Source organism: Myripristis murdjan, chromosome 1, assembly GCF_902150065.1.
Source record: "Myripristis murdjan chromosome 1, fMyrMur1.1, whole genome shotgun sequence".
Classification (NCBI taxonomy): Eukaryota; Metazoa; Chordata; class Actinopteri; order Holocentriformes; family Holocentridae; genus Myripristis; species Myripristis murdjan.
The window spans coordinates 5,393,786-5,463,828 of NC_043980.1; the positions used below are offsets into that span (position 1 = coordinate 5,393,786).

The following is a 70,043-nucleotide window of genomic DNA, read 5'->3' on the forward strand; positions in this document are numbered from 1 at the left end:
AATAACAAATTGAGCAGTACACTTTTATCATTGTCTTGTCTTCATTTGTCAAGTACATATTTTTAAATCATTTAATTAATTAATTCAATTTATTTATTTATTTATTTATTTATTTGTTTGTTTGTTTAGTTAGTTTGTTAGTTATTGAGGCTGATGCTGATATTTTCTCAGTGGCTGATACTCATACTGTTAAGAGTTCTTGTAAGGATTGCAAATAAATAAATACATTTTTTAACGTATTTTTTTTTTTTTTTTTGAAAAAAAAAAATAAACAATTAAAAAAATAATTAAAAAGGTGTGAAAAGTTGGGGCTTTTCAGACAGGCTTGTCATTAAGACAGTTATTTATTTATTTATTTTCACAATGTGTTTTTTTTTTTTTAACAAGAAGATGTCGGTTTTATTCTGTTGCTAATTTGACAAGTGACGCATTCCTAGAAAAAAAAAAAAAAAGTTATAGAAATTCCAACTCCATAATTATAATTATGGAATAATTATTCGACTCGACCTGACCAGGCTTTGGAGAACAAAAAATTAAAACAAACAAACAAACAAACAAAAAACAACAGCCAGGCTCAATCTCATAATCACGTTTCTCTCCATTAATTAAACAAATAGCCCCCTGGTGTGTCAGCTGTTTTGGTGCGGGGGTCCAGATGTTGTGCGTGACCATGTGTCCGGATCTGTCCAGCTGTCAGGCCCAACATCTGTCTGGGATGGAGCGGCGGGACGCGCAGCTCCCAGGGGAAGCAGCTGGGATTTGTCACCGTGGGGATTACTCACCCCGGCCTGCAGACGACAGCTGCAATTAACTCATCACGTGGCGAAGCGAGGCGGCCCAGATGTGGACTAGGCTCGAGGAGTAAGAGGGTGGAGAGGAGGATCATGGGTAGAGTCGGGCCTCAGAGGCGTGAAGCTTCTGGAGGTTTCCTGGTTGATCCCATGTTGGTAGAATCAACCCTGGAACATGAAAATGAACCAAACTGACTGAACTGGATTGGGTTGTGGTTGATTATACATGATCCACATCCAAGTCTTAGTAGATGCAGCTTTAAATAGATGCTTAAATTTCCTCTGGGAACAATAAAGTATTTATATAACATCTATTTATCTATCTGGACAAAAGCATGGGTCCACCTGCACGTTCTACTTGCAGGAGCTTCTCTGAGCTCCCATCCTAAATCCAGAGGCATTAATATGGAGTTGGTCCCTCTGCAGCAGAACAGCTTCCACTCTTCTGGGACGCTTTCTGCCAGATGTTGGAGTGTCTGTGGGAGTTTCTGCCCGTTCCTCCAGAAGAGCCTTTGTGAGCTCAGACTCTGATGTTGGACCAGAGGGCCCGGCTCACAGTCTCCGTTCTAGTTGATCCCAAAGGTGTTGGATGGGGTTGAGGTCGGGGCTCTGTGCGGGCCGCTCAAACTCAGCCGGCCACGCCTTTATGGAGCTGCTTTGGAGCTGCGGCGTGCTTTACACCGCTCCATCCGCCGCTCAGCGTCGTGCTCGGCGATGTGAGGCTGGCATTTGGCCGCTCAGCCGCGAAGCTCCCAGCGCTCAGTTTCTGTGCTGATGTTGATGCCAGAGGAGGTTTGGAGCTCTGCAGCCCCTGAGGCGGCAGAGCGTCGGACACTTTTACACACTATGAGCCCCGGCACTCGGCGACCCCGCTCTGTAACTTTACGTGGTGCTGCCCCCTGGTGGCCGAGTCGCTGTGGTTCCTAAACGCTTCCACTTTGCAATACAGTTGTCCCTCGCTATAACGTTCACCTTTCGCGGCCTCGCAGTTTCGCGGATTTTTTTAGTGCAATTTTGCATGTTTTTTTTTTTTTTTTTTTTTTACAGCGCATTGTGTTCTGCGTCCTGATTGGCTAAGGGAGAGCCTGCGCATTGTGTTCTGCGTCCTGATTGGCTAAGGGACTGTAGGCCACTGTCAATCAATCTCATCCGTGCCGTGTCTCCTGTAAAGTACAGAATGCGTTCATTCTATAATACTGGACTTATTTTTCTACGAAGGTTTGAACTTTGAGAGTTTAAACAAGAGAGAAAAGTGAGAAAATGTTAATGCCTGTCTGAGAAAGTGTATAAAGTATGTAGTGAGGGGTTTTACAGCCTTAAAACATCTAGAATAATTATTAAAAAAATAAAATAAAGCTGACTACTTCGCGGATTTCGCCTACTGCGGGTTATTTTTGGAACGCAACTCCCGCGATTAACGAGGGACCACTGTAATCCCACTTCCAGCTGATGGTGGAATATAGGAGGGAAGAAACTTCAGCAGCTGACTTGTTGCAGCGGTGGCTTCCTGTTCCATCACTATTCCAGCAGCACGCTGGAACTCAGTGAGCTCTTTAGACCCAGACGCTCTGTCACTAATGTTTGTAAAGGCAGACTGCATGGCTGCTACTGGGTTTATACACCTGTGGCAACAGGACTGAATCAAACACATGAAGTCAGTGATTAAGAGGTGTGACCCCTTTTGTCCATATAGTGCAGCTATATAGAGAGGACACACACTCATAAAACATTATTCTATTTATGCATTTATGTTTTTTGTTGTTGTTTTTACTTTATTTGCTTGTTTGTTGACGTGTCGATTATTTTATGTTTGCACTCGCTCTCTTATGTTCGTCTGGGTGAGATTCCCTCTATAAGCCTCTTGGGGTTTTTAAAACTTTTAAAGTTCACTGACCCACATATGGACATCCTGATGTATCTGTCATAATATATGGTTAATTACAGTTGATTACAGTAAATATCATTTCCTGCAGTAATACAGAGTTATTATAACTATAATGTACCATAATTTGGAAGAGATCCCTGTGGTGTTGTGGTGATTTTCCTTTATGTGTGTGTGTGCGTGCGTGTGTGTGTGTGTGCGTGCGTGCGTGCGTGCGTGCGTGCGTGCGTGCGTGTGTGTGTGTGTGTGTGTGTGTGTGTGTGGAAGCCACGCTCGGCTTCCCTGCATCTGACTCAGTAAAAGACGGCGGCTGTAATCCCGTAAGAGGCTTTAGGTTTTCACTCTGGTGAAGTTGCACGCTGTTGGCACGCTGGACAAAAACAAGCTTTGTGATGCCAAAACAGAAACGACGCCACCTACTGGTGCATCGGCCACATCACAGCGAGTCCCCATCAATCACAGCAAAACATATCAGGACAAGTTTCCCCTCAAATCACACTGGCAGCTCATTCACTTAAGAAAAAAATCTGCCTGAATTAATGAGATAACTATAATTTTAATTCAGAGAAACAGGGCCCAATTTCTTCATAAAACTGTCTGTTTTTCTGAATTGCAGGCCCTACTGTCGGAAATCGTTATAAACCCACACTTCAGCCGGTGAAGTGTGTATTACAGAATGTGAACACTGGGAGGCGCCACACACCAGTTGATTTAACCTGCAACCTGATTTTTACCCTCAGAATGAAAACTCAAAATATGCATCCAGTGAAAAGTATGAGCCAGACTTTGGGAATCACAGCACAAAGCAACGATCCCATAGAAAAAGTGAACGCTTTACATGACTCTCCTGTGGCAGAATAATTATTTTCTAAGGTTATAAGTAGAGACAGACAGATGGATTGATAGAGGGAGAGTCCTGCTTTAGGATCAATATTCTGTACATTGGCACATATTAGCAAAACGAATGGTGGCACTAAACCAAGAGATATTTTTGTCACTTTAAGCTCACCGATAATTAACTGTCTGTGGGATCTTGTAACCTAAAACCTTTTATTCAAAATGCACAGACAGTAAAAGTGACTGAGCTCCTTTTTCCAAACAGTAAGTGTATTAGGTTTGAATCTGGAAAATGACAAAAAGTAGAGCCAACAAAGTAGAAGCAGCTGACTGGGCTTTTATTGTGAAAGGTTCCACAAGCTATCACTGATCATCTGTTCTCTGTCGTGGATCTGATTTAAAATGTAGTGAAGGATAAAACTTGGGCAAAAATGGACTGAAGTCAAAGTAAAGTTACTGATTTTAAAGTACAAGTACACAAAAATCTACTCAGTTACTGTCATATGAGTTTGTGTAATTCATTCCTTACACCTCTGCCAGCTGTCTCTACTTTTTACACTAAAATGCTGTGAGCCACCTGTGCAGCTGCAGGGTCTTCATGCTGTTTTAACCAGGCATGCGGATCTTATAATGCTGCTGTTCAGAGGGACATGGGCTGGAAAACACAAGTGGCTGTGTGTCTACAGGAGCTGGTGTAGATCATGATACCAAGCTTTGTCAAAACTTTAATGTTATAGTTCTATTTTTTTTTTTTTTTATTGCTTCTTTAAATATGGGACATCTTTCCAATACAGACAGGCTGCACTAAAGAAATGACTTGTGCAGTTTCAGTAGGGTACTGTGAGACAGTGGGGACCAGAAATGGATTCAGATGATACACAAACTGAGAGGTAATGAACTATCAACTTATTTTCTGTTTAAATTTGCCTTGGAAACAGAGCCCTGTGCTTAGAGTATCTCAGTGCATTTGCTGGATTTCAAGGTTGTGTTGTTGCTCCACTGGAAAAAGAAATGATGACTTACACTCTCATGTTTTCCCACTTTTTACAATGTGTGGCTCATTTTAATGCTCTACATCACTGATGTCAAAGATATGGCCCAGGGGCCAAATCCAGCCCATGAGCGCATCTCATCCGGCCCCGAAGATGTTTTAGATTTTTGCAGATTTTAATATCTGCATCCAGTTATTATCAACTGTGGGTAATAAGGAAAAATAAGACGTTGATATGATACATTTATAAATGAATGATGACCGATAAATTATGTCCTCTGGAAGTAAAGTTAAAATCAGGAGGCCAGTTGCTGCAAACCTAAAGAAAAAGAAAGAAAGAAAAAGAAAGATGGAAAGAGCAGTTCCTTTATTTTCTTCTGGCGGGTGAAAGCCAAACCTGTCTGCTAAATATTTGTTGCATTTCTCCATAAATGTGGGGAGGGTTTGGGAGTATGGTGGAGCAGAAGTTGAGCTGAAGCCGAAGTTGAGTTTGTGCAAAGTGCAACTGCTCATCTCAGACTCAACACTGTAAAAAACAAAGAGATGATGAAGAGATGAAAAAAATTACATGGTACATTCATTTATTCATTCATTCATTCATTTGAAATTGCACAGTCTGCCTTTAACCCTCCTGTTACCTTCAGATTTACTGACATTTTTTTATGACTACTGACTTTACTGATTTTTTTTTATTTTTTTTTTATTTTTTTTTATCAGTTGCAGTCAATTTGACTCCAGTAATTTAAAACTCCAGAAAATGATTATAATAAAAAACGTTACCCATGTTTATGTATCAGGCACTTTGTGAGTCTTGTTGACGACCTAAACAGCTCTTTAAATAAAACATAACCTCCCACCCCCATGCATCAAATTTTAAATATTCTTATATTCGTTTTTATATATAATTTAACACAACTAAAAAAAAGCATGGGGTCAAAGAGACATGCTTATTAAATGTGTAACCATGTTAATGTTGTTTCACAACTTGTCTCGTGTTTTTTTTTTTTTTTTTTTTTGGTCAATCTATTCATAATGCTGTCAAAAAAAAAAAAAAAAGAAAAAGAAAAAGAAAAAAAGAAAAAGAAAAAAAATTTATTTTGAAAGTGCATCTTGGTTCTTGACGTAAGCTGCGTTACCTGGGCGTCAAGGTGTTGCTAATCACAAACAGGAAATCACTTCAACCTGCGGCCTCACGCTGCGCGGCACACACGCACGCACACACACACACACACACACACACACACACACACACACACACACACACACACACACACGCCTCCTCCGCACGCCTATCTGTGGAAATAAACGGAGTTACTCACCGCTGCTCGGAGGAAGTCGTTTTGCGAAGAGCCGGAATGTCTGACTTATGAGATTATATCCTCTTAAAATCACTTCTTCGTCCTCCTCTTCTTGTAATTCTATTTTTTAACAACTCCATTTAAGTTTTACTCAAGCTTGGACAGATGACCTCCAAGCCCGGACTGTGAGCTGCTGAAGGCCGGCACCATGCTGCTGTCGCTCGGCCCGCTGCCGCTGCTGCTGCCGCTGCTGCTCTCCGGAGGCTCTGCTGCCGGTAAGTCAACTGGACACACCATGAGCCTGAACCACACACAGAATAGATTGATTTGATTATTTACACATATTAAAAAAACAAACAAACAAAAACACAACCCAAAAAACTTAATAATAGATACCAAATGAGATTAGCAGGGAATTGTGAGGGAGAATCACCTAAAAACCCTCATATGTAATTAGACATATTCTTTTTTTTTTTTTTTTTTTTTTTTTTTTTTCTATGCCTTGATACAAATGACAGCAAGATGAACAAAACCCGGGGCGAGGTGGAAATTAGTCAGTGATGATGTGTCTGATAATTATCCTAACTATGCATAGTAGTAGAAGTAGTAGTAGTGGTGGTGGTGCAGCTTTGCCTTTTAGATACCATGGCCAAGTACAAGTACAGACAAGTACAGAAAGCAGCAATAGCCGATCATAGAAAATCTTTACAGCATCATAAACCTTGACCAGGGTATGAACTTACAGTCACATGCCTCAGACGCACTATACTGGAATATTATTATGGGAAATACAGGGAAGATAAAGATGAATCAGAAAATATGTGGGAATTTTAAATGTGTTTAAAGCCCAGGTCCGATCCATCATCCCTCGATGTAATGAGAGGTTTTATTCTGTCAATGAATTTGTGTACCTTGTGCTGCTGCAGGTGACATTTTAAGATTTTAAATGCATTTCTGGAAAAAAAAGTCAGCACTCATTTCCACTGCTGTCCTTGGCTTTGATCAGGAGGGGATGACTCAGTCAGCTTGCCAAGGCAGGTATTGTATTTCCCCTTGACTTTATTATTTGGAAATTGGGGTGAAGGTGACAAAATGTGCAGGTGGGGCAACTCTGAGCGTAATGTGGTTCCTGTGCGGGCTAAATCACTGGAAGTGGTGCAGACCCCACTGCAGTTAAAAGCCTCATCCAGAGGAGCAGAGACCAAATTACAGGGCCCAGAGGATCCAGAGGAAAAACTCAGAACTTTCAAAATTAAAGTCATAAACTACTGATAATAAAACTCGGCAGGAAAATTCTGAATTATAATGTCTCGAATTTATGAGAAAAAAACTTGGAAGTATAGTTTTTCTCCCACTGTGGAATTTAATAAGGATGACATCCTGGTGATTTGAACCCAAAATCACAATCTTCTCCTCAGCATCTGGGCTCTGAAGAGACACTGCCGTGACTTGGGCCGATTCAGAAGAAAACAACATCGTGATTCTGGGCTAAAATCAGCAAAAGCTATTTTTCTGAGTTTTTTCTCCCTGGCACCATAATTTTGTCCCTACAGTGGCACTAATATGCCATCATAGTATTTGAGATTGACCCAAATCTGATTTTTTTGTCCCCCAGATCTTCTATCTTCTATCTATTTTTGCTGTAACTGTTCACATTTATCTTTGTATGTGACCCGTATCTGACATCAATGTGAACAGGTCTCTGCTGTGAGCCCACATGTTCACATTTACAGCAAGCAGACATGCTGATACAAAAAAAAAAAAAAAATCATTGACACGACAGTCCATCATCACTATGAATAAAACAGAGGTGCAGGCAAATCATTTCTTGAGTTGTTTGCTGTGGTAACAGAGGAGAGATGACAGTCCATCAGCTGTTCAGGCTGAGGGAAGGAAGGCAGAAAAAGGCTTAGATCGAAGCCTCGTCCCATGTATCTGTTCACTTTGTCAGCTCCTGTCTCCGTGTGTTTGTTGCTGTCACGGCAGCAGGAATCACATACGTGTATGATTAATTAAGGAGCAAATATGGAAGTGGCTCAAATTCAGAGTTGAGAAGATTTCCGATTCAGATCAGAATCAGATGGAGGCCGCTGTTTCCTGGCTGTCTGAACGAACCGGCCAGTCCTGTGCCTGCTGTGGAGTTTTCACATTCCTGCTGATTCAGTGTCAATCATCAGTCATTTCAAGTTGTACTGCTCCTTAATATCAACCGATGATCCCGCTCCACCCCCTCCATACCGCCGAGACTATAAAGCCAAGATCGAGCAGAGGAGTACAGCTGATGTGTGCAAAACCCATTGTAATAGAAAAGGGTGTGTTGAATTGTTGGACTCTTGACTGGTGTGATTATCGTCACTATCAGCGTCAGGAGCAATGAATTTGATACCAGCTGATTCCATGATGAAGTCATTTACATATCATAGTTATTTTCTCATCTGGTGTCTAGCTCTCCATTGTTTAGCAATGGTACCTCCTAGATAAGGCACGTGTGCTGGTAGAATAACCCAGATTTTGAAGCAAGGATGAAACAAAATGTGAACAGGTCACATAAGGAGGACTAGTCTGCACCTGTGTATTCTTTAATGACTCGACTCTGCATTTAGAGGAATACTCCAACATTTTGGGTGGAATGCCCCTTTTTCCGACTTCCCCAGACTAGATCAGGCAAGATGTTGGACATCATCTTCACCTCTGTACGTCCAGTGGTTCAGTTCCTGTGGGTAGCATTTCATGTTAGCTTAGCATAAAGACTTGAAGTCTATGGTAGTCGTTAGCCTGACTCTGTCAAAGTGTAAAAATGAACCTTACAGCAACTCTGAAGCTGAAGATGTGTATATTTCAAATACACACGCTACACTGTCTAACTAAAACAGCTTCAGACTTCCTTTAAGGTTTATTTTCTTGATTTTGATGGAGCCAGGCTAACAACTCCCATAGACATCAAGTCTTTATGCTAAGCTAACAGGAAATGCTACCCATAGGACCTAAACCACTGGGCGTACAGAGGTGAAAGTGGTGTCCAACATCTTGTTTAAGTCTGGGGAAGTCGGGGAAAGAGTGTTTTGCCCAGTGAAAAAACAAACCTTACTGCTTTTATTTTGTAATTCCAAGACATGCATTTCAAATCCACATAATGCATTGCGTAAATAAGACAGCTTCAGACTTGCTCTGGAGTTAATGCTTGCTTTGGCTAATGACTCTCATAGACTTCAATGTCATTAAAGTTTACGTTACAAAGAAGAGATGTGTTAGAAAAGCCTCTGTGATGTGAGATCCTGTGTGTTGGTTAACGCAACAAGCTCCAGGAGACAAATCTGGAAACTGCTGGGTGGTGCACCCTGGCAGAGCTGCTAAATAAACTCTGCTGCTGCAGGCTGTCAATGCTGCAAGGCTGTATGATTATTAAAAAAAAAAAAAAAGAGAGAGGGAGAGTGACAGATCTGCAAAGGAAAAAAAAAACTCACCCACACCATCGTCTCCTCTTGTTTGTTTCACTAGATTTCTATCATGCAGGCGACTTGGCTTGCTTGTTGGAGCTTAAAGCAATGCAAGATTATCCCTCTGGATTTTAAAGCATCAGCTGAATGCTCACAATGTAAATAAAACATTTTTTTTCATGGTAAAATAGTTGATTTACAGTCTTACCCAGGTCAACATACCCAACCCGGATGTCAGGCTCGCCCCGTTTTTTCTTCAGTTGTCTCTCTCACACTCCTGATCTGGTTAAGAGGTGTTCACTTTAGGCAGATCAGTTGAAACTCCTCATCAAGAAATGCTGGAAAACAACCAGAACAACATCGCAGTCCTTATTCAGTTCAATACAAAATGCTTTATTCTTTTCCTCAACGGGGCACTTTGAGGCAAGCACATTGTGATGTGATTCAGAAAGAGTGTAGACACTTGAGGATTAGTTTGCAGCGGTCAGTTTGCAGCTGGCTGACAGTCTCTGAGCTCCACAGAGGCACAAAAGAGTCCAAGCGTGAGTGTGTGACTTTATCGGTCTGGACCACTGGTGGACCGACTGGGTCGTGGTCTGAGGCCGCTCACATGGCGAACAGCTTCTGGAGTAAAACCAGACTTCTTCCTGTTCGTTTTACATGCAGGCAGTCTGCAGCGCCTTCCTGAGAGCAGGAGGCTGAAGCTGCTGTAGAGGACGTGTTGATGACCTTGTACGCTTTCTTCAGCGCTGTGAAGGGATGTGTGTGTTTTGCCAGTAATTGTAGAGCAGAGGAAAGCGGTGCTTTGCAATCGCCTCTTCTCGCTTTGACAAAGGAGTTTTAAATGAAAATGTTACAATACTTTCAATAAAAGAGGAATAAAAGTCAATATTCTCTGATCGCCTCCAAAGGAGTCCAGTTTACAAAGACAGTACAGATTTCCAGAGGTGGAAGTAATTAATTACATTTACTCATGTTACCTTAATTGAGTAGCTTTTTGTGTACTTGTACAGTAAAGTCAGGAATTTTACTTCAGTCCATTTTTGCTTGAGTTTTGTCCCTCACTACATTTTAAATCAATGACAGATTGTGGGACCTTTCACAATAAAAGCACAGCCAGCAAAGATGAGAAGAGGAACCTGCTTCTACTTTGTTGGCTCTACTTTTTGTCATTTCCAAATTTCACAATAAAAGCTTCACTACATGGGAGCGAGGAACATTTAGACTCAGCTGGCAAAAAAAAGAAGTGTTGGGGGAAAAATGCCTGAGTTGGCCTGGTAAAGAGAACCATATAGACTCAACCATCACATAATGTGCTTATTCCACATTTTGTCAGTTGAGTCTACAGGGTCCTCACTTCACTTTAAAAGCGTGTAGTGTGCAGCGTGTTCTCTCCTCCTTTTCTAACTGCATTGGCTTTTACTACCTGGGTATACTTATAGGCATTATTACAAGGGCTCATATCTTACTACTTGCCAAGAAAGTGTACTATTAAGATGAATATTGAGTGTATACAATAATTTGTAGTATTTAGTAAGCAATCTGCTCTTGGGCCACAGGGTGAGATGGATCTACAGGCTGTGTTTGAACCTCAAATGAACTTTAAAGGAGTTTTGGCTGATGTGCACAATCCCAAATTGGACTCCGTTTTCATTTTAGGGCGAACTGTTCCTTTAACAGGACGTGCAAAACAACAGTTTCCATCTCTTGTCTTTTAGGATCTATTGAATGTTAATCCTGTTTATCCTCCATTGTGTCGGTGAAAAGAGAACACCAAGTGATTTGCGTCTTTGTTGAAGATGACCCGACATCAAAGGCCAGTTTTCTCTGATGGCATCTCGATGTTTTGACGTGGGGTTTGTATCAGTGGATTGAAAATGGGCGCGGCAATCGCTGAAATTGTGGCGGCTCACTGTTTATTGGAATGCAGCCGTGCAGCTTGGTGCCCGTAAAGCCTGAGAAGCAGAGAGGCCCCGCCGTGTGTCTGCTTCCTCGTTGCTGCCAGTTAGCTCGACAGCACAGCAGCCAGATCCAGATCAAAGAATGAAGCGTTCAAAGGAATGGGCAAAACACTCTTTCCCCGACTTCCCCAGACTAAGACGAGATGTTGGACACCACTTTCACCTCTGTAGGTCCAGTGGTTTAGTTCCTATGGGTAGCATTTCCTGTTAGCTTAGCATAAAGACTTGATGTCTATGGGAGTCGTTAGCCTGGCTCCATCAAAATCAAGAAAATAAACCTTTAAGGAAGTCTGAAGCTGTTTTAGTCAGACAGTGTAGCGTGTGTATTTGAAATACACATCTTCAGCTTCAGAATTGCTGTAAGGTTCATTTTTACACTTTGACAGAGCCAGGCTAATGAATCCCATAGACCTCAAGTCTTTATGCTAAGCTAACATGAAATGCTACCCTCAGGAACTGAACCAATGGACGTACAGAGGTGGAAATGGTATCCAACATCTTGTCTCAGTCTGTGTAAGTCAGAAAAAGTGTAGTTTTTCAAAAAAAAAAAAAAAAAAAAAATTGGAGTATTCCTTTAAGTGTGTGACTGGACTCTTCAGGTGTTGAGTGATTGTCGGGCAGAAACATGAACTGTTGTCATGTCTGTACAGGGAAGCTTTGATTTGCTTGCTGAGCCTGTGATGGATGATGCCCTGATCTGTCCCTCCTGCATGAGCAGAGAGGGAAACCACTCCCTCTCTACGTTGGGTCATTGGTTCACCCATTTTATCCAGGTTGACCCCGCTCAGTCACTGTCCTGACTGCTGCTGAACAGACTAGTTGGCGCTCCTCCTGCAGCACCGGCTCCATGCGCCAGATCTTCACCAAAACTGAAACACCTCCATGCTCCAGCTTGTCTCACATCAGGAGATGCTCACATTTTGATGGCTGAACCTGAAACGGGACATGAGGCACACCTGAGATTCACCTGCCTGGATATGTTTGGAAAACTTGCTTGGAAAATGATCTGGTTGTTTTGGCCAGGAATGGAGGGTTTGATGGTCTGATATGAATCTGTTCAGAAGATAAATAACTTTTTTACACAAGCACAAGCCTGGGTTCTTCAACCCTGTATGTCCCGTGATGGAAAGAGTACAAATTCGCTCAAGTAGAAGTACTGTTCCTCTGCTGGTATGTGACTGCAGTAGAAGCAGAAGTACTGTTCCACTGCTGATATGTGACTGCAGTAGAAGTAGAAGTAGAAGTACTGTTCCTCTGCTGGTATGTGACTGCAGTAGAAGTAGAAGTACTGTTCCTCTGCTGGTATGTGACTGCAGTAGAAGCAGAAGTACTGTTCCACTGCTGATATGTGACTGCAGTAGAAGTAGAAGTAGAAGTACTGTTCCTCTGCTGGTATGTGACTGCAGTAGAAGTAGAAGTACTGTTCCTCTGCTGGTATGTGACTGCAGTAGAAGTAGAAGTAGTGCAGTAAAAATCTCCTGCAGTAAAAGTCCAAAGTGTCTCATGTCAAATGTCCTGGCAGTAAAAGTGACTGAGCTCCTTTTTCCAAACAGTAACTGTGTTAGCTGGGATCTTTTCCATGCAGTTAGAAAAGGAGGAGAGAACACGCTGCACACTGCATGCTTTTAAAGGGGCATTACACTAAACTGTTGATATTTGAGTCTAAATGGTCCTCGCTTCCATGTAGTGCAGCTTTTATTGTGAAATTTGGAAATGATTACAGGTACAATCAGCAAAGTAGAAGCAGGTTCCTGTTCTCATCTTTGCTGACTGAGCTTTTATCGTGAAAGGTTGCACAATCTGTCATTGATCATCTGTTCTCTGTAGTGGATCTGATTTTAAAATGTAGTGAAGGACAAAAGTCAAGCACAAATGGACTAAAGTAAAACTCAAATTACTGACTTGAAAAAAACAAACGAACAAAAAAAATCAGTTACAGCAACATGAGTCAATGTAATTAGTTACTGCTGGTCTGTTGGATCTCCCGCTCCTTCTCTTCATTCTCTGTGTAGCTCGCTCGACCACTGCTGCTCTCTCTCTCTGTTCATGTTCTGCTGGGACTATAAAGAAAAAAAAACACTGTAAAAAATGTCAGAGCAGGGGTTAAAACAGGTTTTGTCTCCTGATGCTTCGCCGCTGTAAAAAAAATGATGAGTAAAACAATTGTTGCTGTTACATATGTCGCCAGATAACTTGTGTCCTCTTTGTCGGTCTTCAGTATGTGTGTGAGTGTGTGTGTACAAGTGTGTGTGAGAATGAGAGAGACGTGTGTAATAAACTGAAAACACACACAGAGAGCAAGGAACAGCTGAACCTGAAAGGCTTTGGGGGTTTAATGATGTATTTTTTTATACTGCTCTGGATTATATTTAGTCAAACAGGGATTTAATCTGTAATTTGAAAAGACAATCCACATAGGGGAGCCTGCATGCAGCCCGGAGGAGATCTGAACTCTTCTAGTTGTTTTATCAATTTCATCTCCACCATAAAAACAAACGCCTTCTGTTGGATTCATGCTCTCAACCAGATAAAAGCCAAATGCTGCGAAAAGCTTTCCTTCTACTGCTGCTATTTTATTTTGTTTCCATTTCCTGTAAGACTTTCTCTGAAGCGTCACGACTAATAAACATGCGACTTGGCATGATGTCTGAAACACACTCGCACACACAAAAAAAATGTAACATGTTTATTTAGGGAGCGGCTGGTATGGCGGCATATTTTATTTGCCATCCGGGCAGGTCATCTGTCACCATTTCGTGTTCCCATTGTGTGAAAAAACAACAGCCAAAAATATACCAGAGCCTGTAACTGTACGAGTAAATCAGCGGTGGAACAAAACACCTGGAAGTGAATCTGGAATGACCTGAAAATATTAAAGTCTTGTGGAAACTTGTTATCTTGATTTTACACACACAAAATGACTTCTGTTTTTTTTTTTTTGTTTTAATAAGATCACTTTGTGTACAGGTTGTCATCACTGAGGATCAACACCTTTTCACACATGGGTTTACGGCGAATTTATTTATTTATTTTTGTCACCCTTTCTTTTTCTTTTTTAGTTCCACGTCCAGAAAATGTGAGTGTGAGCTGCCAGAACTTCCACACCGTCGTCTACTGGAACTACAGCCGGCAGCATCCGCAGACCACCTTCAGACTCACCATCGGCAACACTAATGAGTAAGAAAAATGACTCGTGGACGACACGTTTTACAAGCCTCAAACTCCGATTCAGAAGTTTAAGGCCAAGTTTTGAGAGGTGGACGCTTTGCAGAAATAAGCTGGGAGTCTCTTTCAAAATGTGACCTATGGCCTCTCATTAACTGTGAGATGATGTTTGCTGCCTTCTTAATTGATGTGCATAGTAATTTGCTATATTGCTATCTCACTGTTCGTATTAATAAAGAAATGAGTAGACACAATGAAAGCGCAAATGCCTCAGATCATATTGAATTAGTTAATATTTTGTTTATTTTTGATTGCAGCACATTCAGTATCATATTTTATAGTTTGCATGTTATTGATATGCCTTGCCTCAACTTTTTTTTTTTTTTTAGACAAGTTGAGAGAGAAACTAAGGAGCTTCAGTACGACTTGACTGACTTCATCTGGCAATCTTCTCAAAACTTCAAGGCCAACAATTATGTCCAAATAAGAGCCGTACAGGGAGGCCAGGAGTCGCCAGCCGTCGATTCTCCGATATTCTCATTTAACAGCTTGATGACGGCTGCAGTAACATGTAAGTTATGCACAGACGTAAAAACACAGAATATAAACCCTGTTCTGGGTCGATGTGTAAACCGGTGACCGTCAGATCAGGATGTTAGAACAGCAATGTAAAAAGTTCAGTCCACACCAGTGACTCCTTAGAGATTTGCATGATTAATATTTTGAGAAAAAAACTCTAAACTTTCCAGATTTAAGTCATAAATTTACAGGAAAAAACTTAAACATCCTCTAAGATTAAAATATCAAGAAGAAACTCCTAAATTTATGAGAAAAAAACTTGAAACACTAGTTTTTCATCTACTGTGAAATTTAATAAGAAGGAAATCCTGTTGATTTGAGCCCAGAGTCACAATCTTCTCAACACGTGCTTCTTTTATAAGAGCATAAGAAAGGTAAGCATAAGAAAAATATTTTTCAGAGTTTTTTTTCCTTGTAAATTTACCACTTTAATCTCTGAAATTCTGCGTAACCTCACTCGCTCGGCTCCATATTTTTTTTTCTCACTGCAGTGACTCTTGTACGCCGTAGTTTGAAAATGTTTAGTTTTAGTGTCGTTTTTTTATTCCATTGTTAGTTTCAGTCTAACAATGTGGACGGATCAGCAACAGGCGCTTGCTTGTGCGACTGCGCCAACCGACAAACAACAACAACAACAATAATAATGATGACGATGATGATGATGATAATAATAATAATGATGATAATGTTATTATGGATTTCAAATCCAGGCTTATGTATGAAATAAACTGACAAACATGAAAACATGGCGAAAATTGTTTTTATGTCCTCCTTTGTTTTACAGTTTTTTTTGTCCATGTATTTTAGTGCTTCTGTAACTTAATTTGACTAATCTCCATCTTTTATATATCTGACATCGATATCAATTGATTGATTTTATCCTTACTTGTTCTGATTGTCTTCTGAGCACCGAGCCACGCTGCAAGATGTATTTCCCTTCCTTGGGTCAGTAAAGAACTAAACTGAACTGAACTGACATGTTCCTGGGAGACAAAATTTTTATTGATTTTTTTTTTGGTAGGTAAGTTGGATTTCCCACCGGTGGATCTGTCAGTGAAGGGGTCGCAGGGCGAGGCTACAGTGAGCTTCCAGAACCCGCGGCTCTTCTACAGGGAGCTCCGGGGGCTCCCGCAGCTGCAGCCGCTGTTTGGGTTCACGCTCAGCTCCGACAGCGTGAGTAAAATTTTATCTTTGGTATCTCTGTGCACTACCAGGAAAAAAAGCATTGGACTCCACAGCTTCCATATTCATATTTGAAATTATTTTTTATAATAAAGCCCAACCCTCTGATGAGGCAGCCAGACAGAGCAGTGGCTCACTCACATAAAATAACAATAATAATAATTTTTATGTAATATAGCACTTTGCAAGCTTAAAGGAATATTCTGTTTTGGGCAGCTGACCCCTTTCCCTCCTTACCCTGACAGTATTGTTTTTATTATTTATTTGTAATAAAATTACAAAAATCCCAAAAAAAAAAAAAGAAAAAAAAAAAAAAACACCACAGAATAGCAGTATAAAAAGCAAATATAAATGTAGTAGGGTGATAATAGAGAATTGAAACTTGATCATTTCAGGCCACCTTGAGGAGTATGAGGGACGAAAAATTACAAAACAATAAATAAATGAATAAATAAATAAACCGAACCGCCCACCTTATTAACATACGACACAGAAATACAGAAATAAATAAATGTGGAAATGTAGAAATACAGAAATAAATGTAGGAATAAATAAATAAATGTAGAAATAAATAAATAAATGTAGAACTAAAAGAAGGAATAAATAAATGAATAAATGTAGAAATAAATAAAAGTATAAATAAATAAATGTAAAAATATATAAATACACAAATGAAAAAATAAATGTATAAATAAATAAATAAATAAATGTAAAAATAAATAAATAAATGCATGCATAAATGTATAAATACAAAAATAAATAAATAAATGCATGAATAAAAACAGAAATAAATAAATAAATAAATGTAGAAATATTTATTAATTTAATTATTTATGCATTTATATATTTATATGCGTATTTATTTATTCATTTATTTATTTATTGTTTTGTCATTTTTCGTCCCTCATAGAGGAGTGATAATAAGGATATGAATAATAACTTAATGTTTAACTAAGGCACTCGTGATTAGATTTCAGTCTCTCAGCTCAAAAGCCACCATCGAAAGAAAAAAGGAGCCCAAAAAGCGACTAAAAGGCACCAGAATGTAGAAAAAAAAATATTAAAAAGCTGAGATAATTCTATTAAAAAAAAAAAAAAAATACTGATAGTGTGAAGTTATTTTAATTTGACTGGACAGATGTTTTCGACCTGAAACATTTGCTTCAGTTTTTCTTTGGTTTCATCAAAGACTGTTTTGCTGGTCTCTCAGCTGCCTCGTGGTGTTTTCTGAGGCCTGAGCTGCTGGAAAGGCAGTTTCTTTGCCCACTGACCTACACAGACGAAGAGCTTCTTGTTCATTAGTGCAACATGACAGCTGAGATGAAACAGGACTGATTTTAAATTCTCGTTGTTATCCCCCGACCTGCAGGACTACCAGTGGAGCTGTGAGGATGAGGAGATCTGCAGATATGATTTCGCGTTTGATGAGAGCCAAGAGAACTGCTGCGTCCAGCTGAGCGGAGAGATGTTTGACAACAGCAGATCTAACACTTTTCTGTTCACCACGACGCAGCAGATCTGTGCCAGCAGCTCAGGTACGCCTCTGCTGGGATTCACAATTCAACAGCCACAATTACTTCAGCAACACTCCACAACATTTTTCTTGGGAATTTCAATTTTGAGCCATGATCGAACTCACCTGCTGGGTCTCTACCAAACTAACACAACCCCCAACACTGTGACTCAGTCATCAGAGACAGATGATTAATGTTTTGGGCAAAATATCCTTTTTCTGACTTACACAGACTGAGACGAGATGTTCGACACCATTTTCTCCTCTGTACGCCCAGTGGCTCGGTTTCTGTGGGTAGCATTTCCTGTTAGCTTAGCATAAAGACCTGAAGTCTATGGGAGTCATTAGCCTGGCTCTGTCAAAGTGAAAAAATAAACCTCACGGCAGTTCTCAAGCTGTTTTATTTTCACAGTGGATCGTGTGGATTTGAAATGCATGTCCTGGAATTTAAAAAGAAAAACAAACTTTGTGGTGGATCTTCCTCCACCTCCAGCGGTGCGTGGCTCACTGCGACAGGCGGAAGGATACGGGTGTTCAGCGGCTACAGATCCACCATCTGACCTCTCCTCAAACCACTTGTTTTCCCCCAAAACGTGTATTTCAAATAGAAATGATATTCTATGTAAATAAGACAGCTTCAGAGTTGCCTTAAGGTTGTTGTGTTTTTACTTTGATGGAGCCAGGCTAACGACTCCCACAGACTTCAAGTATTTATGCTAAGCTAACACAAAATGCTACCAAAGGGAACTGAACCACTAGACATACAGAGGTGAAAATGGTAACCAGCATCTTGTTTCAGTCTGGAAAAAGTGTATAATGCCCAAAACACTGCACTATTCCTTTAATTTTCACCCTAGAATTGTATAAATACTGCATTCAGGAGGAGAGCATTAAATTAGATTTTTCTTGCAGACAGCCACCTGGTGGCCCTTGTTATTTCGCTGTTGGTCTTTGTCACTGTGGTCGTGGTGCTAACCCTGGTGATCTGCAAGGTAAGGGCATGGGTGATGAGTCCGCCCCCCACCCCAAAGTGTCTGGTAAGTCAACAAACCGGGGAAAACATACAATAATGAAATCCATCCACTTTGATTTCTTTCAACATCTTTGTTTTCTGTCGCGTCATTTGGCCGCACAGGATTCTCTGCTCACAAACCCGGAGGAGGAAGGGACCCAGTCGCTGCATCCGAGCGAGTCCGGCGCCGGTGCTGCTGCTGAACCGGTGGTGGCCAAAATAACCGTCGTCTCTGAGAAGGCAGACGAGGATTCCTGCGAGACCGACAGCAGCTGCGTCGGGTCCGATGTCTCCCCTCCAACTCCCGCCGGCTCCATGTACCTGTACGGCGGCCTGTCAGACGAGGATGAGGAAGAGGAAGAGGAGGAGAGGGCGGGCTACGATCGCCCACACCTACCGGTGGACATGGGTGGCGGCGACATGGTGCAGGGTTACGACGCAAGGTGAATGACGGACAGACATCTTGGTTCAGGATCAACGCTTTGACTCAGCACGCTCAGCTCATCCAGCACTGCAAAGACGAGTCCACCACAAGTCATTCAGTGTTCGGACAAAATCAAACAAGCGGGGGTGAGATAATCCCACGTTCCCACTGCAAATTCCAGAGTTTGATCTGCCTCATTCTGCCTTGTTTCGACAGATTTGTACAAGTGAGACAGCATTGGAAGCACGTGGGATTATCTCATGCCACCGGTGGATTTTTTTTTCACTTGTTTGAAGGAAAAACAAGAGTTTAACACTGACAATGAGGCTAAATTACTTTTATGACTTGCTGAGATGGAGGTTTCTTCTCTCGCCGAGCTGTTGTGTCCTACGCCATCAAGCTGGAAACCGCACTAAAACGGAGACAAAAGACTCGGGCCGCGATCATGACCTTTTGACCTTATGTAAATAATTACTACTGTTTTATTTTCGAAGGATGGAATTCTCCTTTCTTGCTGCGTTTATGAAGGAGTCAAGCTGGTGGCCTTCCAGTTACCAGCCGATTTAAACTTTGAGGTGTGTATCGTCCCCCCCCCGGCGCCTGCACAGAGGCCGGCAGCGTCACTGTGAAAGGTGACGTCTGCTCCTGTGGCGTTTTTAACAGCTGCCGAGGATCGTAAAAGGGACGAACACGTCACGATACCCGCTAAGAGATCTTCAGCCCCAAAGCAATAATTACAATTTCTAGAAACTTATAAAGCACTTTGATGTTAGGATTTTAAATGTCTTTCACTGCAGCTCGACAGAATCTGTTGACTTTCATTGGAAAATGGTGGCTGGGACTCGGTGGCTGAGCTGAATTCAGCTGCTGTTCTGTCAACGGGAAGGAATTTGTGCCAGGCGTAACAGGTAGCTGAAGTCTTTCACACTGTAACTCTGTAAATCTTTTCACTGCAAAAACTCAAAATCTTACCGAGATTATTTGTCTTATTTCAAGTCAAAAATGTCTTATTACTAGTCAAAATATCTCATTGCACTTAAAATAAGACATGATCGCCTCAGAAGTAAATTGTTTCTAGACAATTGTCTCTCGTTTCAAGTGAAAATTTGCTTGTTTCATTGGCAAAATGTGTTTCTTGTTTCTAGCTAATTTTCACTTATTTCAAGTGAATTTTCACTTTTTCCACTGGCAAATTTTGCCAATGAAACAAGCAAATTTTCACTTGTTTCAAGTGAATTTTCACTTGAAACGAGTGAAAACTGTCTAAAAACAATTTACCTCTGAGGTGATCATGTCTTATTTTCAGTGTAATGAGATATTTTGACTAGAAATAAGACATTTCTGACTTGAAATAAGACAAATAATCTTGGTAAGATTTTGCGTTTTTGCAGTGTTGATTCTTATTGTCTTGGCGGTCTTTTAAGCTGAGGAGTTTTTTTTTCCTCCCGGCTTTAGACTTGACAGGTGGGTTTTCTCCAAGTGGCGTGTCAGTGTCACGCCTTGACTGTGCCGCCCAAAGAAAACAACTGCAGTTATCACTGTGAATGTCAGAACGCTGTGAATCTGTGGGTGCCAACCTGTCCGACTGGATCTGCGGGAGCTGGTGCTCTCGCTGAAGAGATGTGCACATTGTTTCAGGGTTGCTCATACTGTGGAAACTCCAAGTTGATATTTTGTTTATGCAAATGTATTATAACTGAATACCACTCAGGTTTTTTACCCCACCTGCTTTTGTGATATAAAACCATTTGTTTTATATCAATTTTATAACTGTAATTTTACATCAAAGCCAAGCTGATGTTTTCTTTTACACCTGCAATATTTTTTATTAAAATGTGCTTTAAAGGTGCTACTGCTGGATGATAAGTTTGTACTAAAATTTCTTTCATCCCAATACCAAATATCAGTTATTATGAACTACACGTTAATTAATAATCTTTTATCACTGCACAAATGAGATCTAATCCCTTTCCGTTTAGAAAGAGCTGACACGGCTCATGTGAGCAGATTGAAAATCAAGTCACTGACTTCTAAAGACGCCGTAAAATGGACTCTTATTTTCTCGATGTGATGCACTTCCTGTTGAAACAGGAGGTTTGGGCAGGAAATCGTAACCCAACAGGACATCAGTTTGGGAGAGAAACACAATTTTATTTCAAGGGATAGGCGGCTGTAACAGATACCTGATGCCACTCATTTAAATACCGCTGCTGGTGTGGATTCCTTTATTCCCCCAAATGCTGCATGATGAGTTCAACACCATGGCACAAACACATCTCACACATGCATTTAACCGTAATTTAATAAAGATCTTGTGACATAAACGATGCTCTGATATTGTGAGACATGATGACCTGTGTGTCTCACACACCCCTTTAGTCCTCTAGTCCGGGGTTTGAGTCTTTGCAGTTTGTTTTTTGTCTTGAGCTCTTCAAAAGAAGAACTGAACAAGGCAGAGAGGTTTTTTTTTTTTTTTTAAAACAGGTTGTCCACTGAGAGCGTCAGCAGGAGAAAGTCTGTGCGAACAGAGCGCCGTCGGCTACGAAAGCTTCAGGCCCTGAATGTTCGTCCTCACGTTCAGCAGCTGCTTCTCCTGTCGCATTTTCTCCTGCTTGAACGCCGTCTTGTTCACCTTCTTCTCTGTTCTCCGCTCCTGTTGACACACAGCACAAAGGTAACACATTAATGACACAGCGCTGTTCAAGGTTCATCTGTTATCTCTTTCAGAAGCTATAAATCCAAAGATTCGTGAACGGGGCATCGTGGCTTGTACGTGCGACCTGAGCATCTATAAAAAGATACAGGGTGTCCATAAAGTCTCTTTACAATTTAACAAATTTATTACAAAAGCAAATGAATAGACAAATCTGTGGAAACAAAATGAGGAGTAGATATTGAATTTTTTTTTTTTTTTGCCTCATTTAATACACCTCTATATGGGCACCATTAGTTGCACAAATCAAGACGGGACTTGATTTCTTGCCATGTTCGCTGCAGCAGAGCCTCGTCAATGGTGGCAACGGCATCAGTGACCTTTTGCTTCAGGTCGTAAATGTCCCGTATCTTTGTTCCCTACACAATATCTTTAACATAACCCCATAGAAAGAAGTCCAGGGGAGGGATATCTGGTGAATGAGGTGGCCAGGGAATTGGGCCATCCCTTCCAATCCACCGGTCTGGAAATGTTTGATTTAGGAACCCACGAACGTGTAGTCCCCCGATGTGGTGGTGCATCATCTTAAAAACTCTGATAACTACTGAGTACACAGAACAAATCTGATTAACATATCACATCAACTGCTTTTGTAAAAACAAATTTAAATTGTAAAGAGACTTTGTGGACAGCCTGTATATTACCAGTGGAGGTCTGGTGTTTGGTAATTATTATGTCTGTGGTCTTCTCCAGCTATCCTACAAACTTCTGGCTCAAGTCATGTGCTGTATATTTTAATTTACCTTCCTCAGGTGTTTTTGATGTTGCCAAAAATCACATCTGGTCTTTAATGCAGTTACTGATTTGCTGATCTGACGTCTGGATTATTGGGGCCATAAGACCAGCTGTGTGGTTCCAAACAGCTTGGAGCCTGTCCAGATGACCGAACTTCATGTGCAAACATGAAATCACATTACACAACTTTTATGTGTAATGTGATTTCATGATGCTGTTGACATCAGAAAAGGTCCCACACCACGTATTTCCCCTCCAGGTTAACTGTGTTGCAACCCAAACACAGCGTTTTCTCTGACGCAGCAGGCGATCGATGAACGCCTCTGCTGACCGGACGTGAAACAGATGATGACGCGGGACTGCTGCAGCGTCCAGAATACAGGACTGAAATGCCAGTTAACCCATTTACGCTGAGCTCGGCAGAAGCTCCCAGATGGTGGTGGGACTTTAGGTTTGTTTGAAAGGAGTATCACCGACCTCCAGACGTCATCCAGAGAGAGCTTTGGGGAGCGTTTGTACTTGTTTGCAGCACAGACGTACAGTGCCTGAGATAGCTAGATAGGTTTGCTGACAATTAAATGCAAACCTGAGACTTGATGTTCCTTGAAACAGTCAAACAAACCAACCTGGCGCTGCATTCCATGAACAAAATTGGGATGTTAAATGTGTTAATGGGATGCTAAATGTGGATCAGCGTCATTAAAGACAGCTTCCTTCACTCGGTCCTGTATTTATGAGCCAGAGAAATGGGGATCGAGGGCCGCACGCTGTGAGGTGTTGCGGAGGAACCAGTCACATGTCCACCTGGGTGTGTTGAATGCTGTGGTGCTCTTTTGCCAAAAAAAAAAAAAAAAAAAAAGGGATAACAGTCTTTAGGGTAGATGTTCTCAGAAGGCGCTCACAGGAACTGCAGGATTAAAATACCGTCGGCTTTAAAAACAAAAACAAAAGCAAAAAAAACAAAACGTAAAGGCCCAAGCAGGCTGATTTCAAATTTTTAAAGTAATGCTTGTTGTGCAATAAAGGTGTTGTAATCCTACGCTTCCTTCCCTAAAGACATTTATGATCATAACAGCAGCCCCAGTAGATCTGAGGCCTCTGTAACAGACACACGGGTCCAGCTCGGCGTGACCCACCTTGCGCTCCTCCTTGACGGCCTGTTTCCTGGCCTTCCTCTCCTCCTTGCTCTCCTCTTTGTTCCGGGGCTGGGTGGAGACGCGGGGCAGGTCCGAGTCGTCGATCCTCTCCATGCGTTCGGCCTGCTTGGCGGTCAGGCCTCTGCTGGGCAGGACGTCCAGGGGAATGCCCGTCTTCTTGGACACTCGGATCGTCTTTGTCTGAGGAGCGCAAGAAACAAAAACGAGGTTTACTCAAGCCCGAGTCAAAACTTTATCGAAGGGGCTGTGCTAAGAGGATGAGCATCTTAATGATGTATGTAAGTAAACAGACATGGACCAGCAGGGCACACACAGGTGTTAGTAATGACATTGTAGACTCTCTCCAGACGTATCATCCAAGTCCTAATTCTTATTCTGTGGATATTAAGTAACTGCTTTACATTGTTTTTCTGCAATTTTTACTACTCAAAATGGCTTGAAAGCACCTCTACCTCCTTATCCCAACACAATATGTGAGAATCTGTTAATATGCAAATTTTCAGCAGGTGATAAACCAACTCCCCTGACTCTTTCCCTCAGGTAAACTGGCAGCTAAACACTGCGTCTCATCCCGAGATGGAGAGAGGAGAAACACAGCCCTGCAGGTTAGAGCCTCAGACAGACGCAGACAGGCTCTGCTTCACAATCACAAAAATACAAAATAAATAATACTAATTGTGTGACAGGTTCACAGTTGCCACCCACACAGAGCAGCGCGGCAGTAATTTACTTCCTGATGTGATTTAGTGTCGACTCGCTCGAGAGGAGTTGTGCAACTCTCTCTGACGTCATAAACCTGTCTGGCAGCTGATTGGTTCAAGAGCTGAAAAACAACAACCTGAAAGTCCCTCGTGCCATCACACACACACACACACACGGCTGTACTCTGTTCATACCTTTGGTGGATCTTCAATGATTTTGGGCCGGTTGTACAGGTTTGAATATGTACCTGGAGAAAAGAAGACACAAGGCAGACTTTATTAGTTCACCTTATAAAAAAAAAAAAAAAAAATACAAAACTTCTGTCAGCCAACTGCAAATGAATTAAGGCAAGCAGGTGATACAAGGACCCAGGAGTCACTTCACACCCACGCATTTATCACACACAGCTCCTCCTCCTCAGCATTAAATACATTTCAACATACAGCCAAAGATTTACTAAAAAACATCTTCACTGTTTCTGAGGGGAAAGAACAACACAGGACCTCTAAACTCTATAACTAATTGGCCAAATTTTATAACTTAATGACCAAGTACATAATTAAATAATCAGGATGAATGAATCAGGATTAAAATTTCAGTTTCGGCAGGGTAATTAGGCTATAAACTAAAAACATGGACATAATTACACGTCACCCAACTGAAGACAAAGAGACAAGGGCAAAATGTGCTGTTCTCATGCCCATTTCAGATAACAGTGCTTACTTATTACAGGAGGTAATGATACTAAAATGATACTGATAATGACATCTAGTGGCCTAAGTGCTTTAAAGTCACACCTGAGGAAAATCCCCTTTACTCTCCTACTTATTAAACATTAACTGCACGACGCGAGCTGCAGTGTGCTGGCCAGGTTAAGATTACACTGTATGATGTCAAATAAAACAACAAGCGTAGCCTCAAGCAGCCCGCAAGTCATTACAAGTCCAGGAGGATGTTTCATTCAGTGCACTTGTACTGGATCCAAGTATCGTATGTGTGTGTGTGTGTGTGTGTGTGTGTGTGTGTGTGTGTGTGTGTGTGTGTGTGTGTGTCTGATACCAACCCATTTATTCAGTTTTGAGTATCAGCCAGTCAAGTACCCAAGAACTTGATTATGATTTTGCATCAATGAGGACTGCAGAGTGAGGTGCTGGAGTCGGAGGATTGCCTGCATAAATATGGGCCATCTGTTCTGCTCCTTAAACACTAATAAATATTAAATGATATACATAAACTTGGAATATGTAATTTATATTTTGGTCTTCTGTGGTCATTTTATCTCTTCTCTTTTTCAGTGCTGTGGGTGAGGGAGTGAGGAGTTCAACAGCTGATGTATTACCGGCATTGTGTGTGTGTGTGTGTGTGTGTGTGTGTGTTTGTCGTCATTTTGTCACTGCCTTTTTTTATATGAATATCTGAATAACAATTACAAAAAGAACCCAATTATATGCAGACAGTGCATTGCAATGGGACCGATTTACACTCGTTGACACTTTATCAGCTTCACCTGTACAATCTTATTCAGTTCAGGTCAGCAGCTCTGCCGTGAATTCTACCTTTGAACAAAGTTTATAATATTCGGTTTTTGTGTAAATTTAATTCTGTGTTTACTATTGAGGTTGTAGTTTGCAGATTTCCTGTACTGGACTACATTATAATGAGAGGTGTTTCTAATTTTTTGTCCTCCACGCTTATATACAATGAGGAGGGACAGAATAGTGGAAACAGCTGTCAGTAAAGTGCAGTCCAGTCCAACAGCAGCACTAACTATGAGCTCAGTGCCAAACACAGAAGTAAATGAACACCTCTATTACTGTGACAACAAGAAAAGCTGAGCATTATAGGCAGCAGGAGAGGAAACTTTATGGCACTACAGCTGGATTAGACTGGATTAGATTATACAGGTAGAGTTGATAAAGTGGCCAGTGAGTTGTGTTTTGCATGTGACTCGTGTTTTGCATGTGACTCCCTGATGGGGTTTGGGATGTCCTGGACTCACTGATGATGGTTTCACAGTCCCACTTCTCTGTTGGAGCCTCGATGACCAGAGTCTCCATCTCCTGTTCCTCTTCCTCATCTTCCTCTTCCTCCTTCACCACAGGAAGTACTTTGGGGCCCAAATCATCGGGCCGCTGGCATCTGAGCCACAGACATGATCAGCGTTAGACAGCTGGGTCATTCACAGAGACAGCCTCCCCAAAACCTAACATGATCTGAATATGCAGAACTCCTCGTCCACCACAGTGAAATGTTAGCTTTGGCGTCTCTGCTAATATTGCAAACAACTGGGGAAAAAAAGATCCAAAGTTTGTAAATCACTTAGCATAACACCAATCTCATTAATATGCAAGTTTATAATCCCTTATCAGATTTTCTTTCTACCTATAACACATTTCATTCATTCAAATCCAAAATCTGCTTTACATGAGAAAAAAGCAACAACAAGGTTTAAAAAATTAGTATAATATTTAAAACCTGCATAAAAATTTAGGGTCAACAAACTGTTCTACCCTATTTTCTTGAACAATGACTGCAGCACACATTGTCCTCCACCCTGCCACAGGAGAAAAACTTTTACATATTCTCCATTTTTATTTCTGTATTATTGTAATATTTTTGGAGGATTAATGTTAATTAATTTTTACATAATGTACTTTTTATGACATATTTTGAATTAACATATTATTATAATCCTTTATCATTTCACTTATGCTTATATATATTTTTCTCTCAAGAATTTGAGCAATTGCAAATAATCGAAATTCCCCTTGGGGATCAAAGATGTATTTCTGATTCTGCAATTCTGAATAAATTAAAAATGTAAGGAAAACAAAATTAAAAAAAATAAATAAATCAGCAGCAGCTGAGTGAAAGCTGACGGGGCAGAGAAGAGGACCATTGTCTGTAAAGCCGTACTATACTACATTATATTGAGGTGTTTCTAATTTTTTGTCCGCCCTGATTATATACAATGACGGGGACAGAATACTGGAAACACCTGTCTGCTGCCAGTTTCCAACCACAGGAAAAAAAAAACAATTAGAGGCAAAACTTAGTAAACACTCATAAATATGCAATCCAAATTCAGTATTATTTTACTGTTCAATAGGCACTAAATTAGAGTTAAAGGGGAAAAAGGAGACCCTCTACAGAAACCGTTTTCTTACCCTGGCATTAATACAGTCGGCTTTAACTCCACGCTCTCCTGACATGAGATGTGTGTGTTTTCTGTTTCACTCACTCTTTCTCTTTCTGTTTGAAGTATTCCTGGATGACTTCCTCTAGTCGAGTGCTGTCTGGTTCGATGAAGCCCTCCAGCTCGGCGTTGTCCAGCGCGCCGATCTCGTCGTCGTCAAACTGTTCGAAAAACTGAAAACGGCGAAACACGAGAGACAGCGTTGGGGTTTGAACCACGAGAGGAAAGAACAGGAAAGCCTGCCGAGACGTCGCCGCTACACAGGACTGCTAAATGTGAGGGAACATTTGTCCTTCATAATTTTCACAACCCAGCGTCATACACAGAAGGTCCAATGTGAGGATAATGTGAGGGTCTCAGGTTTTCCTCATATCTGGTCCCACACATCGGAAAGCAGTGAAATTTACAAAGGAGTGTTAGACGTCCAGTTTATTTACGATGACCTTATCCTTAATCCTAAAACGTGACAGTTCTGCATGTCACGTTTATCTGTTCGACATTTCAAAAGGTAAAATTTCACTGACGTTTGTGTGGCAATCAGCAGAGAACCAAAGAGAACAACACGACAAATACATGAAACAAACAGAGAATATTTAATTAAAGTTTTTGTGGGTAGTTTTTTTTGTTTTTTTTTTTTAGAGTGGGCAGACCTTGTGCAGCTTTAAATGTGGATGATCAAATGGTATACTGAAAAACTGAAAACCTTTTTAAAAAATAAACTGCCCTGATGTTTATTTACATTCATCCCAAATTATAATGTATTTCTGTTTTAATCTCTTTTTTTTTTGGTCGTGTCTTCACTTGTGTCTTTTTTTCCCCTTCACATAAAGAAAACCAATAAACTTTCAAAGTTGTGAGGAAACAGAGAAGCGATGAATGAAGCAGTGAAACGTCGAGTCACCTTTTCGAAGCGGTCGTCCAGCAGGGTGAGCTGCTCGTTCCTCCTCATGACCGACGACGTCAGCGAATACTCTGTGAAGTGACTCTTCGTCTCCTCGTTCAGGAACAGGAAGTCCCGCCCCCGCCCGTTCTCCTCCTCCTCCGACAGAGCACCCTCGGAGTCAAAGTCGCCCTCCTCGCTGTCCTCTTCATCCGTGTCCTCCCACTCATCATCATCATCGTCATCACCTCTGACAAGTTACATACAGAATGGACAATCACGTTAATTTTTTAGGCGTTAAGCAGACGCTCCTCTCCAGTGCAAAAGTTCATTTATCGGCATTAAAGGTGTAGATTAATATCATAATTTCAATTTACACACTTAAAAAATACTGGCAATATTGGAACATTCCTTTAATTTCTGTAATATAAAATACAACTGAACAATATGAATAAAATTAATGTCTAGAACCTCAACTTGAAATGTAACCCGGACTTGAATAGCAACCAATATGAAGGGGGAAAAAACAGAATTATCACCATAGCTGCATAAAATTACACAGGAAACACTGATAACCGAAGTGAACCGCCATGAACATGCTCACAGAGGATAAAAGGAAGCTCTTACTCCATGTCGGCAGCTCCGCCCACACAGTTCGCCCTGACCATGAAGTCGTCTTCCAGGATGTTGTCGGGGTCGTCGAAGTCAAAGTCTTCGTCCAGGGCAGCGACGATGTCGGGGTCCATGTCCAGCCTCGGCCCTGAGAGGAGAAACACGGATCAGGATCAGCGAGCAGACAAACCCTCATGCACACCTGCTGCCGAGGCCACTCAGCCGGTACAAAACGCAGGGAGAGGTCACTGTTGGACCATGGGAAATGTATCACCCAGGGTCTCGCTCATGTTGACCAAACGAGCCGGCCGGTGAGGTTTTATACCAAAAGAAACCAGAGAGATGAGAGAGAAAAGAGCTGCTCCTTAGGAGACACTTTGGATTTGATTGTTAAATTCTGATTCGTCACCTGTGAGTGAACACAAGTCCATAACCAACACCAGAACTTAACTCCAGGTGAACGTGCAGCATGTCAGGGAATGGGGGAAGAGATGCTCTTTTTTCTTCCAGCCACTCTCTCTGACTGCTGCTGACTACTCATTCAGCTTCTCTGATTTACACTGAACCTGCTTCTCTTCCGTTTCTCATCATTTCTATGAATCACATAGCTGAGTTGAAACTTCCAGAGGAGACATTATTCTCTTGTAAAAATTGTATTTTATTCTTTTAGTTCTTTATTTTTTCTTAAATGCCTTCATGCCTTAAACGAGGCATTTTGGATTTTCTCTGTGTATGAAATGTGCCATACAGATCCACCTGCCTTCCTGTAGAGTTTGGTGAACTTAAAACATCCAATTACATTTCACTTCATTTAGTCCATCCACTGAAGTTAAAAACACAGTCAAGACGCGGATATCAGACACAAAATGCCCGTAATAAATTCCCCTCCCTTCATCATCAGGGCTAATAATTTTATGATTATCATTTTTGCCATAATTGCCCAGCCGTCCAAGGACAGCTGGCTCTGTGCTGATCATCACGGGATCACAGATCAATAAAGCTCATAGATTATTTGATGCTGTTTACCTGAGATGGGAGCGGCTTTGTTCAGAAGTCCGACCTCCTCCTCGAACTCTGACGCGAACACAGAGGAGGGCAGGTTGATGGCGGCCGCCTGTCCAGTAAAGAACATAAATCACAACAGTCTATGACATATATGTATTATTTATTTATATTTATATAGTGTGTACAATAGTATATAGATGTTTTTCAGATTCTTGATGATCAAATGACCACTCCAAGGCTTAGTCTTCCAAGAACAAGACATCAGTCACTGTCAGTCTTCCTTATTTTTATTTAGTTATTTATTTTTTACTGGCCCATGTAAATGTCGATGCTCTTGTTTTGAACACCTCAGTATGTTTGTTATACTCCAAAATAGTCTTATTTATTTTAATTATTATTTATTCTAATTTTCAAACACACTTGCAAGACGTGTATTTCAAAAGCTCATGATCCACTGTGTGAATCAGACAGCTTCAGAGCTGCTGTAAGATTTATTTTTACACTTTCATGGAGCTATACTTGCAAACCCCATAAACTTCAAGTCTTTATGCTAAGCTAACGGGAAATGCTACCCCAAAACAATGGTGTCCAACATCTGGTCTCAGTGTGGGGAAGTCGGGAAAAGGGGATTTTGCCCAAAACATTGCAGTATTCCTTTAAAATCTGTTACTTTCCCAGGTTATGATCAATTAACATCAGCCAGTGTGGTAATGTTCGCAGCCACTGTCCCAAAACTTACAGGTGCTTCCTGGTCCATGTCGCCATCTTCTTCCTCCTCCTCTTCCTCTTCATCCCGGAGCTCAAAGGGTCGGCGGGCGGTGTGCGAGGGCTCGGCCGCTACCAGCTCGCCAGGCCTGGACGCCTCCTTCAGGTGCTGCAGGTAGTCGTAGTCGTCGTCGAAGAAAACACCGAAGTTCCTCTGCTCCTCGCGCCTCTTCTCTGCTTCCGCCTGTGAAATCAGAAATCCACAGACAGAACGGCTTGTCATTAGAAATGCCTGCTGCACAGCCAAATTTTGTTAACACCCACAAAATTTTATTTTAAATTCAAGTGGAGATCCCAGACTTTCCAAAGATCCCAAACATGAGCTGCTGAATTCCAGGGAAATGTGTCTGAAATGATGCACGAGACATGTCGATGTTTTCTGTCTGATGTGAGGCTGCAGCCATAAAACAACAGGGTCTCTGCTTTGAATATTTCACTCAGTATCAGTGTGATGGAGCCTCAGTGAAGCTGCAGAGACACAACATGGATGTGACACTGTTCCAAAAAACAAACAAACAAACAAAAAAACAAAAAAAATCCCATTTCCTTCCACATACACCCCATTATTAAAAACTGCTGAACATTCAAATATTTAAGCCTTAAGTAAACTGTGCTTAAATAACAGCTTTTTAGACTGCACAGAATTTCGACTGCAGTGTCCAGAAGAAACATTAGAAAAATGTGGAAATAACAAGAAGGCTTATAGATAATTAGAAAAAGAAACAACTATTTAACAGGAAACTTTGAAGGCGCTGTTTACTTATCTTGTTTTGTGTATTTATTATCATCCTCTGAACATCAACTTTTAATGTGAAATCCTTCCACACGCGCCTCTCGCTGTATTTCTTTTGGATGCTGCCTTTCAAGTGTGTTTGTCTCTTCCTCAGCGCACAAATGAGCAAGCTTAAATTGTGTTTATACCGCCCCCATCAGGTCTGGAAGAATAGGCCTATGCTTTTAGCGCTGAAGGCTCAATCTAAATAAAAACTGAATCTAAATAAGTACATGCAGCACCTACAGTGCCACAGAAAAACAAGTACCACAGTATCGGCTTGTAACGGCACCTTGGTGGCGGGCAGCAGGACGTGCTGCGGGGCCGTCTCGTCTGCGGCCAGCGGGTCTCTCTGGCTCCTGTGGACCAGGTGGAAGGTCACGGCCTTCTTCTTCTCGATGAACGACTTCTTCTTCCTGTGAGGCTGCGAGGTGACACAGAGGTTGACAGGGGTTTTACTCAGACACATCACATCCTGACGTGTGGAGAATCAGTCAAGCAGCTGGGAAGTTACAACAAGGTGAAACTACAAATGAAGTTATTTTCAGGCAGAACAATTATGTGTTTTAGGGCTGCGACTAACCAATATTCTCATCGCTGATTAATTAGTTGAATAGTCCCTCTCATTTCTTTCTCTCAGTGTTTACTGTTGCTTTATATTTTCTGTTTGCCTAAACGTCTAAAGGTGAGACAACAAAGCTGAACAGCAGAGTTGGAAGTAACTAATTACATTTACTCATATTACTGAGTTCTGTCCTTTTTTAATTGTTTTTTTTTTTCATTTACTTATGTTTTTTTCTCACCAATTTATATAGGCTAGACCTTTGCACTGAGAAGGCTGCAATCAATTTCATTACTGACAATAAACATATTCTATTCTACTCTATTCTACTGAAACTGAGTAGTTTTTTGAGTATTTTTAAAGTCAGTTATTTTACATTTACTTTTAGCATTGAGTTTAGTCCTTCATTACATTTTATATCAGATCCATTACAGAGAGCAAATGATCAGCTACAGATAGTGGAACCTTTCACAATAAAAGCACAGCCAGCAAAGATGAGAAGAGGAACCTGCTTCTTCATTGTTGATTCTACTTTTTGTCATTTCCAAATTTTACAATAAAAGCTCCACTATATATGGGCGATTATCATTTAGACTCAACTGGCAAAAAATGTGCAATAAATGTGGAAAGAGGAATAATACTGAGAACCATGTAGACTCAACCATCCCATGATGTGCTTATTCCACATGTCAGTTGAGTCTACAGGGTCCTCACTTCAGTTTTAGTGTAATGTCCCTTTAAAAGCATGCAGTGTGCAGCGTGTTCTCTCCTCCTTTTCTAACTGCATGGAAAAGATCCCAGCTAACACAGTTACTGTTTGGAAAAAGGAGCTCAGTCACTTTTACTGCCAGGACATTTGACATGAGACACTTTGGACTTTTACTGCAGGAGATTTTTACTGCACTACTTCTACTTCTACTGCAGTCACATACCAGCAGAGGAACAGTACTTCTACTTCTACTGCAGTCACATACCAGCAGAGGAACAGTACTTCTACTTCTACTGCAGTCACATACCAGCAGAGGAACAGTACTTCTACTTCTACTGCAGTCACATACCAGCAGAGGAACAGTACTTCTACTGCAGTCACATACCAGCAGAGGAACAGTACTTCTACTTCTACTGCAGTCACATACCAGCAGAGTGACAGTACTTCTACTTTGTAATACTCTTTCCACCACTTCTGAAAAATACAGTGTATAAACCTACTGTAGAGATACACTAAAAAATAAAATAAATCAAAATAATCCATCCTTCTGTAGCTAACTGGAGAGGGTGCAGTTCAGTCATAAAACGTTTTATTAAGTAAGAACTAAGGTGTTTTTATATGTTAACTACAAGTTAAAGAGATGATTAGTCACTTCACAAAATAATAATAACAATAACATTAATAATACTAAAAAAAATAACACTGGACGGACGGACACTCATGTACACATGCACAGGTGACGTTAGCCGTTAGCCGTTAGCCGTTAGCATGCGTTAGCCGTTAGCTCGTTGGGTTTGGTCTCTGGAGTCTCACCATGGTTACACGGGATGTCTGTCGGCTCTCTTCGACGGCTCAGTATCAGACCTCTCCAAACTCCCCGGTAAAGGCTGCTGCTAACACTCACAGCGACTTAAAACAAACAACTGTCGGTGTTTTTTCCTCTATTTTTAAATCCACGGAGGTTAGTCCCTCAGCATGCTGCCGCTGCCGCCGCCATGTCGGAAAGACCCACCCGCACAGAGCCACCGGGGGTACCCGACATGAAACGGCTGGTTAGGCTTTAATCCAGGGGAATGTTTTATTGAAATTCAAAGTAATAGTTACAGTATTATTTTCATTGACTAGTGAACTGGCAGTATACAGAAATGTGCGTGTTTAAAGAAAGTATTTGGCATCGTAGGTTTAGCTCGGTTGGTACAGTCCAAAAGACGAAACGAGTCGAGAGCAGATCTCATCGCACCGAAAGGAGCAAATCGAGTTCTCGGGGCTCCATTTATTTCACACCGAACTGTAAACATGTTTTGATCTAAGGACAAGTCACTTTAACACACCGACAGTCTGAGATTACTGTGTAAATACCACAAAGTAAACAAATAAACAACTAAATTAGTGAATAAACTCAAGGCTTTCAATGTTTAATCTGAACTTTTTCTTAACATATTAAGCTTCAGTCATAAAAACAGGAGGCAGCCATTAAGTCGCAAATCCGACTCCACCTCTCTTCCTCAATTTCTCAAGAGAGGGGGATACCAATATTAACCAATGTACAATATAGAATGCACACAGTAGAATAGTTGCACGCTATACACTACACTGGGGCTGCTCAACCCACGGCCCGGGGGCCGCATGCGGCCTGTACATTTTTATGCAGCCCACCACTGTCCTATAATAAAAATATTATTCTGTCTAATTATTGACTTTTAGTCTGTGGACAATTCATTTCTATCACTAACCACAAGAGGGCGATAATGCGTAGGCAATTGCGCTGATATCATGAACCTGTTTTGACCTACTGACCAGAAGTGGGCGTGCCTCATCTTACATAGCTGATGGACAAACCCAGGGGCGCCGTATATGGGGGAAAACTTAGGACAATTCCAAGGGCCCTTGCCTAACAGGGGCCCCAAAATAGGTAAAAACTAATATATTAAACCATCATCGAGTAAATAAATTTTTTTTTTTTCATGGGGCCCAAAATTCCTGGCAGCGCCCCTGGACAAACCACACTGGTCGCGGTAGTGTTGGGAAGTGGTGTGTCTGGAGGCTATGTGTTGTGTGTGGGGGTGTGTCGCCGACACCTGACACACCGTCTCCAGACACACCACTTCCCGAAACACAGCTTCCCGGTGGGCCCACCGGGAGATCGGGGAAAACATTATCACAGGTGAGGCTGCAGGGGTTCTCAAATGGGGACGCGTACCCCCAGTGGTATGTCGGAGTACTGCACAGGGGTATGCTGGATTTGCAAAAAAAAAGTTAATTTAAAAATATCAATCATGTGTAGCCTAATCCTTAAAATAATGAGCCTATGCTACAATAAAATGTAAATCTAAGTTTGTTAATGCACGTGTTATAGTCACATTCCAGAGAAACTATATTTTGAATAAGAATTTTCATGTATGTGTCATTGTCCTGTATAATCTTGCTAAATTTAGTTGTGTAGATTTGGTCCAAGTCAATGGAGATGTCAATTTAATCACCAGTAATGCCTCAGTAATGTAGGTTATGTAATAACTAAGTGGGTAAAGGCAAATGTTAGAACAGCAAGAACAATCCAGTAAGATCAGAAAATATATCTCTTTACTTCCTCACTTATGCCATATGACGATATCCAAAAAAGGGTGCACTGGTCTGTGCCGAGCTGAGCGTCTGTGTATATATCCATCTATTTTCTTTGATTGTTCTTGTAAATTGTGTGAATTGCATCATGTATTTCATAGTGTGTATCGCTTATATATATTTCTTGTTTATTATAGTTTATTATTTATTTATTGTAGATAGATAGATAGATAGATAGGTAGATAGATAGATATTTCTAACAGTAAAATTCATAATAAATATGTAATTACTGTATATGCAACAGTAAAATACACAGTTTTAATAAGAAACTGATGTAGAAGTCATTACCCAACACTAAAGGCAGAGGCTTTAATAAAGATTTATTATGTTGTTTTTTGCACAGAGGCTGCAGTGACAGTAAACTCAAAAATTCACCCAAATTTAAAAATCTGTCATTTAACTCCCAGGTCAGACACAAACTCACACGAGAGTTTCACTACACAGTAAAGAAACAAACAGATGCCGAGGGCTTTAAACAATTAAAAACAGTGTGTGTGTGTGTGTGTGTGTGTGTGTGTGTGTGTGTGTGTGTGTTGTGGTGTTTTGTTCTTCTGAGGCTTCCGGTTTGCTTCCAGTTGTTCTTCAGGCGTTCATCGACAACATCAGGAACTGTAAGCAGCAGAGAAAAGAAAAATAAACTCCTGTGAAACGAAGCCACACCTCCAGGTGGATTAAAACAAACAGGAGGGATTATTTGCCGAGATTAGATTAGCTCAGGTGTGTTTACCTGAAACATGTTCATCGTCACCTTTCCCTTCTTGTTTTCGTCCATCGCCTGGAAAAGTCCTGGAGAGGAGAGGCACAACGTCACAATGAGGCGCCGTGTGTCCAATTAAACATCAATAAATCTTTTTTTTTTTTTTAAATAAATAATTACTGCAAACAAAGGAAACTCTTGTGCTGTGTTGCTTTATGGCACAAAACAGGAAGAGGGCGCTGTTCCTCCAGTGCGAACTGAGCTAAAGCTTTCTGGAAGCAAAGAGGCTGATGGGAAATTTAGTCTTCATGTGGAGAAACACTAGCGCTAACATTACCACGTATTACATGCACTTTTTCTTCATTGTAATCAATTGTCATTTATTTCTATATTGTTTTTATAGTGAAGTATATTTGCATGTTTTTTTTAGGAAGAAAAAGTGGGGAAGGAAACAAACAAAAAATAATATAAAAGTATAATAAAAAAAAAAGAGTAAATTTGAAACGTCTGTAGTAATCTGTCAATTTGTGATTTCTGAGTTTTACATTTTCAACCGTAGCCAAGAATAAATTAAAATCTGAATCTTTAAAAATGTAAAAGGAAGGTCATTTTCAAGCCAAATAAATGTATATATAGAATATTTAGCCAAAATAATAATCAAGTGAATTATATGAGTTTCATTGGCTGAAAACTTTGGGATTATTAAGCATCAGTGTGTGTAGTTATGAAGTCTTTGTCTTTCTGTATAAATGGTCCAGCAGGTGGCGCCGCCTGCGTCTCTACGTACTGAACATGTTCTCCAGACGCACGATGCAGGTCAGGTAGTCGTCGAAGTCGATGTCGTAGTTGCTGTCAGCGAACCGGAGGCCCAGCAGCTGCAGCAGCTTGTTGTTCAGCTTCATGCCTGCGAGGGGAAACATCAGCACAGGTGAGGCTGCGGGGGTTCTCAAATGGGGGCACGCGTACCCCCCAGTGGTACGTTGGAGTACTGCACGGGGGTACGTCGGATTTGCAAAAAAAAGTTAATTTAAAAATTATCAATCATGCATAATTGTTAAAATAATGAGCCTATGCTATGATAAAATGTAAATCAAATAAGTTTGATAATGCACGTTTTATATTCAGTTTTCCAAAGAAACTCAAAAATTAAATTTAGTTAATTTAGATAGTTGTGTAGATTTGGTCGAAGTCAATGGAGAAATATATCTCTTTGCACTTTACTTCCTCACTTATGCTGTATGATGATATCCAAAATCCCAGATGATATCTTGTCTTATATTGTGATATCGATATAATATTAACCTGTTGCCCAGCCCTACAGCCAGCAAATACAAAAAAGATAATTACAGCAATCGTTCCTGATTAAAATGTTAATGGTGTGAATAAAAACAGAAAAACAAAAACAGCGGGCGTCACAAGACGATCTGGGGCCATGCTGATTTTACTTTCAGACAAAGCTTCCCCACCTGCAGCCTTCAGGGCGATGCGGAGCTCGTAGGAGGACATCTTCCCCGAGCGGTCGGTGTCGAAGGACAGGAAGAGCATCTGCAACGACAGAGAAGCAGCTTTAAGAGTCCACCTGCAGCCACACACAGCCCGAGAGAGGAGCTTCACATGTGTGAGGAGAGCACAAACCAACATACAATCCACTTCTTCATCTTCTCCCAGAAGATCTTGAACTCCTGGAACTCCAGTTTTCCTGTGTTGTCCACCTGAGGGCCTCGGTCAAGGATTCTTTGATAATTAACAAGGTCATTTTCTCTGTCACTGTGTACGCTGTTTTGAGCTGTAATAATGATTATGTATTGATTTTTTTTTTTTCCTGATAGAGTTGTGGTGGGTATTTTGTCATTGTTGTAATTATCGTTATTGAAAGGTTTATTGTTGTTGGTTCATTGTTATTATGTTTTTTAAAGCAGTTGTTACATCATTTTTTTTGGTAATATTGTAATATTGTATGTAATGTTTTGTGCTGTAATATAATGTCGTACTTGTGTGGATGCTCAGAAAAATACTGGTTCTTAAATGGTTCTTCAAAAGGCTCTCTGGTTCTACAAAGAACCATCACCAGTTGAAGAACCTCTTTATTTAGGGGCTGGTTCTGCAAACACTTTATTACTATAGGACCATTTAAAAAAAGGTTATTCAGTGAACCAGTTGGGTCCACAAAGAACTTTCTTAAACATTTTTTGATGGTTCTTTGAGGCACCTTTTGGGGTTCTTTTAAGAACCTTCTATAGACATGGTTCTTTAAAAAAACCTCTTGCCAAAAGGTTCTTTGTGGAACCAAAAATGGTTCTTCTATGGCATCTCTCCAAAGAACCATTTTTGGTACCAGTTAGCACCTTTATGTTTCTGTGTGTACCATGGTAGTAATGGGGGTCCAGAAAAATAAATAAATATCAAATAATCCATTGCTAATCATAATATTATTGTGATGTTTCACTTCTCAGCACCAGCGCCTGCCTTTACTTTATTGAACTAAACAGATGAGGCAGGATACGTCCATCAGGTTGATGATGCTGTGGCAGGTGCCGAGACTCAGGCCGTCAAATTTGATCTCTCTTCCTGTGGACGGAAAAATAAAAACACAGATCATCAATGAAAAAACATTACTATACAACTGTAACGATGCATGAAAATGCTAGATTAAGCATAGCATCTTAAAAGATGGGGCTAATAAAACATCTAATCTCTAAAGAAACAGAAAAAAGAACAGAAATAAAGTGGAAAAGGGACAAAACCAAACAGGTATTATTTCTTTAAGGGGAAGGGAAAAAATTCACGTAAGTATTGTGATTCTTTCTATTTTTTTGACATCTTTGTTTGACATGTTAACAGTTTGTTTTATTATTGAATTGAGTTAAAGTAAAGACACTGGTACCATATGAAACTAGACGACATAAGGAATCCATTGGGACCAAACATGTCATCCCAGGTTCTCAGAATGGGGACTAAATATCAGCAAAATTTTGGCGAGGGGCAGATTAGCATGGCCATTTCCAGCAGGGTCCCTTGACCTCTGACCTCCAGGTCTCTGAATGAAAATGGGTTCTCTGGGCAGCCATGGCTCTCCCCTTTGCAGACACGCCCACCTTCTGCTAATCCCATGCAGTTTGGGCCCCAAAGCCTGCAGTCCACATGTGTTCTTGTGGCCTGTTGTAAAATGGTGTGTGTGTGCAGACTGGGGCCTAAACAGTCTTGGAGCTGCATCAGTTGGCTTTGACTGGAAAGCTGAGACTCTTGTGGATTCAATGAGCCACATTTGATTCCTGTGTGATCATGTTCACATGTCATCCCAGCCCTGATTTCCTCATTAACTCACTTCTGCTGAGGACGCCGTTCAACATCTGCTGCAGCTCCCTGGCTGAGATGGCCTGGTCCTGCAGACGGACAGATGGGGGTCGAGATGAAAAGGTCAAAGTTCACACACGCTGACGTAACCCACCACGACACCTTCTCACTGGGAATATTCATATCATCTTCAAATTTGATTGGACGGACTGATCTGATGTGACGTCTTACCGGACCGGCCAGCTGCTCGAACAGCCTCCTCAGCCCTCGCTCCTCCTCCGTCTCCTCCTCTGGCAGGCTGGGCGGGGGCGGCTGACGGAAACAACATGGCGTTACAGCGAGGCGATGGAGGCCTTTTTTTTTTTTTTTGCATCACAAACTTAACAACTTGCTACCATCTCATCTTAGCAAAGGAGAGACTTCAAAAGGACTGTTATGGTGTGGCTGTATTTCAGTTCAGTTGCTCAATCAGCAGATCGATCAATAGATTGATTTATGGTTATCTGCTTACCTCTGGCAGGTCAGCATCCACAGTTTCGCCCATCTCTCTGTGGAATGAAGCCGTATAGTTTTAAGTTATTTTCCTCTATAAACTTTTGAAGGACACCAGACGGTTCAACCAGTTTTTTGAACGATATCGATCCTGTTACTTTTAGATCAATGGCATTTGTTTTTTAGATTAGCACATATTCAAAATCTTCAAAGGAATACTCCAACATTTTAGGCAAAATTCCCTTTTTCCAACTCGTCCTCAGACTGAGACAAGATGTTTGATGCCATTTTCAGCTCTGGACGTCCAGTGGTTCAGTTCCTGTGGGTAGCATTTTGCGTTAGCTTAGCATAAAGACTTGAAGTCTATGGGAGTCGTTAGCCTGGCTCCATCAAAGTGCAAAAATAAACCAAACCACTGGACGTACAGAGGTGAAAATGGCATCAAACATCTTGTCTCAGTCTGGGGAAATCAGAAAAAGGAAATTTTGCCTGAAATGTTGGAGTATTAATTTGAAACCTAAAGTTAAAAAAACGACACAGTGACCGGTCCTGAGCTGAATAAAAAGCTGAACACCCACAGAGCTCCGGCCCTCTTCTCAGAGAAGATGCGGATGAGGAAGTCGGCCTCGTGGTGCGGCTGGAAGGTGGTGGGGACCAGCAGGTATTCGCCAGGAGGCAGGGTGAAGCGCTCCGACACCTCCCTCATGTTGATGTAGGTCCTGCTGCGAGCCTTGGACGGATGGTAGCGGAAGAAATCCTTCCCCACGTGGTCGGCGTCCTCGGGAGCCTGAACAGAGAGAGAGAGAGAGAGAGAGAGAGAGAGAGAGAGAGAGAGAGAGAGAGAGGGAGAGTTAATTAGCATAGCTCGTGATACCTGGCTAGTGACTGTCCTTACCCCATTTAAGACAAAATATGTTAAATACAGAATACATGCTTTGGAAAGGCATGAGCAAAATAATTTTTTTTTTTTCAAAATTTGAACCATTTCTATGGCAACAAAACACAAGTATTAGAGGTTTACACAATAATGTTATTATTGCCACGTTGGAAAAGCCTCTGAAATTGACCATTTTGACCATCATGGGACACTTGAAAGCCTGGCTGTTAACAACATAATCATGCATATTTGTGTGGATTTCAATTAAAGCATGACATTCGAACTTAGGGTTAATGGAATCCCCTTAGATCAGTGGTTCTCAACTCGGGGTCTGTGTGCCCCTAGGGGGACGTTGGAGTATTGCAGGGGGTAGGTGAAATTTTTATGTAAATGTTAATTTAGAAAATGAGTCAATACGTTCAATAAAGTTTGATAAAAACACGTTATATTTAGTTTGCCCTCCAGATTATGGTCGTGGAGTGAAGCCGTTTGTTCATTACGACCAGGAAGCCAGACAAAAATCAGGAAAATGGATTCATGGTTGGAACGTAGCAGCGATACAGCAGAAAACAAGGAGGAAGAAGAGAAAAAGACGCAAAACAGACACTTGTTTCAGACCCTGATGGTGCTGTATTGTACCTCTATGGGGCTTTTTTTAAACGATTTTTTGCACCAGTCAGGGGATATATGGCTGAGAAAATATTTCAAAGGGGGAACATTATTGAAAAAAGGTTAGAGAGCCACATAAGCCTCTTCTGGCCAATCAGCACGGAGAGCTGGTGACCCATTACCAACCGCTGCTGGATTTTGTGATGTTACGTTTGGAAACGACGGCCTTGTCTGTGATAGGCCCCGTCTGATGCCAGTTTGAGTTTTTAGGTTCAGTTTTCTTAACGGCATCAGGATGAAAGGTGCACGGCGTCTCTGACCTCGTACACAGCGAAGCCGATGGTCTCCAGGTCCAGGCCTTCCTTCCTCAGCTTGCGTCTGTTCTTCTGCATCAGGGCGATGACCACGCTGCACACATCATCTTCATCATCAGCGTCCTCCAGCCTCAGCTTGAACTGCGGGTTGGTCCAAAACGTGTCTGCGGGTCGGACACAGAGGACATGTTATGAAATATGTCTGTTCCTGATTGTTTTCGCGGCAACGTGCACTGATTTCATGTTGGAAAAAAACAGAAAATTAAGAACAGAACGGATTTAAACTAAAGCCAAATGTGTTTTTATACTCATTAACATTATACTTTCTACTTTAAGGTGTCGCATGTTTCAGCAGAAATCCTAATAAGTGGATTTTTAAATCAGTCACTTAATTTGTCAGATTTTTTTGTCATTGCATTTTGTTTGTTGCAGTTAAGCTTCATTTTTCCCTAAAAAAACACATTTACACACATTTAAATGGGCAACTGGTTTTTACTGTCTCACCGCACAAAAACACTTTTAATACCTCTGTTTTATTTATTATTTTATGTATTATTTATTTACCTAATGTATTCTTTTTAAATTTATTTTATGCATCTTGCTGTTTTATATAATTACCATCTGTTTTTGTCAGTTTTATTCTGCTGATGTGAAGCACTTTAGTTTGGAAAGTGCTTTTGAAATAAAGGTTATTATCACTGTTAAGTCACCACAGACTTAATAGTTACTCGGCCAGATAAAGCAGAGATTTATCTCTGAGGAGAAAAGATTTGGTTATTTAATTTAACAGTCGGTGCCACCCAGAGAGACGTAAGGCGAGTGCCGCTGCAGAAGAGCCTTCATCCGCAGGTTGGCAGGGTGAAGGTTCAACCCACCAATGTAGTTCCTGCAGCCTCCGGCGGTGGAGCCCCGGATCCACTGGCCCTCAAACAGGTTGACCTCCCAGTGGCGCTTGGTGCTGTCCGTCAGCGAGTCGGGGGTCATGTTGCAGATCTCAACCTTGTCGTAGTTCGCTTTGAAATCCTCAAACTCCATCCTGCAATCACAGACACGGTCAGTGCAACCTGCAGGTGCAGTCAGCTCACAGGACATCATGTGGGATCGAGTGCGATAAACCAGGACAAAAGATGAGATTAAAGTTGGATATGTTTTTCAGGTTAATGGTTTTTAAGTGGCTGATATGAAGACAGCAGTGTTACACAGTGGTTAGTTTAAGGGAGCATAACCTCCATTACATGCCTGGAAATATAAAAACCTAAATCCCAGTGGAAGCTTGTAACAATGTATTATGTAAAAACTTCCCAAAATATGATAACTTTTCCCTTCATTTTACAATAAACACCCACATTTTGTGATAACTCGCCACATTTTACAACAAAAACCTTGAATGAAAACGTAATGATCTTTCCTGCTTTTTGTAATAATAAGATCTGTGGTCTGTCTGTGAAGGGCACGATCATGTGTTACAAACACTGACACTGTTAAAGCCACCTTATCCTCTCCCAGGGGGCGTGGCTTGGGACATATGTGGGTGTGACTTTGCATGTTATGGTCGTGGCTTGGTCGGTTTTGGAATCAACCTCAAAGGTGCCTGACATACCTCTTTTTTTTTTTAAAAATAGTGCAATTTACTGCACCTGAGCACTACAATGGCATATTAGAGCTGTTGTAGGGAGAGAAAACGTCACTTACCAGAATTCTCCGTCATCTGTTGAATTCTGAAGAATGCGCTGTTTCTCTGCTCTGTTGACATAATCCCACTCCCTCGACCTTGAAATGAGAGAATGGGCGAAAAGACGGGCGTCACAACTTTGTACCTCCACCAAGTTTAAAATAAAAAACCCTGACAAAAAAAGTGTCTGAACGAAAGAAGCTGTGAAAAATCAGAGGGATGGCAAACATTCAAATGATATTTCACTGAAGGTATCTCTTTCTTTTCAGCATCTGTTTGATTTTGCCCTCTCGTGACTGAAGTGGGTTAAAAAAAAAAAAAGCATCGTGGTCGTCACGTAAAACTTGATTTTATTCATCAGAGAGTTGAATTTGCTCCGTGTGCTCGTACTTGTCACTCCAGGGGCCGTTCCACTCCACCTGCCCCCAGGGGTTTCTGACACGGATCAGCTTCACCTTCCTCCCTCTGCAGGTCACCTGTGGACCACAGAGAGCAGAGGGTAACAACACACACACACACACACACACAGTACACATACAAAGTACACACCTGCAAATTATCCTTCCAATAGTTTTCTAAAAGTTCAGTTTGCAATGATTCACAATGTATTTTCATAATCCGGGTTTTATTGTGAAAAACAACTCTGCTTTGACCACCATCAATATCCAGTCTTTTACTTTGAAGCAGCATTAATCAAAATATACAGCCAAATGCCTAGTGGATGGAGCTACACCAAATTAATAGACAACACGAGTCATGGTGCACAAATAATGTAAAACTGTCCTTACACTTAATAACACAAAGACCATATGATAATCAACACAAGCACAAACTAAAAGAACTAAATAAGGAACATGAGCAGGCTCAGTAAATGTCTGTTGCCCTAAAGCATGCTGGGAAACTTCACTCCACCACTACCAATAACTTCCCAGACTGAGTTGAATGAAGTCGGCTGAGTTTGATATCCAAAGTGAATCATGGTGCATTAAGTTAAAGATAACAAACACATGGATGTATCTGCAGTGGGTGTTATGTGTTCCAGTGTGTGCAGAGCAGAGTCCCACCTCCTGCAGGCCTGTGATGGAGTAGGCGTGGCCCTTCACCAGGCCGGTGGTCGTGCGAGCCTCCGACTCTGCGGAGCTGGTGATCTGCAGGAGACAAACAAGCGGGAAATGTCTCAGTTTCCACTCCATGTGACCAATAGACGGTCACCAAACTGTGTCCGAACAGCTCAACTTACACATTTAACAAAATTTCAGAAATCTGGGATGTGGAAAAACACAGGGGAAAAAAAGGACTGCAAAAAGAGAGAGGGAATAATAACTACGTACGATTTAATTATATTTTTTATAGTTTAAAGAACTAAACTAAACAAAAGATGGATGGGTGGGTGCAGGTTAATTTATAACCTGTATCCTAGGAGGTTTAAATGGAATGAATGGAATAGAATCAAGTTTGAATCACAATAAACCTGATTTTAGCATTTATCATGTCCAGCCGGTTATCATTCTTCTCATGTGCAGAAACATTTTGACTGTTCCAAAAGACAGATTAAAGACTGATTTCTGGATTATATTCCATTCTATACTATTCTAATAAGATTTACATTAATGTGAGTTATTCAACTTTATTTTATGATAATCTGATGTAATACATTTTTCTTTAGTCAGTTCTGCTGTAATACAATTTCTGATTTATTCTACTCTAATATGATTCCCGACAATCTGATTTAATCTACTTTGCTTGCTCTAATGTGGTCTAATCTACTGTATTGTGATTTGCTTTACTCTTCTTTCACTGTGCTCTGCTTTGCTCTACGCTAACCGAGTCTAATTTATTCCATTATGATTTACTTTACTCTTCCTTATTCTGCTGATTCTACTCTAATCTGATACTAATCCTCTGTATTGTGGTTTATTCTAATACTCTTTAATCTGATCTGCTTTACTTTGTAATTATTTATTCTAATCTGAATTATGATACTCTAATCTGATTCCCAATAATCTGATTTACTCTACTCTGCTCGTTTCTTCTCTTACGTGGTTTAATCTACTGTATTGTGATTTGCTTTACTCTTCTTTAATCCAACCTGCTTGACTGTATAATGATGTATTCTAATCGGATTTATTTATTCTATACTTTACTCTTCCTTAATCTGATATATTCTACTCTAATAAGATTTACTCTAATCTGATTTAATGTACTCCACTCTGATTTACAATAATCTGATTTCTTGTACTTGGTTCTATTGTATGAATTCTACTGGAACCTGATTGTCTCTACTCTTCTTTAATGTGAAGCACCCAGCCCCAATCTGCTCTGATCATCTCTGCTCACACCTAATCTACTCTACTTTTTTATTCTGCTCCACTTTACTTTGACCTTCATTAATCTGATCACCTCTTCTCTGCACTAATCTACTCTATTTTGTTCCACCCCACTGTCCTTCTTCTTTAATCTGATCTACTCTGCCTTCCTCAAATCTAATGTAGACTAATCTGATTTGAACTAGTCTCCACTCCTGTGCAGTTTCTCAGATTAAGATTAAGTGAAACGAATGATGATTTATATTAAAATTAAAGGGTTCTCACATCGATGGAGCATCCCATCATGGAGCCTCGGTCCAGGGCCTTCTTCATGATGGTGAACAGGTCGTCTGGAGCTTGTTTGGTGTCGTACATCTCCCCGACGCCGCCAGTGAAATCCTCCATGGCCTCCATGGTGCTGCCGCCCTTCAGAGACTCGTAGCTGCCGTGCAGCCTAGACGGACATGAGGAGCACACCACATCCAGTTTAACAGATTTAAAAAAGTTTTAAAGGACTAAGGGCAAAACTCTGCAAAGAACAACGTCGTATTTTGCTCATTTAGCTGCAGGAAACAGGAATACTTTATTGATCCAAGCGGGGAAATTAGATCAGTTGCAGTTGCTCAAATGCTTGAGAGAAATCAAAATAATAACAAATAGAAAGGGAAGATAATTATAAAAATAAGCTGATCGAGTGTCAGTACTTGGCGTAGGCTTTCTCCAGCAGGGCGCTCCAGAACTCATTGTTGGAGGCGGAGTGCAGCATCACCAGGCGGTTCCTCACCGCCGGCAGCCTGTCATCCACCACCACGTCCAGCCATTTGTTGTGCTGCCAGAACTGAGGAGCAAATGGAGAGAAAAGCAACAGGACAACTCATTTTTATAACAGCTGTGCATCCACTGCATGGAGTTTGTTATGCATCACCTCTAAAGTACAGGAGATCAGTTTGGAAGAACAGCCGTTGCTTGTGCAGACGCTGTAGTGTCATTTTGGAGCAAAAATATTGTGGTGGGTATTTGACATTTGCATGCATGTCCTGCTAAATGCTGCAGAATCATTAGTATCAGGATTTTTGGTTCTGTGTGTTTTGTGGTTGCAGTCACGTCGGGGCCCTGACAGGTGGGAGTGTCTCTAGAGAAGCAATGCAGCCGGTAATACAGCTTGCCAGCCTTTTAGCAAGGCATTGCATGACTCTTTTCTCCAGGGTTATTGCAGGTAACTCTGCATTCTGACATCTCATTAAAAGTATTCTTTATGTACAGCGGAAGTGTTGTATTACTGTCTCTATGAGGAATATGCACAAAGTCAGATTTAGGTTATTTATTGCAGCATGGATGTTTTTAAAGCTGCACTAGGTCTTTATATAAAAATACACCCGTCATATCAGCTGAAATCAACGTAGGGCTGCAGTCTTTGGTTTCCTTTAATAAATCGCAGCATACACACAGGATTTCTGGGTAATGAAGTCCTCAAAATTCAAACAGTTACCTCTGTTTGCCAGTTTGCAAACTCGCCTATTGCAGCATTAACCCCCAAAACTTGTGTTCACCATGTGTCAGTGTATGGGGAATTGAATGTGTGTTTCCATGTCATTACATGTGCAAATTAGAAATATGTGAGCTTAAATCTTTTGACAAGCATGCTTAATTGATTAAATTAGTTTTGACAGAGCGTTTCAACAATCCTCAGTAACATACACTTGCAGAAAGACTAGGAATACAGCTGAGAGATAGATATTTGTATTATCTACTGATATTTGCTCACACAAACTGCATACAGATTCATACAGTTTCCGTCTTCTATGCTCTATAATCTGAGTGGTTTATGAGTTCAATACATATTTTAAAGGAGAGTGGGAGTGCCTCCTGTCAGCTTCTTCTCTCCAACATAAGACAGATTAATAAAACAGAGAGGGACACAGATGACGGTGGGTTTGATCTGACACACCACCTGAGGGCACACTCAGACGTGTCAGGGTACCTGGAAGTGGAAGATGCCGGCGTAGTTGCGGTCAAAGCTCTGGTCGTGAGGAACAACTCGGACCAAGGCGTCTTTGTGCAGGGTCAGGGAGGCGATGGCCGCCAGGAGCCAGCAGTCGCCTGGAGTGGCAAAACAGGTGCATTGTGGTTAATGGAGGTGACTGGGGCCAATATGATACAAAATATTAGAGAAGTTAAAGTCCCTGTCATTTGACCTCACATGACCTCGATGTCCTGTGAGACAGAACGTCTTAAACAGTGACATCATCCTGCACCAGTGGCTGTAAATTAAAATTTCAACCAGTGAAACCTTCACAAATGTCTAAACATCCCCTCTCATCCACCTGACCCTTCAAAATAAAAGTGCATTTCTCCTCCAAACTGAGGTTCTGTTGGTTGCACTTGTGAATGATCCCTCCCTGCACCATGTCCCGTCTAAACTTCCTACCAATTAACACATACACTGAATTAACTGTTGATTTCTTTCAAAACAAAAAGCAAAAGCAAAAGGGGAAAAAAAGCGATGAGCAAATTAGCAACAAATAACCCAGAAATTAGCAAAACAAATGACGTGAAAATAACCACAAAAAGTTATTAAAAAACTAGAAAAATATTCAGAAAACTATTTGCATGTTTTTTTTTTTTTTTTTTAAAAATCATAATTACATATTTTAAATTATTGTGCAACAAATGGTCATAAAATTACCCAAGAAAAATATGATTACCACAAACTTACAAGATTTTTTTTTTTTTTTAATTATAAGAACATTGGTCCAACACAGAACACTGTAAAGAATATTTTGGATCTACAGTGATCTATACCGAGTAAAATCCAAAGTTCCCCAAAATGATTTTTTTTTTTTTGCCCAAAGTCCCAAAGTATCTCGGGACGGCACTGCTTATAAAAATAATAATAATAATTAAAAATTAAAAATAAAATAAAATAATAATAATAAGATGAAGATGGTCCACCAGCCCTGGACTGCTTGGACCACTCAGGCCAAAAAAAAAACCCAAACATATATGTGATTAAAAACTATTTTTCCCCAGATAATTTGAGCACTAACCGAGCTGTCCTTGGCAGATGTCCGTCCTGTTGGCGTCTCCCACGATGAACTTGGGGTTGTTGCAGAGCTCCTGCAGCCGACCGGCAGAGGAGGAGAGGAACAGGTCGGTTTATTATTCATCATCGGGAGGAACGAGAGGTGAGAAGTGACACTGGTGCCTTGGCTAGGTGTGTTCACATTCCAGGCACATTAATCAGACTTAAAATCCCACTCAGCGGAACCCACACACACACAGAAAAACACGCCACACACACACATACACACACAGGCAGCTGAGGTATTCACTCTCACGAGGAACGCCCAAGACAGCAATGTGTAGTATTGGCCTAATGAATTTGAATGGTGGTTGTCCCATTCTTTCAAGCTGGCTTTGTGGGTTTTTTTTTTTTTTTTTGGTCTCAGACAGCGGGGTCAGTGTGACAGAGCTGCAGATGCTAGAAATAAACGTTTCTGATAACACTTTTCATGATTGTAATAAGACATTGGAGCTCAATCTGAATATTCAAGGATTTGTCTTGCACCTCAACAATTAAACCCTATTGTGTAACTGTGAGAATCTGTAGAAACCCAACTGGAGTTTCCACCAGTTGCCTAAAGCTGAACCGGCGTGACCGACTTTGAGCAGAAGCCAGTGCCAACCACAAGGTTTGTCAGCCACCCAGCCAACTAAAATCCACAGAGCTCATCCCGCGCTCACCTGCTCAGCGGCTGGAAACTGTTCAGTAACAACCTGCGAAGCGAAAGCCTCACAAATTTACTGCAGACGACACAGAGATTTGAGCGAATAAAGCTCAGAGAGAGGGGAAACTGCCCCTGAGCTCGGCTCTATTTACAGTGTCTTCTTGCAGAACTGGTTTTGCAGTGATGGTTGGGTGAGTGTTTATTGAAATAAAAGCAATAATGACTGCCTCTACAAGTTCAAATCAAGTTTATTTGACTCTACTTCACTAGCTGATTATTATCACCAACAGTATTTATTTCAACTATCAATGGCTACTTTGCTGCAGCAACTTTTTTTTTTTTTATCATTGCCATGTTGTCTTATAGCACACTTAGACACTTCAGTGCAGTAAAAAAAAAAAAGCCTTTGACTATTTCTCAGTTCCTCCCAGGTTAAAGGTGCTCAGACATCTCATAATTGAAGAGTCACAGGTTTGAACCCTGCCATTGATTTCCTGTTGAGGAGCAAGACTCTGGACACCTGTTTGTTTACACTGCTTTGGATCTGACTTTAAGACTTTACAAAACAGAAAATGAGACATGCACCGTGCTGGAGGCAGTGCCGTACTTACGCCGGGCCTCTTCCATTCAAACTGGAGGGGCACGCTCTGGCTGAAGAAGAGCGAGGAGTCGGTGGCGGGGAAGTCGGGGTCCTCGAACAGAGCGTTCTTCTGCAGACACTCCTGCCTCAGCTGCTCGAACGACTTCCCATCCCACTGCGTGTCGATGGCCTTCACCTTCCCTTTCCCCCCGGACAAAGTCGACTGGAGAGGCATCTTCTGAGAGAGACCTCAGCGTCGCGTCGTGATGGAGATAGAGCGTATGTGAGTGCGAGTGTGTGTGAGGGAGAGTGTGTGCTCGATCTGCCTCGGTGTGGGTGTGATAGAGCGACAGGCCTGTCAGGTTGGGAGGGTTGGTGAGACAGGTACACACCCTCCAGACACAAACTGGTTTGTCCTCCTCGGCGGTGGACCTCGCCCCCTCTGGGCTCGGCCTGCAGGAGGAATTCATTCCTGACGAGCTCCTGTCACAGGAACTACAGAAGAAATTCAAGGAACTTGATCTAAAGCGAAGGAATTCAGATCCGAATCCTTGCTTGGTGCACTGAAGTTACACTGCAAAAACTCTAAATCTTACCAAGATTATTTGTCTTATTTCAAATCAAAAATGTCTTATTACTAGTCAAAATATCTCATTACACTTAAAATAAGACACGATCACCTCAGAAGTAACTTGTTTTTAGACAATTGTCTCTTGTTTCAAGTGAAAATTTGGTTGAAACAAGTGAAAAGTTTCATTGGCAAAATTTGTTTCTTGTTTCCAGCTAATTTTCACTTATTTCAAGTGAATTTTCACTTTTTCCACTAGCAAATTTTGCCAATGAAACAAGCAAATTTTCACTTGTTTCAAGTGAATTTTCACTTGAAACAAGAGACAATTGTCGAAAAACAAGTTACTTCTGAGGTGATCGTGTCTTATTTTAAGTGTAATGAGATATTTTGACTAGAAATAGGACATTTTTGACTTGAAATAAGACAAATAATCTTGGTAAGATTTTGCGTTTTTGCAGTGTAGCGCACCGAGCAAGGATCAAGCAAAATCACTAACTACCTTTCAAAAACACCATAATTTGTTTTCCCTTTGTGGCACTTGGTAAGAGCGTGTGTCAGCCTCTTCAAAATGTAGAGATCTTGTTTTGTAGCAGACAGCATCGTAAACCATGCGACATCACCATTTAGTACAGCCTGCACAGGCCACATTAACACAAGGTGACCAGATTTTTGGGAGCCAGTCCGGGGACATTGGTGATTTGCTGATGAATGTTAAGCACATGGCAGATGTCCTTGCAGGCTCCTGTTTAGGTCTGTGGCACAAGCTTCAGATGCAGGGCTCAGCTCAAATATAGTAAAGCGGGTTTTGGTAACGATGTACGTTATGAGCCCTCGCGCATGCAAACATCCTCTGGTTCTCGATGGCGGTGCTGTTGGTAGGATTGTCCTCGATCGTGCATGTTTATTGGCTCTGCTGAGGCCTGACCCGGGACACGCTCAGGGCTGCACCTGAAACTAACCTGACGCCCGAAACCGGTCAGATCATCTCCTCAGCCTGAAACCCTCTGAGATCCTGTCGTGCTGCAGACTTGAGACTAAACCGAACCTTTCTGAGGTAATCACTGCTGAGGAACTCGGTTTGTCAATTCCTCCCCTGGATTTAAGTATTTTTGTCTTCAGAAAGTGTCTAATCACGGAGCGAATGAACAAAATTTCAAGAGTCCACTTAAAAAAATATTTTCAAAATTTAAGGAACATCAGTGAATATGTAACACAACACTGCATCATTATTATTTTTTAATCTGAGGAAGTGCATCACTAGTACTAAAACCATGCAACGAGATTCTGAATTTGCATTGAACTCATTCATACTTTAGTAAGTACAGAATTAAAATAACATAAAAATTGAATTTCACGCTTTTCCGGTGCCTTCTCTCGTGTCTTACTGGCCTGACTGCGTGTTATTTAACACAACAGGTGGCGAGACAGAAAGGTCTGTTTCAAGGATCGCAATCTGGATTCTGTTATCTTAGTTATTATTGTATTATCTGATAAGTTTTTGAAGAATGACTCAGAAATAAATCAGCAAGAGCAGTCTACCTGAAGACTCCCAAATGGGTGTTCAATGATCGGTTTAGTTCTGATTTCAAATTTTCTATCTTTGAATCCCAGTTTTACACAAACACATTAATGCTTTATATTCAGTGAAATGTTAATGTTGTTGAAAAAGAAAATTGAAGTCCAACATTCTTAAAAAATGAAGCATAATGAAATTTAATGTAATAAGAAGCAAGCCACTGAAGCATAGGTTCAAATAAATTCTGTTATTTTATTGTCTTGGGCAACAGGAGGAAACATAAGTTTGCTGACAAACATAAAAAAGGACAAGTCGGCGGTGGACTAAGTTCATGTGAGGTGGAGCCATCAGACCTTTTCCTGTAAGAAAACAAAACGAAGAAGAAAAAAAACAACACATGAATTTGAACTGAAACCTTTCTCAAACCTTTTTTTTTGCGCCCCACATAGAAACACGTGCATCAGAACGCAACTCTCTCCTGACATAGAAAAACAACAAAACAAAGGTAGCCAAGATATTACAAAAATATATTTACACTTTTTTTTCTTAGCATTGTACAAATAATGCCACTCGCGGAATAGTGCGAAAAAAATACAGCCATTGATCTTTAGAAATTTCCTTGACGAGGCTATTTACACTTTCTACCCAAAATAGCCAGGCTGTTCCAGAGTCAGAGCCACAGCGCCCCCTGCTGCTGCTGTGGGGAAAACAACATACCTGGCGTCACAATGGTTTTCATCACCACTCATTTACAGAATACGCCAACGTTTTGGGAAAAATCCCCTTTTCCCGACTTCCCCAGACTGAGAGAAGATGTTTGACACTATTTTCACCTCTGTACATCCGGTGGTTTGGTTCCTCTGGGTAGCATTTTGTGTTAGCTTAGCATAAAGACTTGAATTCTATGGGAGTCGTTAGCCTAGCTCTGTCAAAGTGAAAATATAAACCTTATTTCTTCAGGAAGTCGTAAAAAGGGGATTTTGCGCAAAACGTTGGAGGATTCCTTTCAAGATGTAACGCTCACTGGTGAGGTTTTTGGTCCCTTGAGACCTTGGGAAACCCCAAATTATAGTTTCAAAACTCCACAGGCATCAATACAGAACCAGACATTCTTCTCTTCATCCCTGAACCATGTGCTTTATGCAGGTACTGGACAACACCTGTCTGCTTTCAAGCTGTATTTAACAATTTACCCGACATACGCCACAAGGACTGAATATTAAAACTGAAACATGTCTATGAAATGAACTTAAAGAAAGCTGTGAAGCCTACTGATGTCACTTGGTCAATACACTTTAATAATGGAGGGGAGGGGAGATGCACAAAAATGAAGAATTAAAGGCAACAAGGAACTCTGAACGTCGAGACAACTGAAATATGATTTGCGGAAAAGAGGTTACAACTCCACAGTTAGAAGGAGATCCAAATGCTCTGGATACTCGATGTGTCCAGCAGCTGGTTTTACTCCAAAATACTTAATCACATTTATATTTCCACAATCTAAAGAAAGTGAAGACGCAGCTAAGCATCTACATGCAACCGTACCACAGAACTTGAGTGTTTTTTTGTCGCTCGACTGAAAGTTTCCCTGGTCGTTATGCGTTCAGCTTGTTAAACGCCCCGTTTGACTAATACAATACTGCGTTTCAGTTACAATACATGCATTCTTTTCGGAGGTATGTGATTTTGCTTTACCCCACAGCAACAACACCTTCACACAGTCACATTTAGAAGCGCTTCTCATCGATCATAGAAAACTTGTGCGTGAGAAAAGAGTAAACAGCAGTTGACCACCAAGGCACTAGATACCATATTCTACACCCTTAAATCAGCCCCGTCATGCCAGTCTACAGCCAAATCTGACATCAGCAATACGAGAAAGTGATGAATGCTTCAATACTGAGAACGAGTGCAGCACTTCTTGCAACTAGAAAATACCAACCAGGTCAGAATGATGCCTTTTCTACACGTGATTATCTAGACTCCATTTGATCTGTTAAAGTGAATTGATGATACTAAACCCTTTTCCTATGTGAAGTACTACTGAAAATAAAAACTCTGAACGAAGTGAATGGAACTTCAGTTTGGCAAATGACCTTTTGACCTCTGCTCACAGCTCTTGGTGGTTGGCTCAGGGAAGAAAACATGAGAGAGACAATCTGCCTACATGGTGACCATTTCTTCAAACAAACCAACAACAAAAAAAGGACACACTGACGTGTTTCTTTTACAAATAAACACACGAAACAAGATGGCCGTCGGCTACTGTTCTGCTTTTTCTTGTGCGGTTCCTGTCACCAGGAGCAGGTTGCAGGCCATGAACTGGACGTTCAGCACGTTGCTGGTGTTTCCAGTGTACAGTCCCACGAGCTCGCTGGACGAGCCGTCCGCCGGCGTCCCGCCGTGGGAGTTTCGGATGTCCCACACCCTGACCGAGTTGTCCATGGACGACGAGGCCACCAGACTGCTGTCCGGGCTGAAGGACAGGCTGGTGACGCTGTCTGTGTGGCCTCGCAGGTCTTTGAACAGCGTCCCCGAGGCCAAGTCCCACAGCTTCACCCTCTGGTCCTCACCGGCGGAAGCCAGGTACTTCCCGTTGGGCGAGAAAGCCAGGGACAGAACCGGGCCACGGTGGCCTGTGAAGAGGCGGACCGACGCCCCCTGCTGGGTGCTCCACAGACGCACAGTCTTATCTGTGGAGCCGGTGGCCAGGTAGTTGGAGTTGGGGTGGAACTTGACGCAGTCCACGTCGGCCAGGTGGCCGGCGTACAGCCGCAGCGGGTACGTGCGGGAGAACGTCCAGAGGCGGGCGGTGCGGTCGTGGGAGCTGCTGGCGAAGTAGAGGCTGCAGGGGCTGACGTCCACGTCCCACACTGGGTAGGTGTGACCTTGGTACAGCGCCGTGTTGGTGAAGCTGCCCAGATCCCAGTAGCGGATGGACGTGTCCTCGGAGCAGGACAGAAGGCCCGAGCTGTCCGTTAGAAAGGCGGTGCGAAACACCGGACCGCTGTGGCCACGCAGCGTCTTGATCTCACTGCCAGAGCCGTCCTCCTCATCCAGCTGAGCAGAAATGATGTGGCAATGAAACAGAAAGGGAAAAAAATACATTTGAACATCTGCAAATGTTAATACGGCACTTTAACCTTGCACAGCCAGCTGTTTTTTATAACTGGATCAAAAATCAACCTAAATATTATTTTTATTGTTGATTTATCTATCAATTATTTTTTCAATTGGTAATTTAGTGTGCAGATCAGATCAGAGCCCAGAGTGATGTCTTCAATTTGTTTCTTTGCCAAACCAGCAGCCAAAATCCCCAAATTACTAATTTCATAATGATGTCAACAGAGAAAGGTAAGACAGTTGCACAGTTGGTTGGCATTTTTACACAATAAATGACTACAACAACTGACTGATTACTGCATGCAAGTTATCTGAATCTTCATTGTCCTTTCAGTCTACTCACTTCCTCCTCCAGCAAGTCGCAGGCCAGGTGGACCCGTGACACATCGGCCTGATGCGGCTTGGCCTTCAGCTTCCGGGCCCTGAGGCTCCACAGCTTCACCGTCGAGCTGTCGAACCCGGCGGCGAGCAGCCGACTGTCAGCGGACACTTCGGCAGTGTTCAGCAGCTGTTCCGTGTGGTGGAAGGCGTAGAAACACACGGTCGTAAGTGATGGCGGGCCCTCACGCACTTTCTTGATGCAGTCCTGTAGAGCCTCGAGAGCCGCCTCGTTCTGCGGGATCCCGGCTGGAACCTCGACCCCCTCCCCTCCCTCCGCCCCATCGACTCCCACCCAGGATGAGGTTGTGTTTGGGGCGGCAGTGGGTCCGCAGGCCGCCCCATAAAGTTGGTAGTCCGTGCGCCTCGAGGCGGTGACCTCTACCTGCACATGGGTGCTGAGAGCCCTGCAGAGGGCGCTATTGTCCTCACTCTGCAGGTAGCGCAGCAGGTAGCTGTAGGCTGGCTCCGTCAGGTGAACCACGTACTTGTGCTCCAGGAAGGCACTCAGCTTGGGATTGGCTGTGACGTCCTGCGCCGTCAGAACGTGGCGAAGCTGCTCAATGGTCGCACGCTGCTCGCTGTCCTGAAGGAAAGCACCGTGGAAACGGCTGTAGAAACCATCTACTGCCCCCTTCAGGCCACAGCGCACCATGTCCAGGTGTAGGTACACAAAGAGCGGGTAGAGGATGCTGCTTACTTCCTTGGCCCAAGGCACCTCCGCTTCTGAAGTGAAGGACATAAAATATTATGAGATGAACAATGTATAGAGCATCAACAACAGCCTGATGTCTGTGATCGGGTGGACATCTGAATCCAAAGCCCACCAACAGTAACATGAGTGCAGGGATTTTTAGAATGGCTGGACCCAAGGACAAACAAACCACCAATTCTAATAATGTTCTACGTATTGAGCGCCACAGGACTGAGTTCATCTGTGAGAACACATGCTCAGGGTCTTCAGCAAACACTAATACGCATGTTTTACCTGAGAGGAAGGTGCGCAGTCTGGAATATTGTGTCTCATACTGCTGCGGGTCAGACTGGCAAGGAGCAGCAGAGACGATGTTGGCACAGCCCGACTCCGCCTGGACTGCTCAGAGAAACAGAAAGAAAGATGGAAATACAGAGGAGCGGGAGAGAGAGAGAGAGAGAGAGAGAGAGAGAGAGAGAGAGAGAGAGAGAGAGAGAGAGAGGGAGAGAGAGAGAGAGAGAGAGAGATAAGGTCCATTACCATTTGATCATCCATAAGAGTTACCCATTTTACACAGAACTAGCCTGCGATTTCCCAAGGAGAGCAGATAGTGGAGGCAGTAAACAGGGCTCTGATTAACAAATAATCGCAACCAAACAGATTTATTAAAAAAAAAATCAGCCAATGCTGGGCAACTGACTTGATGCACAATTTTTCATTCGATAATCCAGCGGCAACGTCTAAATCTCCCCAACATGTTTGATGGGAGTGGACAGATCAAATGCATCATGGATAATATGAAAACATTAAGATATGCTCTACTGAACATACCACAGCCATTTAACACTAATGCACAATAAACAAAAACGGTTTATCCTCTTTTCTCTCACTATCACACAGCTTATGTTATGTGACCTTAGCAAAACATTAACTGCAGCATGAGGAATATGCTAAAACACTGCAGCGATGGTTTTGGGTAGTAGTGACGTTACACTTGAAGCAGAGATGAGCGGTTACTCTCCTCGGGGCAATTATAGGCATAGTTTTAGTCACTGCGTTGCAATGCAATATTTACCCTTGTGATACCTTCAAATTTCCTAACTTTTTCTTTTTTTAATCAATTGGGGTTAATTTGACATTGAATGGGGTCAAAATGACCTCAAAGATAACAGGAGGGTTAAGTGCAGAGTTCACATCCTCACTTATTGCTGAAGTCTTGTCAGGCTGGTGCAACAGGCTGCTGATGCTGAATTTGACTCCTTTACTATAACGGGCAGACAACATAGGTTCTGCACAGCTCTAACTGTGATGTGAATAGCATTACCTGAATCATGTCTGAGAATTCAGCACATACCAACTTCTGCACCTCATATCCTTTCATGGACAAACAAAATGTGTAGCATAAAAGAAACAACCCCCATCATGTTCGCTGGCTCACCGGTGAGGCTGGCAGCCATCTCCTCGGCCGTCTGGGAGAGTTTCGCCCCTTTCAGCGAGCCCTCGGTGTCCACGTACTGCCTCCTCTTCAGGTACTGAGCCACAGCGTACTGGATCTGCTCCGTGCGAATCCGCTTCATGGCCTGAGGACGCCAAAGAGCAAAGTGTTAAACAGCTGGCAGGTGAAGGAAGGCACCTGAACATCTTCTAAGGAGCGGCGTGGCTCAGGAAGTAGAGCGGTCCTCTGGTAATCTGAGGGTTGCTGGGTCACTACCTGGCTCCTCTGGAGAGCACAATGAAGTGTCCTTGAGCAAAAAACTGAACCCCCCTAACTGCTCCTGATGGACAACCCGGCACCTTGTTGCAAACTCAAAGCACTCTACAAAATTATAAGTCAGCCGCTTCTCCTCGACTGTCCCCCCTTGTTTTTTTCCCAATATGTTAACCTCCAACAAGGACAGACTCATCACACACACAACGCCTCCAAAATCCTTGGCCTCCCCGCCACACACAGAGGACAGACACATCGCACATAACCCCAGGCATCCCCTCGACCCAATCTGGGCACGGGTACAGAACCCTGGCCTGGGAACGGGCACGATATGGCGGGAGCTTTGTCCCCTCCGCCACAGCATCAGTAAACAGACGCCCCCGTGACTGCTGGGTGCAGGCGATGCGGCTGTGTGCATACATGTGGCTGTTTTCTGTGTGGATGCTTTTACACGGTGCATGGGTGTTTCCTTTCATTCTGTCATGCCGTGTCAGTATTGTTCCTTTGTACCTGTGTGTATGTGTGCAGATTTGAACATGCATGATATAAAACTAATGTAAAAATAAATTAGAATGAACACCAAATAACTAAATGTTGGGAAAAGAAAGAAAAAAAAAACTTGAGCGTGTGCTGTTGAGTAAATTTGAAATGTCTAAGTAATAAAATAATTGTGTCAATTTGTGATTTCAATTTTCAAATCTGAATTCATTTCTTTTTTGTAGGTTAAAAATACTGAACATCACCTGCTGTCTCATCCTGTCATTCATCAGGTTAGATGACTGGCCTGTCAGATTTCCACATGCTTCATGTTATCTATGGTAATAAAAACACTACATTGCTACTAATTACCACTTAAAACACACATGCAGACTGGTTTTTAGTTTTGTTCTCAAATCTCGACTCAAAGAGCTCAACAGCAAACTTATCCATCTCATAAATGAGCATAGCATCTCAGGCTAGCTAACTAGCTAGCAAGTTGATGTAGCGAGCTAACGGAGGCTCTCAGAGCAGCAAAAGTCCCGGAAAAAACACTTTTTTCTTCCGCTGCGAAACACAAATAAAGCACCGACACAGCAGCCACCTGTGAGCACAATCCCAACCCTGTCAGGTGTTCACATCAGGGAGGGAGGCGGAGAGCAGGGAGCCCGGGCTGGAGCTTGCTAGCTAGCAGCGGAACGGGCCCGGCCGCTCCACAAACTTTGAGCGGGATTAGCGCCATAATCCGGGGCGGCGTGGGGTCGGTACTCACTGCGGACCGTGCTGTCCTGCTCGGTGCTCGGTTACCGCATGCAAGGCGCTTGTGTTTTTCACTCAGTCCGGCTTCCAGGTTAAACTACGCCGCTGCCCTTCGCTGCGCCTCCATCGTGGTTCTGCTGCCCGGGATCCTCCTCCGGCGAGCGGCTAAGCTAGCAGCGCAGCGCCGCTCCGTGCTGACGGCTCGAGCTGCCCGCGATCGACTGCACGCGCCTGGACCGACTGGATCTATCGGTGATCGACTGCCTCTGCCTGGGCAGACTGAGCACGAGCCAGTTCTTCTTCTTCTTGGCGGTTGGCAAACATTGAATAGTAGCATTACCGCCACCTACTGGTTTGGAGTGTGGATCAGTATGACTACCTCCCCATACAATTAAATAAAAATAAATAAATAAAATAAAGTAAATAAAGTTATATCCTCCTAATTAAATCACTTCTTCTCAAAAACTCAAGCATAAACTCATAACTCTTATTCCCTGACTGTTGTTGTAATATTGTCCTGATGTCAAATGGCATTTTATTGTCTTTAAGCTGTTTAATCCATTTTTGCCTGTTTACTTCATACCCCTGACAATGTATCATTACATGTTCTATGGTTTCTTGTTGCCCACATTTCCCACATTCCCCTGTATTGTGTTTTCCCATTTTTGCTAATGTATTATTAAGTGCAGTATGTCCAAACCTAAGTCTTGATATTATTGTTTCCTCTCTTCTGTTCCGTCTTGTAGCTCTCATTCCTCCCACTTCCCTTTGTATTGTGTAAAACCAATGCCCTGTCCTGTCTTCCTCCCATTGCTTTTGCCATCTACTCCTCAATCTTTGTTTAATTATATTCTTGATTTCTGATTTACTAATATTAATTTCCAATTCAATATTTCTGCTTTTTGCTTCTTCTTTCGCAGCCTTATCTGCCTCCTCATTCCCTTTCACCCCAATGTGCGCCGGTACCCATAAAAACACCACTGTAATCCCCATCATTTGTATTCTGTATAGTGTTTGTTGTATCTCGATCAAAATCTCTGCCTGGGCAGACTGAGCACGAGCCAGTTAAGCAAATACTGAGCTTTTTATTCTTTCAAAAAGTTTGTCAGGACATTAATGTCAGAAACAGTTCATATTTTACTGATATTTTGAGTTTGTTTCTAGATAGATATCTATCCTTCTGTTTAAATTGTTCATATTTCTATTTTTTTTTTCATAATCCTTGTTTATAGTGTTTATATTGCTTACTGCTATTTATCATGTGTATACTGTATATTTCTTCTAAATTTGCACATTGACCTACCTCTATGCACATTTTATACACCTATGCACACGGTTTTTTCTGTTTTTTTTTCTGTTTTTTTTTTTTTTTTTTGTACATTGCTTTTTGCACACTGGGTTGTGCTTAGATCTTATTCTGTTGTACTTAGATCTTATTCTTTATTTTATTTATTTTATCTTTTTTTATTGATTTATTTAATCTGTAATCTGTGGATACTGCTAAAAAACTGCGAATTTCCTGCAGGATGAATAAAGTATCTATCTATCTATCTATCTATCTATCTATCTATCTATCTATCTATTTTTTTTTTTTTTTTTTTGCAATTTAAGTTGCATTATTTTGTGGCATAGTTTCATTTCATTTTCTTATTTGATCTAAAAGGGACAGTGTACAGCTCAAACATATACTGTATGTCACTATTTGATGCCATATCTTGCTTTGTTTTTTTGTTGACACTACAATAAATATGTTTTTTGAAGAATAGTTTGATGTAGTTGGATTATTCAAGGTATTTCCTCTAGTTTTAGAGCTTATGTTCAGTTTCTAGTGCTTGTAAAGCTACTTTGATGGACTGTAGTGGAAATGGAACAGTGAGCAAAGAAATTTGGTTAGAGGATTATTGCTTTTAATAGCATTATTTAAAACATATGAACATGCTGAGGGCTCAACATTGTACAGCAAATTTCAAAGGAGCGTAAGAGAGAAAGTGGGAGGTACAGATGTGCCAGACATAAATTTTTTCATGTCCCCCCCAAACAATTACTCTCAGAAATTTTGCTGTTTATTCCCCTCCCCCCAATAATGAAATGGGATTTTCACCCCTGTTTCAAGTCATGAACAAAGAAGATAACACATTTCTTAAAAATGCACGAAGCATTAAGACAATAAAACATAAATAAAATAGTGCAATAGTGCACAGCAAAGATGAATCAAAAACAAAAATATAAATAATAAAAATAATGGAAATGGAACGGGAATGGAGACGTTTAAAATTTGAAAAAAAAAATAAAATAAATAATATATACACATATATATATATATATATATATATATATATATATATATACACACACACATATATATACACACACACACACACACACACACACACACATATATATATATATATATATATATATATATATATATACATAGGAATGGTAAGGTTTAAAATTAAAATGTATATATAGATATATAACAAAAACATACAGGAAATATATAGGAATGTAAAGCTTTAAAATCTAAAAAAAAAATATTTGTATAACAAAAATATATAGGAAATGTATAGGAATGTAAAGCTTTAAAAATTGAAAAAAAAAAAAAAAGAAAAGAAAAATATATAGGAAATGTATTGGAATGTCAAGGTTTAAAATTTGAAAAAATATATAAATATAACAAAAATATATAGGAAATGAATATAAATGTAAAGGCTTAAAATCTGAAATATATAAATATAACAAAATTATATAGGAAATGTTCAGGAATGTCAAGGTTTAAAATTTGGAAAAAAAAAAAAAAAAAGTGATGGGCGGGACTTTCCGTTGGCTGAGCGATGACGTGTATTTGAAGCGACGGCACCGCGCGCTGTTTGGAGGTTCATGGTGAGGCGACGCAGTGTAGGTTTAAACAGTGATTTGTCGGATATTTGTTGACCGCTGGGACCTCCGGGGCACCGCAGGCCAGGCATGTTCTCCCCGCGCAGCACGCCGAGCTCCGGCCGCAGGCAGCAGCCCCGGGCCGCCGGCAGGAAGAGCGTGGCCGGCACGCCGAGCAGCCTGCTCTTCTCCCCCCGCAGGACGCCGCTGGCCGCGCGGTGAGTGTCAGCCGCCGCCCGGAGGGTTAGCCAGCAGACACGGCGGCTGTTTGCCATCTAAACTCAAAAATACACATCACACATCCTCCACGGTGTGTTTATGAGAAACACTACCGAGAAAATACCCACTCTAACAAATGATTTAGCCACTCATGGAGGAGTCAATCCCACTTGTTTCCAATCAGTCAACTTCTTTTCAGACTTTTCCTGAATCAAGTGTCATTTTCCTCCTCTATAGTGGCTGATCTGCCTCATCCCGCCTTGTTTCAACATATTTATTTATTTAAAAAAATATCCCAGAACAAGCGAAACTGCTGTGGAAAAACAGCTGGGATGATTGATGGAAATGATGAAGGGGAAGAAGACAAGCTAGAAGAGTGTTAGGACTTCCAGGTTCATCTTAAGTTCAAGTTTATTTACACAGTCACAGCTGCCTCCACAAAGGGCTTTACACAGGTTATACAGTAAGGCTGGGATGATGTGCATATTGTGATTGGACATTATGATTCAATGCATTGGTTGTGTTTTAAATTCTCCTCTAGTTTGTAAAGTTTGATGAGGCTGTGATTCTCCTAGAGGTCACTATAGGTCATTTTATACAGCGATGTCCAGTTTGAGAAAAAAAAAAAAAGCTCTGCCTGCAGTGAAATGGCTGCTATGGGGGCCAACATCATCACACAGGAATCAAATGTGGCTCATTGAATCCACAAGAGTCTCAGCTTTCCAGTCAAAGCCAACTGATGCAGCTCCAAGACTGTTTAGGCCCCAGTCTGCACACACACACCATTTTACAACAGGCCACAAGAACACATGTGGACTGCAGGCTTTGGGGCCCAAACTGCATGGGATTAGCAGAAGGTGGCCGTGTCTGCAAAGGGGAGAGCCGAGCTTTTGCTAAACCGATTAATTCGTCGACGTCTAGTTTTTGTAACGGGTCGATCGATTCAAATTTTGGAAGCTGGTTTTGATGTCGATGTCCTCCTCTGTCCACCAGGTCGACGCCCACCCGCGTGCAGAGCCACTCCACCGCAGAATCGGTCAGCTTCGATGTGCAAAGCTTCGGCTCGTCGCTGCCTGTCAAAGTCATGGAGGCGCTGACGATGGCTGATGGTAAAGGAAAATCATTAAAGTCATTATTACCACAGTTATTGTTTCCCTATCCACACCCTTGCGTCTTTTGGTAACAGGCATAATGATGCTGGCCACTGTCAGTGTTTGTCAAAAGCATGCTGTTGCAGTATTGCCATTCAGTGTATATATGTGTGTGTGTGTGTTTGTGTGTGTGTGTGTGTCCCTCCAGCTGACGACCAGATCTCAGTGAAGGTGGATGAGAGCGGCTGGGCCTGGATGGTTTGTGGAGAGAGACTGATCATCTGGAAGATCTGCCAGACCGCCGTGGCCAAGGTACAGCCGGTCACTCAAACATGATTTATATTCATATATTTTTAATGGATCAACATTGCTGGTAAGATCCCAGGGACATTTCCTGGTCGAGTGTCATAAAAAGACAGCAGTGAAATAGTAGTGAGCAACACAAATCAAACACAGTGATTGAACAAATGTATTTTATTTATTCACTTACGGTCAAGTTAAAAGAAAGGAAAACTTGATGAACTTGATCTGGTGGAAGAGTCTTGGTGCCATCATGCTCCTGTTGTAAGCTCACACTTCAGAGTTTGATAGTTATATTCAAGTACGTCTTAGTCAGAAATGACCAAATGGACCTTGACAGAAAAGAGACTTGTTTGGTAACTATTTCAGAAACTCAGCCAGTTTGGCTTTAACAGTAAAATAAACAGCAGAGTACTTGCGTTTTCGCCGGTTTTATAATTGATCTTATAATAAAGTTCAGTTATTGGCTAACTGTTTATGTGTGACATCTTAAAGGTGGACAGAGTGTCACATGTTTAGGTAGTGCTCGATATTGTTCAAACATTTTCTGTGCCAGTACTGGTGACTTCAGTACCGGTTCCTGAATGTTTCTTTTTCAAGACAAATCTTGTCTTAAAATCAATTTTCTCAGGGTACAACAGTTCTTCCTGCATGCCTCCATGACGTGCAACATTAAAAGTCAAGCCAGCATTATTACATCTTGGTATAAGCATGCTGCATGCTTATTGGCTTGCTGACCCATAATTGAAACTCAGAATATTATCATTTCATGGCAACAAATTTTTGGTTCCAAATGACATTCGGTATCAAATTTTGGTGCTATGATATTTTTAATTTTGGTCTTTGGTCTCAAAGCAATTTGGTCAGTGCCATAAAGGTATCTAGCTATTAAGCCCTAACCTACCAGTTTGGTTCCCAGTCTTATCTTGATATTGTAGAAAACATGTAAAATTAAGTTTTCCCATCTGTTTTTGACCCCCTTATTGGGCCATTCAACACTGCTCTAACCAGAATTACAATCTGAATTATGGTCGTGGCAGATTAAGTGTGAACTATCTAAGAGATAAAGTGAGTTAAATATCAAACCTTTTGAATTTGAAATCATGTAGTCTGTGTGTTCCTCTCCAGCTGTCTGTCTGTAAGGAGCTGCAGCTGCCCGGCAGTGAGTTCGCCTACACAGCCGACCTGGTGGCTATAAACTCTCACATCCCACTGGATTCAGCTTCTGTTCAGTCCATCTCCGTGCTGGCGGCGGCGGCGGAGGGAAAGACTCGTTTCTGGCCCAGCCTGTCCCAGGAGGGCAACTACACGGAGACCGACATCGACATCGGCGAGCTCTGCAACTTTGTTGTTGCCGTCACAGTGAGTGGAGGCTCCTTTTAATCGTAGATGCTTCTTAAGTGAGATGCAGTGCTTCTTGAGTTAAGTTCTGAGGTTAAGGTTGGTTAGTTTGGGTTGTTTCCTGTATCAAGTCACTCTCACTGCCAAACTGCTGCACGGTCAGCTGGTTTAGGAAAAGGTTATATCGTTAAATAACCTGTGTGGAAAAAATCTGACCCAGCAGCACCTACATGTCCAACAGAAAACCAGTGTTTAGCATCGCTATATTTCCTGTTTTTTTGTAGCTTCCTATTGGATGCGGTGCTATCAATCTGGCTGTGCTGCACTGTGATTGGCTGGGAGCTACACACCCACTGCCCAAAGGCTGACGCACGAGTCTATACATTGTTTTTTTTTTTTTAAGGAAAATCCCGCTGATTCTACCTTTAAGCAAAGCACTTAACCTCCGGTTGTGGGGCTGGAGCAACAGCAGCAAACTGTAGTTGTAGAGCGTGTAGATGTGTGACTGTGTCCTCTCTCTTCACCTCCCTCTGTCCTCTCCTCTGTCAGGGCTGCAGCTTCATCTTGTCCTCCTTTAAGAGTCACCTGCTGAGGGTGAGCGTGGATTCTTCCAGAAAACTGCAGTACCGAGCTCTGCAGCAGGGCCAGGGCATGCTGTCCGGCATCGGGCGCCGCGTCTCCAGCCTGTTTGGCATCCTCTCCGCGCCGACCAACGACACTGTGAGTGATGGAGCGCGACTCCACTGTGAGGGGGAGACACGAGGGGGCAGAGGTTCAAGTCTTTGTTTAGCTCAGGAGGGGGAGTGTGACGATAAACATCTGAAGGGAAACCTGGACAGAGCAGAAGAATCCGTAACATAAAGGTGTGGGGTGTTGCTCAGAGAGGCTGTTTTTTAGTTGAAAGGTTGCTGGTTTGATCCTTGGCACTGATGCTTCCTAGTTCTGCCAAAATGCCCCTGAGTATAAGAAAGATCTTCAAAATGAGCCATCCTCAGCTAAAAATATCAACAGTTACTTGGTTCCTTGTAAAAATGAACCACATCGGTACAGAAACATAGAACCTAACAATACTCACATGACCTCAACTTAATATTTGGATGAAGCCCTGGTGATTTGTATTTTATACGTTTTGTCTCTGGTTAAATCTGCACCTAACTGTGGCTGCGTGGCACATGTTGAGACGTGGTTTCGTTAGTCCCTGTTGAAAACGGCTCACAGTGGCAGCGCGGTCCAGACAGGAGGAGAAAGGTTCGATAAAGAAAGACGAATACGGCAGAACCTGGAAACGTTTGGGTAAGATTAAAGTAAAATACAGGAGAGCCGAGTGATGTGCCCCTTATTTTCTTCTCTCTGAGATGGGACTTCATCACAGAAATTTACCTTTTAAATCAATATAAATCTTTGTCTCACAGTTCCAGTGTAAACATGGTACCAACTTACAATGACTTCCTATTAGTGTTGCAAAATTCCCGGAATTTTCAAAGTTGGAAAATTTCAATGGGAATTTTTTGAAATTAACGGGAATGCAAACATGTTACATTATAATGAATTTCCATGGAATTTTCGGGAATTTTCCCTAGCTGAGTCAAACTGTGTTAATTCAGGCATAGGACTGTGTGCAGTACTATTGTTAAGGGGTGCATATGAAGTGGTGCAAACTACCCATTAAAATGCATAGAAATGCAGGAAAGTGAATCGTGATGCTGATGTGATGATCGTCTGTCTCAGTGGAAGTGCTCAAAAATGTGCTCAAAATTATTTGCATATGTGAATCATGGTGGACAGTTTAATTTGCATTGAATCATGCAACATATTTGTTTCCACCAAAATGCAAAGTTGACTGTTTATATTTAAGTTTTATCTCACACACTTGGGTATGGGGATGATGATTTTACAGTATGCTGGCATTGTGGCCTTTGGGTTAGAGGTGAGTCCTGAGTTCAGGAGATTAGGGTTTCCATTTCCAAAATGGTGATATTGATGTTGACATTCATTTTATTGATGATTGTTTATTTTTGCCCCATTCACCTTAACAACAGCAAAAACGAAAATTTCCAAAATTCCCAAGCTTAAATTTCAATGGAAACTTTTTAAAAACCTCATTCAAATTGATGACAAGAAAAAAAAAAAAACGAAAATTCCCAAAATTCCCGAGCCGAATTTTCCCAGGAATTTTCAGAAAAATTGAAAAAAAGTGACAGCAAAAATCTTATGAAAATTTCCAATATTCCATAGCGAAAATTCCCATGGGAATCTTCGGAAACTTTCCGGGAAATTTACCGGAAACTTTCCACCCCTTCGCATCACTACTTCCTATTAACTGTGGAGTTTTATATAAAATGGTTTTTATACTGCAACATACATTTCTACAGACATGTACTCACTTTGTTAGAAATGTGTTTTGAAAGAGCTGAATACTGCCCGGCACCACAAAATGTGCAAAAAAAATCAAGTGATCTTAATATTTTTGGAAAGCTCTGAATGGATTCATGTCCGCTGTGAGGGACTGGAGGTGAGCTAGAACTTTGCCTGGCTGTGTGAGCGGAGCAGGAAGCTCACCTGGCCTGTGGCTCTCCTCCCCGCAGCTCCACAGCGTGCTCTGGGTGGAGGCCGCCAGCTGCTTCTACGCCCTGACCAGCTCCAGCCTCAGCAAGTGGGAGCTGGACGAGAGCTCGGAGCGCCAGGTCCTCAGCTGGGACGCCAGCCGGGCTCTGACGGAGAGCATCGCCGACGCCATCTGGGTACGTGTGGCAGGCTCTCTGTCAGCTTCTTGTTTGTTTTGGGTGTCGTGTTACCAGGACAACCAGACAGGATGCCACGCACACCGCACATCTTACAAATAAATAGGACTTTGTGACCTTTTCCCTCCCAACAGGGATCTGAGAGCAACTATGAGGAGATGAAGGAGGGAGCGAACGTCACGTATCTGGATATGAAGCTCAGCCAGTGAGTGTGTTGCCGTGTGTGTGTGTGTTTTTTTTTTTTTATACATATAATTACTTCCTCATTTTAGATCCAGCAGAATTAACTGTCGAACTGGTTTAAGCTGCGAAAGGGAAGAGAATCTTGTTTCCATGAGGAGAGATGTGATAGATTCATCCTGTTTACCTAAATTTAATTCTGGTGTCATTTATGGTCATTTCTCCACCTTCAGGAAGCGAGAAATCCAAAATTAATATTAAAATATAAATTGTACCCGAAGCAGCAGTGAGGTTCCGTCCAGAGAAAGCTGGACTCGCCAACCTTCGATCTTTTTCCTCTCTTGTCTCTTTGCTTTCCTTTGGTATGAGACACCGGCCCGGTTGTTCACCATGAGCAAGCTGTGTGCAGTTTACTGACGTCACTATACAGGATTCCTGGGTATTCAGGTTCAAGTTGTAAAGTTTTTCCAACAGTTACCTGTTGCAGCCAGTTTACAAAGTCGCCTAATGCAGCTTTATAGTATGACAATTTCGTCAGATTGAGCCCTTCTCTGTCTACTGTGGAGGGTGGCAAGTGGAAAAAAATGGTAGCGTGTACGTGGTGTAGGTTCATTATGTCCTAAGTAAATTACCGTAACGTTTTTCTTTTTACGGACAATTTTAGAAAACAAATGTTTTACCTTCTTGACAGTTTCAGCGTGAATCTTCCGCCTTCATCAGAAGCGTCACCAGAATGTTAGATGGTGACGTGCCTTATCAGCTGGTGTTACGGAGGCGTGACCGGTCTGTCAAATTTGACAGGTCGGTCATGCCTCCTGACACCAAAACTGTCAAGAAGGTAAAACATTTGTTTTCTAAAATTGTCCGTAAAAAGAAAAACGTTACGGGTGTGTACAATTTACATGCGAAATTGTTAAATGAATGATCAAAACATCAGTATTGAATCAAAGGTTTGATTAGGTCGATTAGATTAGGCTCTAGGCTGTGAACAGGGTGGATGCGCTTCAACATTAAACAAGGGGAGGTTGTAAAGTTTCATACTCATTTAATGTACATTTTTGTAAAAGTAGGATTTGCTGTGCTGTTGCAGAGCGGGCCTGGTGGTTCTGGCTGCGTCCTGGCACCCGTCGGACACGCCGTGCCTGGCCTACTTCTGCCTGGTCACCCTGCAGGACAGAGGAGCCGCCATCTCCGACCAGTTCACCGTGGAGGTCACCAAGTACAACCCGCCCTTCCAGGTCAGACCCCTCCCTCCGTAAGCTCCTGCCTCTGCCACCGGCAGTCACATCCAGGTCAAATGGTTCAGCGGTCTTCCTCACGGGGTCTGTTAAGCCAGCGAGGGGATTTTAGTTTGTCCTCAGTGTTTCATGAGCGCCTTCGTGTGTCATGAAAGAGGAACTGTTTTCCCAACACAGCGCTCATAAGCTGACGTTTAACATTGTCCTTTTTTTGTGTTCAGTTACATGACGCAAATGCATTTTTATTCTATTTCTTCTTACATTTGTGGACGTATTTATAGTAATTTCTTTCTTTGATATTAAATTGTGCTGTTATGTCAAATTGAATTTCTCTGACATCTCATCATAAGATGTACAAGTTACTGATTTTGTCTTAGGTCTTTATTTCTCCAGTTTCTCTGCTTTGTGTCTGCTATTTAAATCCTTTTTTTGCATTTGAACCTTGCATCTTCTTTTGAATTTGGCATCATGATTTTTTTTTTTTTTTTTTTTTTTTGCTCCATGCACCAAATACTTATGCTGGATGCACAAAGCTTTCTGAAATCTAGTTTCCCTAAATTCTTTTTTTTTTTTTTTTTTTTTTTTGTATTTGTACCCTGACTGCTTTTCCTTTGGCAGGATTCATGAGGATGACATGACCACATGATTTTGGCTGGACTCCTCAGAGCAAATGTAAAAAAAAAAACTATGCCTTAATGTGTCATCATGGCCTCTATGAAAAGAAAAATTCATGGAATGCACAAAATTAGCTTTTAGAAACTG

General features: G+C 41.7%; 5 protein-coding genes across 5 annotated transcripts in view; 2 read left to right on the forward strand and 3 right to left on the reverse strand.

Moving 5' to 3' along the window:
* Positions 1-5,746: 5,746 nt before the first annotated feature.
* Positions 5,747-20,140, forward strand: ifngr1 (interferon gamma receptor 1). Its single transcript, XM_030064664.1, has 7 exons — positions 5,747-6,074; positions 14,257-14,374; positions 14,752-14,933; positions 15,963-16,114; positions 17,493-17,658; positions 18,549-18,673; positions 18,772-20,140. The coding sequence occupies exons 1-7, from the start codon at positions 6,008-6,010 to the stop codon at positions 19,093-19,095; spliced, it is 1,134 nt and encodes a 377-aa protein (XP_029920524.1). The 5' UTR covers positions 5,747-6,007; the 3' UTR covers positions 19,096-20,140.
* A 1,216-nt stretch (positions 20,141-21,356) lies between these two features.
* ltv1 (LTV1 ribosome biogenesis factor) lies at positions 21,357-33,915 on the reverse strand. Its single transcript, XM_030064639.1, has 11 exons — positions 33,694-33,915; positions 31,902-32,033; positions 30,812-31,021; positions 30,094-30,181; positions 29,083-29,215; positions 28,477-28,705; positions 27,621-27,748; positions 26,379-26,518; positions 24,574-24,626; positions 23,657-23,857; positions 21,357-21,725 (listed from the first exon to the last, which is right to left on the reverse strand). Exons 1-11 carry the CDS (start codon positions 33,694-33,696, stop codon positions 21,612-21,614), a joined length of 1,431 nt encoding a protein of 476 aa, XP_029920499.1. The 5' UTR covers positions 33,697-33,915; the 3' UTR covers positions 21,357-21,611.
* A 1,892-nt stretch (positions 33,916-35,807) lies between these two features.
* Positions 35,808-50,396, reverse strand: capn9 (calpain 9). Its single transcript, XM_030064575.1, has 20 exons — positions 50,100-50,396; positions 48,808-48,877; positions 47,742-47,860; positions 46,465-46,598; positions 46,046-46,214; positions 44,519-44,602; positions 43,845-43,930; positions 43,475-43,552; positions 42,658-42,818; positions 41,789-41,946; positions 40,561-40,769; positions 40,002-40,038; positions 39,722-39,802; positions 39,522-39,579; positions 38,700-38,764; positions 37,840-37,908; positions 37,663-37,741; positions 36,984-37,100; positions 36,227-36,285; positions 35,808-36,108 (listed from the first exon to the last, which is right to left on the reverse strand). The coding sequence occupies exons 1-20, from the start codon at positions 50,301-50,303 to the stop codon at positions 36,082-36,084; spliced, it is 2,064 nt and encodes a 687-aa protein (XP_029920435.1). The 5' UTR covers positions 50,304-50,396; the 3' UTR covers positions 35,808-36,081.
* A 1,987-nt stretch (positions 50,397-52,383) lies between these two features.
* On the reverse strand, positions 52,384-59,559 carry taf5l (TAF5-like RNA polymerase II, p300/CBP-associated factor (PCAF)-associated factor). Its single transcript, XM_030064615.1, has 5 exons — positions 59,308-59,559; positions 57,789-57,930; positions 56,645-56,749; positions 55,622-56,382; positions 52,384-55,215 (listed from the first exon to the last, which is right to left on the reverse strand). The coding sequence occupies exons 2-5, from the start codon at positions 57,925-57,927 to the stop codon at positions 54,418-54,420; spliced, it is 1,803 nt and encodes a 600-aa protein (XP_029920475.1). The 5' UTR covers positions 57,928-57,930; positions 59,308-59,559; the 3' UTR covers positions 52,384-54,417.
* Positions 59,560-62,131: 2,572 nt separating this feature from the next.
* nup133 (nucleoporin 133) overlaps positions 62,132-70,043 on the forward strand; it is a 26,279-nt gene continuing 18,367 nt past the window's right edge. Inside the window, exons 1-8 of the mRNA XM_030064537.1 lie at positions 62,132-62,389; positions 63,384-63,499; positions 63,690-63,793; positions 64,910-65,143; positions 65,672-65,842; positions 67,708-67,863; positions 67,998-68,068; positions 69,134-69,281. Of these exons, the coding sequence (XP_029920397.1) occupies positions 62,262-62,389; positions 63,384-63,499; positions 63,690-63,793; positions 64,910-65,143; positions 65,672-65,842; positions 67,708-67,863; positions 67,998-68,068; positions 69,134-69,281 (1,128 nt within the window). The 5' untranslated portion in view covers positions 62,132-62,261. The remainder of the gene's footprint in view (positions 62,390-63,383; positions 63,500-63,689; positions 63,794-64,909; positions 65,144-65,671; positions 65,843-67,707; positions 67,864-67,997; positions 68,069-69,133; positions 69,282-70,043) is intronic.

What these genes read in the sequence shown, in the direction of transcription:
- ifngr1 (XM_030064664.1), top strand. Translation starts at nt 6,008, where the DNA reads ATGCTGCTGTCGCTCGGCCCGCTGCCGCTGCTGCTGCCGCTGCTGCTC. An exon ending in ACCATCGGCAACACTAATGA is followed by an intron (nt 14,375 to 14,751) that starts GTAAGAAAAATG and finishes TTTTTTTTTTAG; the next exon opens with ACAAGTTGAGAGAGAAACTA. An exon ending in CCCCCACCCCAAAGTGTCTG is followed by an intron (nt 18,674 to 18,771) that starts GTAAGTCAACAA and finishes TTGGCCGCACAG; the next exon opens with GATTCTCTGCTCACAAACCC.
- ltv1 (XM_030064639.1), bottom strand. An exon ending in TCCTGCTGCCCGCCACCAAG is followed by an intron (nt 31,022 to 31,901) that starts GTGCCGTTACAA and finishes CTGATTTCACAG; the next exon opens with GCGGAAGCAGAGAAGAGGCG. An exon ending in CAAAGCCGCTCCCATCTCAG is followed by an intron (nt 29,216 to 30,093) that starts GTAAACAGCATC and finishes TTCTCCTCTCAG; the next exon opens with GGCCGAGGCTGGACATGGAC.
- capn9 (XM_030064575.1), bottom strand. Translation starts at nt 50,303, where the DNA reads ATGCCTCTCCAGTCGACTTTGTCCGGGGGGAAAGGGAAGGTGAAGGCC. An exon ending in TGGATGCTGACCTGCCAGAG is followed by an intron (nt 39,803 to 40,001) that starts GTAAGCAGATAA and finishes TGTTTCCGTCAG; the next exon opens with CCGCCCCCGCCCAGCCTGCC. An exon ending in TCGAGCAGCTGGCCGGTCCG is followed by an intron (nt 39,580 to 39,721) that starts GTAAGACGTCAC and finishes GTCCGTCTGCAG; the next exon opens with GACCAGGCCATCTCAGCCAG.
- taf5l (XM_030064615.1), bottom strand. Translation starts at nt 57,927, where the DNA reads ATGAAGCGGATTCGCACGGAGCAGATCCAGTACGCTGTGGCTCAGTAC. An exon ending in GATGGCTGCCAGCCTCACCG is followed by an intron (nt 56,750 to 57,788) that starts GTGAGCCAGCGA and finishes TTCTCTGAGCAG; the next exon opens with TCCAGGCGGAGTCGGGCTGT. An exon ending in GCGACTTGCTGGAGGAGGAA is followed by an intron (nt 55,216 to 55,621) that starts GTGAGTAGACTG and finishes ATTTCTGCTCAG; the next exon opens with CTGGATGAGGAGGACGGCTC.